Raw genomic sequence first — 64,005 nt, 5'->3', positions numbered from 1 at the left:
CAACTGCGGTTATTTGTAAGAGGCAAAAAAAAAAAGAGCCACACCTCGATGTCACTTTTTGTTTTCTGGAGCATCGCATGAACTTGGCAAAAGAATCCTGAAAAGAAAATAATTTTTCTATCTCCCTGCAAGATCTGTTGACCCAGGGTCTCCCACATCACGTATATCATCCTGATTTCTTCCTTTTCTTCTTTCTCGTCACCCCCTCTGTCATTTCTCAGGGTGGCAAGTGATTACACAGGGAGGTAGTGTTTGTGCTTGTGAATGTGCCTGTGCAGCTGGACAGGGAGACTCAAAGGCATCCTTGTTTTGACGCACCGAGAGGAAGAGGCGATCAAACAGGGGACATTAATGTCCCCGAGTCTGCAGAGGTGGCTTCTTTGCAGCAGGAAGCTGACTGGCTGGCAGGGAGAGTGGGTGATATGGCATTCAAAAGCAGGGGAGAGATGCACCGAGGCACAGGGCTCCTGCGGCCCCTGCATGCTAAGTCCCGGGAAAAAAAAAAAAAAATGCATCTGGATTTGCATTAGAAAGACGATCAGTGAGGGACTGGAACATGTGAATGATGAATTAAGAAACGAGCAATGTGGTAATCTAACTGTAATCTTAAGCAACAGCTCTTTGAAACAGGAAAAGTTGCAATCAATGTGTCCAGCTGGTAAATCTAAAGAAAAAAAATAGAAAAGATAATGAAATAAAGAGAATTAAAGAGTCTTAAACTCCACGATATGTTATTATTTACTTAATTAGATCATTAATTCAATAACATCATGAACTAAATTCAAATCGTTAATGCTGTTAACAGATTGCATTTTGCTATGACGCTTTTATCTCTTGTAAAACCGGAAGTTAATTAAATCACCGGTTTTGAAAAGAAACTGTAACAAAGGTTTTCTGTTGAATTACGGAGGAATCGGGCACTTTGATACGTGATTAACATACTTAATGTATCGTTAAGGAATCTGATTGTTTTATTATGTGAAAAGTTCATAAATCGTTTTCACCGTTAACCGCTAGCGAAGGAATTAGCATAAAGCTAGCGTTAGCGTCACAGTATTTTGGAGCCACCATGAATCTTTGTATCAGCCCTTTATATAATTTGATTTAAGTTATTATTTAAGGTTTAAGGAACCAGAATCACTTACTTTACAAGACAATGAATCCAGACTTACCTTTATTCAACCGGGATGAATTGAGAAAACACGTGCAAATATAAAAACACACACGTGCAAATTAATTAAACAACTTCCTCAGTTTGACGACACAGGAGCTGAAACAGGTCACAACACGTGCACAAACAGAAACAAGCTGCAAATAGTGTAAACAACAACGTAAATGTTTCCAGGGACCCAAAGAAGTGATGAACGTGTCTGTAGTTCTGTCTGTAACACTTTGTGAAGTTAACGACGTCTGCTTCTCGTCAGTGGTGATTAAAACGTCACAAAACAATGAACTACACTCAGGTTCATCACTTTTCTTTGGGGGGAAGTTGTTTTCTGCATTTCCACGTGTTTTTCCTGATTTGCATGTTTTTTTTCTTCACTTCCATCGCGTTGACATCTCCCGGCCTCCGTACACTTCTAATTCTTTTGCCACTTTTTGGAAATCAGAGGGTCACTGCCGCAACTTTCTCTGCAATGTCGCCATCTTCAGGCGCGGCGTCGCCACTGCAGCCGACAGGCAGCAGCGGGTCACTCGTGAGCCAGGACTCGAACTCCCAGAATCCCTGTCAGTGCTGCTTGTCAGCGGCTGTGATCACCTCCTCTTCCTCCTCCTCCTCCTTCCTCCTTCCTCACTCGCCGGCTGCTCGGAGTTGCTGTATCCGGGTGAGCAGCGTCACCTGCAGAGGGAGATGGATGCAGGATGGTGACGGACGCCAGATGGAGCCTGTGGAGGTAAGTAATGGTGGTGGAGGGTCGTCACCGTGTGTGTGTGTGGGTGTGTAGGTGTGTGTAGGTGTGTAGGTGTGTGTGTCCAGCTTCCCAGTCTGGTGCATCCCCGCCGAGTGATGTGGCCGGGAGGGGTGTGCCCTGCCCGGACACTCCTGCAGAGCCACCGGTGTCCTCCATGGATGCACCAGGAGTCAGGAGGAGAGAAGCTGCAGCTCTGTCATCAGCCACAATCTGATGCACTGGTTGTTATCCTGTGTGTGTGTGTGTGTGTGTGTCTCTGGACTGAAGGAGGAGAGGGGGTTCTGTTCAGGCTGGGATGGACTCCTCCTAATATCCAGGATGTTTTAGCAAATTCTGGAAAATTAGTATTATTCTCAAGGTGTGAGGATTAATTGAGTTTCTCATGCTCAAGGTGTCATCTTCAAATTGCTTCAGAGGTATTGAATTCAAAAGTATATTAACCGGAGAAAATTCAGCGTTACATGCAATCGTACTTTTGAGGAGCTGAAATCGATTAACAGTCATCGAGCAAAATATAAAAAAAACGATCAGTGAGAAAAACAGTTTTTTTCTGTTGATTCGTCATCTTTATATTTTAAAAATAATCATAATTGTCTTATAAGATAAGAGGAGACAAGATCAAATTTTATTCATCCCGGAGGAAATGATTGTGCCGGATCTTACTCCAAAGTTACAATAACAAAGAGATAAATACTAAAATGAGAATAGAAACAGAATCAGTGTAAATGACAAAGGAGTCAAACTAAGTATTGCACATTATATAGTTTAATACTTTACATGATAATAATGGAAGTAAAGATATTGTGTTATTGCACATACAGGACATGATAATGAAAGAGCGTTTATTGCACATCATGTTGAGCAGTAATATTGTTCATCATCATTTGTTGAAGTGGCTCAATGACCTTTTTTGGATCCATGTCCAGTCGTTAACACACATGACACAGACAACAGACGCAGCACAGACACATCCCGAGGCCGTTGGTCAGTGATATTTCTACAGTTAAGGGACAAGGTTGTTAAAAGTAACAGGGCGGTTAATTTATAACTGTCTCCAGTGCCACTAGGACCCTTGCTAACACTGAGGCATAAAACCAGAAATTTAATGGCAAAGTGTGAAGGTGCACAGAGTTAATTAAAAACCTGACATCATGTCTCCCCCAACCTCCCCCCCCCGCATTATTGATTGGAATGTGAGAAAAGATCTGGAGCGTCCACGGCACTGGATGTGCAAAGCTTCTCTCTGATCAAACAGATGTTCAGCTACTTCAGGATAAAGTTGTTAAGTTAAGATTATCTGATGAATTAGGGGAGAACACGAACTGGAACTTTCACAGCTGCTTGTTTTAGCTTAATTCAATCTTCTGCGTTCCTCAAACTTACAGAGTTAAATGGTTTGTCATGAAGAAATTCCTCTTCGGGCCCTGAATGGGTAACTCCACCTGCCCTGCCCTCACCTGCAGTGTAGGAGGAGTGGGGGTACCCGAGCCCATGGGCACCAAGCCCATTGGGTTTGTAACCGTCGACTTCGGGTGGAGTTCAGTCACGTTGGCTGGACTCTCTACTTGATTTCTTTACACTGCACATGCCGGTAATCGGTGAACACACGGGGCTCGGGTTCTTTTCCGGCTCCGGTACTTTTCTCTCGGACTCGGTTTGGTTTGGACAGAACATCGGGGCCCGAGCTGAAAGTCAAGTCGAAGCTCATTCCAGCCACTGAGCTACTGGAGGAATTTAACAATCAACAATTCTAATATTAACAAAACAGAAGGAGCCAAACATCATCTGGTTCCAAACGTTTTGCTGCTTTTCTCTGAAACATATTGTAAAATAAATCCTGTTATTAAACTGTTGATCCCACATCGTACTGTAAGAAGTCTGAGGACACAACGTAGGGATCTGACTTATTCTATCTTCACAGAGATTTCTATTTTACTGCTTTTGTCTTTCTGGTTTTAAAGTTGGAGAAGAAGATGCTGTCAGGTTATATAATAAATTTGTCAATAACAACCTAAATAACCGGCTGTGTTGTAAACTTAGTGCTTCCTCGGGAGTTGTTTTGTGGTGCGCAGCGTTTTGTGTGGATCATCCGTGTTGTGGTACATCCCGAGCAGCTGAGTGTCAGGTGACGTCTCAGTTTCCCACTGAGCTCGTTTGAGGTCAGAGCAGCGTTGATACACTTACACCCCTGATTCCAGAGGCTTTAAGGAAGAGTGCAGCTGACTTATTCACTTTGAGGTGTGATGGTGTGTGTGTGTGTGTGTGTGTTCTTACTGTACGCTCCTCAAAGACTACTCCTCACCCCCTCTTTCCTTTTATAGCCTCAGACATGAGGGAGGAAGGGAGGGAGGTGTGTGTGTGTGTTGGAAGGGGGGGACAGCTTGTGTGAAGGAGTGGCCCACTTCTACAAACATGGCGGCACAGTGGGATGGGGAGCGGTGTAAATGTGTAACAAGGTGCCTGCCCCTCCCTCCCTCCCTCCCTCCTTCACCCACCATCCCTCCCTCCCTCCCTCATCTGCGGTCGGGGGATGCGAGAGAGGAGCCCGGGTGAGCCTCACCTCCCGTCACTCTCTCTCACAGCAGCGTGAGAGCCACAGGACTCACGCTGTCCTCCAGCACACCCACACACACCAGCACTGAGAGCGAGAGACACTGAGAGAGAGAGGGAGAGAGAGGGGGTACAGAAACAAGAAAGGACGGGGGAGAGAGGGAGGGGACGTAGCAAAGGAGATTCATCCAAAAAAAAAACTAAAACGATCCAAATCCTGAAGAGAGAAAAACATAAAGGATTTTCTCTTTTTTCCTGAGGAGCTGCGAATAACCCTCAGCGAAGGATGGCAGAAGGGGGAGAGGGAGAGGAGGAGATCCAGTTCCTGCGAACGGTGAGTCCTGCTCACTTTCCTTTTCGGGAGGGCCAACCTGCACCGGCTGCTGGAGAGGACACTGAGAAAAGGAAATGAGATTATTGTTTTATTTCCTCATTAATTCTCTTGACCTACAACTTCGCTGCTGGTCCAGTTTCCCCCTGCTCTCCCTCCGTCTTCACTTCTGTCACATTCGCTCGTCTGGCATCGGATATTTCAGTCTAATCTGAAGTTGCAGTTTTCAGAGCCAAGATCCGCTTCTGTATATATAGTTGACTATTTTTGCAGGGTCCTGAATGCACCATGACCCGCTTATTAGTTGCTCGCCTCAAACTTGTTAATTGATTTCTTTAATCCTCGGGTCGTTAACCCACATCACACGGTCACATTTCCCTCTCTGCAGAATGCTCATCATCGTCTCGTCTAATCTCTTTCATATTACTTCCAGAATGTTCTGGGTGTAAGAATAGGTGGGTAACAGTGTATGTGTGCATATATGTGTGCGTGAGCGCAGATAGATAGACAGGGGCTGGTGCATCTGTTAGCATCGTTATCTATTTATATCTGAGGAAAGTAGAGCCTGTCAGTGTGGGGTGAGCAGGCAGAGCAACAAGCTACCCAGATCCTGCAGGGGACAGCTGGCCGAGGGCTGCACGTCTTCCTTGGAGAAGCCAGCACACAGTCCAAGTGCAGAGATGTCCACCTCACAGACTCCGAGTCAGCAGGAGACCCCGGCGTCGTCCTCAAGAAGCTGAGACCCTGAAATGAGAGAGAGAGAGAGAGAGAGAGAGAGAGAGCGAGAGAGAGAGGATTTCAGTACATGAGAAAATTACTAAATCTAATTTTATTATCCTTATTTAATCCACAATGTTTCAAAGGTCTCCACCAAGGTCCAACAGTCCCCGGATGAATCCACATATATAAATTCACTGGATCTGCACCAAATGTCAAACATCATATCAGCCCCCTTAGCATAGCTGAGTATTTCCATCGAGATGAATAAATTATTCTCTGAGAAATCAGTGAAAATGTAAAAATAACAACAACACTCTATCTTGCCATGTTAAAGAAAGTGAAAATATATTCCTGGATCCACCTCCTGATCCAAATCCGCACCAACATGTACCAGGTTCTTCTCTGACCCACAACACATCCTTCCACCAGGTTGAATCCTTCCAGTAGTTGTTGTGTAATCCTGCTGACTAGAAGACAAACTTTGTTAAACAAAAACATGAAAGAAATTCATTGGAAATCTGTTGGTTTTCGGTTTTAATTGACGATTATTTGAAAAGAAGTTGAAACATCCTCAAACAAGAATATCATCCCTGCTCATTTATCTCTGAGAGAAGCATCAAGCGATGGTTCACTTGTTGCTGCCATGTTTAATTGTCTGTGTATAGTTAAAGTTACAGTAGAAAGGATCCCAGACGGCTTAAAGCAGATTACATTGATGGACAGGATTCCTCTCAGGCTTGTGGTGTTCGCTCATAACGAGACAACAACAGACCAACACAGCTGCTGCTTCTATTACACAACCACAGACAACGTTTTCTTCTTCGTCTCCATGAGAAACTCGGAGGATAAACACTTTGAATGCCTTCACGGGGCTCGTCCTCCGGTTCAAGAGGCTGCGTGAGGCACCGACACTTCTAAAGGAGAAACGTTGCAGCTCTATGTGAATTATTAATATCGTGTACTTCAATGGGTTTATCTCTGACACCAACACTGTTGGGGTCAGCGGTTCAGTCCCCCACACAGGGCTAAAAGTGTAAGTGCTCGCGGTGCTGTAAGGCTCTTTGGATTAAAGCTTCCACCAAATTGTTTTTTCTCCTTTTAATTAGAGGCACGTGATGGAAGGCGTCATGTGACTCAGCTGTTTCTCTCAGCTGGGGGTTTCTCTGGCTCATATCAGAGGATGGAGGTGTGATACAGGAGTGAGTGCACAGCGGAGCTCTTACCTCACCTGGACCCACTGGGGGCAGCCGGCCCCAGTCGTGTATATCTACTGGTTGAAGCTTTTCACTGTTACATAACCTGTCCTGCAGGTTCAGAGCCTCACTTCACTGAGAAGCTTTCATCACATTATCTCACAACAAGTTAATACAGACTTTACAACACATTGAGCTTTTGAGTTTAGAAGAAATGCATTTTTCATCACATCACAGTTTAGGATGGCAAACATTGATGTTAGTTATCACTGGATTTGAACCAGCTGCAAAGTGCATGGAGGGAATCTTGTTGAAGATTTGTTTATAAGGAGTTTACTAGTGATTTCTAGAATAGCATCTTGTTGTGTTGCTTTTGTGTTGAGTTTAACTTAGGATCAACTTATATTCTTTGCTGTAGTAGAGCTCGACAATTCAAAATGACAGCTTAGTGCATTTTTCCTCAGGGGTGTTTGATACTAAAAGAGAAAAGTGAAGTGTTTTAAAACACGTCTACACATCAGTGATCATCTCCACATCACAAAAGGCTACACACAGATTACTCAGCAGCAGCAATGCCCTGCCAGGTTTCATTGTGTTACTCTTACACTGTGAGTCATACAACACAGTGATCACTGCGTGGCTGGAACAGTCGTACAGTACGGTCTGCACTCACTCGTGGGGTTTCAGCGATGCCTTGTGCTGTAACGTAACTAAGTGTTAGCCCTCCGTTGAACTACAGGTGACTAGTATTCAACCTCCTGCCTAATAAAAATACCCTGCAAGCACTTCAGCTCCCACGTTTGCTGTCAAGAGATTCGCTGAGCTTGCAATAGCCGGCGGTCTTTCCTTCTCTCTTCAGAAACAACACAAAGGTCTCTAGACACACAAGGTAACACACATTAGGTAACAGAGTCCACGCAATGATTTGGTTTTTTCGGTGAAGGTAACGGCCGTGTCACTGTTCCACGATGCCGCGCTCGCAGTGTGAATCACGTGGGCGTGTGGAGTTTGAAGGGGTATTTGAGTTCCAGTCTATAACAGCAGTTTCTTTTTTTAGTGTGCCACGATAAGTGTGCACACTCTGGAGGGAGAAACCAGAGGAGTCAGTGTCCTACTTGCCAGCATCCTTTGGGAGACTCGGTGTGTGTGCGTGTGTGTGTGTGCGTGTGCGTGTGTGTGTGTGTGTGTGTGTGTGTGTGTGTGTGTGTGTGTGTGGGGACGTGTGTGTGTGTGTGTGTGTGAGTGAATAGAAGTCGTTTTTTATTTTTGTCCCAGTCAAATGTGACATTTGTGGACTAGACTGTATCTTTTGCGTTTTGTCAGAAATCTCTTTGCAGGACGCTCTGATTTATACGTGAAAAGGTCGACTAGATGTCCCAGTTAAAATCAGGCTGAAGGCAACTTTCCAACGATTATATTTCACTGTCAAATGGGTTCTATTTGAAATGCAATGAAAACAATAAGAATCTTTATTTTTTTTATCACATTTTATTTTATTAACATTTATTTAGTGCTTCATAAAAGGATAAGACAACAATAAAAAGCTAGATATAGATACAGATGATACATGCAGAGAGGGAGAGACGAGAGTGACATGAAACAAAGGAGTTATTGGGGATGTTGTGGTTGTATGGTATTCCTCATTGGACACCCCCCCCCCATTGACTTTTGGACGGTGCTTTTTAAAGCATGGCTGTAATAGCCAGGTCTATTTCGGTTATCAAAATCTCATGTCCCTTTTATCTGATTAACAGAAGGCTTGTTTTAGAAATAGGACAGTTTTTATTTAATGTCAGATTGCTGGTTGATTGAACACCGTCTTCAGATTCTCTGGTCTGTCGTTGCTTCTTGGTTTTGTCTGTGAACTCTGTCTGTGTTGCTGATTTTCCATCTCAGCAATTGGGACGACCCTGCTGTTTATTTGTGCAGAGACGCACACACTCACAGTCTCTCCCTGTTTATCATCCCAGTTGTTTAGTGTCGGCCTTTTACACACACACACACACACACACACACACACACACACACACACACACACACACACACACACACACACACACACTTATACAGGTTGTGTATCGGTGAGCCACGGTAGCAGCAGATCTTGGGTGGGCACGGCTGATGGACGATTATTAGGGAGGTGCATGTGGAGCAGGGCTTTAGAAGTGCTGAGCCCAGGAGATGAACACATCCACAGCCGGACAACAACAACAACACACGCACACACACAAACACACACATCAAGACAGCACCTGTTAGTCTGTCTGCTTCAGTCACAGCAGTTTACACAATAAACAGGTGGTCTTGTCTGCTCTGTCGGACACGAGACAGAAACAGACGGAGAAGGAAAGTGACACAACTGTTATGTAAACGTCTGCGTGTGCTGTGTGTGTGTGTGTGTGTGTGTGTGTGTGTGTGTGTGTGTGTGTGTGTGTGTGTGTGTGTGTGTGTGTGTGTGTGTGTGTGTGTGTGTGTGTGTGTGTGTGTGTGTGTGTGTGTGTGCATGGTGGAATGCCTTCTTGCGTGCAGAGGCACAGTGATTAGCTCTGTCACCTTTCAAGTATCCAGGGATCTTTTGTGCATGTCGGCTCCACAGTCCAGAGTCGACCCAGTGAGGTGGACGTTAAAAGGGAAAGTTTAAAATAAGTCAAACTCATAAAGTGTCTTTTCACCGTCTCACAAACGACCAGGTCATGTGATACACAAATTAAAAACACACTGCACTGATCTGTAAGTGCAGTGTTTATCCTTGTATAAATCCCAGAGGAACAACTTATAAACATTCTGGCTACTTCAGATTTTTGCTCATAATTTTCAAATACATGTAAAACAGGTTTTAGAGATTTCAAATTATTTTGACATTGGTTTCTACTCATGTAGTGAAATGGTTTATTGATCAGATCCACATTAATTTGTGTCACTGTCATGTTATAATTACCATTTCTGTTTGAATTAAAGTAAAGAAACCTCATTCAGTTTCTATATATTTGGTTTTATTTGTGTTTAAATTGTATTTATCGTTATTTATAATAAAGTTTATGGTTAAAACTGTAAAATATCAAACCTCAATTGTATTTCTTTGTCATGAGGGTTTCATAATGACATCTGAAGAATCATTGTCAATTTAATTTAATTATATATTTTGACATATATATATTAGTATCAGAAGTATTGAAAGTATTGATATCTGCATCGACCCCCAAAAAATGCTGGTCATTGCGATATAATGTGAAATATAACAGTAAAGCAAGTTTCTAGTAACACCCATTAATTAAGTCTACTACTAATCAATTTTCCTACTTTGTGGAAATGAATGGAAATCAATTTTTCACTAATAGTGATTTAAAGCCCTTCACAAGCTGAAGTTTTCTGCAGCCAAACGTCCAGAAGCTCGATGTTTATCTCATTATTTCTCACTGATTGTTTCAAGAAGCCAAAATCCTGCAGAACGTGTGTGTGTGTGTGTGTGTGTGTGTGTGTGTGTGTGTGTGTGTGTGTGTGTGTGTGTGTGTGTGTGTGTGTGTGTGTGTGTGTGCTGCGCAGCCGGATTTTAGTCAGAAAGGAAAATGTTGTGCACGGTGAGTTAAATAATGAGGAATATTTTGGTGTGATTCTCTTGACTTGTGCTGCAGAAGCTATCTGGTAAAAATCTGACAGCACCTTGAGAACATTAACTGAACAAGTTTGAGGGAAAGTTTAAATAAAACTATAGAAATTAACTTATCATGCTTTGAGAACATCCACAGAGACTCTAGGTTTTTTTTAGTTTAGTGTCTTGACACTTTCTTGGTTGGAAAGTTTAGACGACGACAGTGTGCGCCCGGTTGTTTCATATTTCACTTTCAGTTGGACAACAGGATGAGTCTTGTCTCTCACGATGAATCTCTCTGTGCTTAACTCACTCTTTTATTACATTTTTGTATAATAAACCGTTTTACGCAGGTCCGCTGCTCAGGAAGGTACTTTGCTGACTCTTTAGGCAAATAGACAGGAATGGATTTTGGCTTGAGTCCAGCTGATATAATTTATTAATAACAGCGTTTTCGGGGGAATCGCTGCCGTCTGCCAGACTTCGACTCTTTCACAGGGCCGAGGCCGTTCAATGTTTGATGTCTGGTAGTTTGAGGCAGTTCAACTGAGCCGTAATGGAGCGAAGGCTGCGTTCAGGGTGTCTAAACACCACGTGTCAATGTAATTCAACTGCTGCTTAAGTCTAGAGTGCCTGGAAGCTTAATGGTGAATGAAACTCAGGAAATATGGAAACATTCATTCATCTAGTGAATTTTCTCTCTCATCAACCTGTGTTTTAGAAACCTCTGGACTTTAAAAGACTTCCGATTGATTGAGGATTAAAATATTGTGATTGGTTGAGTTCACTTTTCGTCCTTTGGCTCTTCGGAAGCTGAAGCTGGTTTCCCTGTGCCCACTGGGTTTCTCCCCTGTGAACGAGAGTCTCTGCTGGCTCCCTCTCCAACTATCTGCTGGTCAGCAGAAGGAGGGAATGTGATAGTGACAGGTGCAGCCACCCAAAATAGGAGAGGAGCGGAGGGGGAAGGCCCGGAGCAGGGTGCTGGAGGGAGAGGGAGAGGAAAGAGGAAGGCAATGAAATGATAAGAGGAAAAATGGACCAGAATCAAAAGGAAGTGGTTTGGAATGAAAGTAAGGATGATAAAGTGACAGCAGTGGGTGGAAAGGAAGCAGCTCTGAATGCTGTCGACTCTTTTCTCTTCTGTGTGCAGCTGAAACACGATCAGCAGCAAGTGGCTGCTGCACAAAAAGCTTTTCAGCCCCAAGAGACTAATAACTTTTATAGATATATATAGTTTCATTGCAACATCCACACATCTGATCGACCTGTGATGGGCCGGCCTTAGACGAGGGTGTCTTGTGATTAAAAGGCCGAAACACCTGATGACGCTAAGATACACAGCTGAAGATAATATGTCCCTAACATCCACTGGTGGCCACTAACATCCACTGGTTTGAGGCATTAATTAGTGCAGGTAGAACATATAAGGGATATTCAGTGTTTGGTTTAAAAGGCTTAGAGGTAATGACGTGTGATTAGCCAGTAGCCGGTCAGATTCACCTTTAGCCTCAGCGTTCTCTCAAGTTCAGCCTCAAGGCCAAAACACTTGATGCCACTAAGGTGCACAGCTGAGGTTCTGTCCCTCACATCCTGCTGGTGGTCGCTAACACCTGCTAACATCCACTGGTAGATGGTAACTTAAAGTGTGCAGAAGACCTTCAACCGTACAAGGGACAATCACCCTCTTTGCTAAAGTAGTTTAAAAGAGCGTATCACTTTAATGTGTTATTTTAAAGGTACGAGGAGATTAAATGGCCTGTAGGTTTATCTCACTATGAATGAAACAGTGATCATGTGTATCTTTAACTGAAGTGCACACTAGACATTTACAAGTTCCTCAGTGGACTTTAAGACTTTGAGAGAAATAAACAACAACATTTCCTTGTTGTAAGTTTCAGATTGATTGAATTTACACTTTATTAATGCAATTAAAAGTCATTACAATACTTTTATTATAAATGTATAAATGATACCAAGCTGAAACACAAATTCAACCAAATTTATTAACCATCAAATGTAAAGATAAATGCACATCTTACATGCGTAGTTTATTCTGTAATATAGAACAGTTTTACCTATATCTGTGAAAGGCTCATATATATATCGATATTAAAAACATTGGTCCCTTTTAACCGTCACTGTTTTCACTTTAGTGTCCAGCAGAGTCAAACTTGTTTTTCTCAGTCTCCTGAAATAACATCAGCGATCACCTGCAGAACTCCTCTGTGTTAAATCTGTATCTGTTGACACATGTGGCGAGGAGATGGTTTGTCTATTTTAGAGGTGATAAGTGAGTTCTGCTGTGTAGGCCTGTGTGTAACCTATAAACTCTGAGCCGGACCTTTTTATATTTACACTCACAGTGATTGGTGTCATATCCTCAGGTAACACAGACCCACGGACCCCTGAATCTACACTGTTGAGTGACAGATGGATATTCTGTAAAGGGTCTAATCTTAAAAATCTTCATTAAACTTGAAGAGAATGTTCAGGGAGAGAAGAAGAAGAGATTCTCAGGTGTTATTCTTCGAGGCGTTTTGGCAAAGACGTGATTGAGAGTGAACGATGTGATAAGATTCGGTGCCACAGCCCCGTCCTCCAGACTGCGGCGTGTGGCCGTGAATGCTGATCGTGCACCTGTACCGTCTCTGCTGGTTTTCACAGGGAAACCCCATCACCGCCCCCCCCTCCACCCTATTGAACTGCTCCTCTCCTCCACCCACTCACTGTGCAATGTGCTGTCCCTCACTATTTTTTATGTCTGCAGAAATATAATCAATGCCCGCGGGTGGCCTGCATCAGCAGCACTTTGAAATCTGGAACTGTCCAGAAATAATGGATGTTATTCATTTGATATGGGATTTGATTACTGGGCAGGTTTTCATCGGCACTTTGTCACTTCGCAATCTGAGAGTTCGGCGTTAAAGGCTGAAATAATAAACCGGCGAGGAGATCGACATATTAGAAAAGTAATGAAGTAAAAATAATGAGAAGAATGTCGCTCAGCAGAGCTCATACCTGCCCAGTCCCCTTTCATTCACTCAGAGAAATCACCTGAATGTGTCAGATTGTTTAAAATATACAGATACATCAGTGAAAACATCAACAATCACCCTGTAAAAAATTCCTGGATCTTTTCCCCTGATCCGGATCCAAGTTTCAAGGAAATCTAACAAACAAATCCAGATGAAAAGTTTAACTCCTTGTCGGAGACAGATAATGAAGAAATGACGTTTCATGTTTGTTTGTGTTTTTATTACGGTGTTGAAGGGAAAAGCTTTATAGGGTTTGATATGTTTTTTAAAAAAAATCTAGTTTTCTAGCAACATGCAGTTGAAGGTCAAGTTATAAAAATAACTTTGCATCAGAGACCAACAGATGATAAAGCCCCAAAAAAGGCCCATGAACCGGCTTAGCAGATAAACTGATCTCATCCCTCTCACTTGGAGACTATAGACAGTTAATGTCCGACGCTCGGGGGTGTCGCTCGTCTCACTGAATTTGAGGAAATAAACACAAACATGAGCGTCACTGTAACATGCCTGTAGAGTCGCACCCTGGTGTTATCCTCCTCAGCATGGCAGGATGAAGGGGAGCAGCAATCTGTGTCTCTCACCGTCCTCCACCTGTTATCTTGTTTGCTCCCTGCGTCGGGTGGGCACCGTGCCCGCTTGTCGGGGGAACCCTGGCTTCCCTCTGTCTGCAAGTGCACCACGAGACGGCCCTGGAGAATATACAAAGGTGTCTGCTTTCAGGCGCTATCTGGGCCTCTTGCTGTAAATCTCCGCTGCGTTACACACGCCTCCATCTGCACACACACAACAGTGTGTTTGTTTGTGTGTCTGTCTGTCGGTTTATGTCCAATTGTCTCCCCCTCTGACCCCGAGCATCCACATTGCCCAGATGCTTCAGCCGCCAGGTCCAAACAGGGTTTGTCTGTAACGCTACACCCGCCAAGTTGATGGGGCATCAAATGAGTTTCATCCACACATCTTAGCCGAGGAGTAACCTTATGGTGAGGTTGGTGATACCCGGCACCTCGTGGCTCTCGCTCAGAGCCGCCTACCTGTCTTTGCTCCATCAAACACGCTCATGTGAGGATTAACGAATAATCAGGCCTGCGTTGTGCTTGGCTCACAATGAAGCGTCGGTTGCACGGGCTTCAAATCCTGAAAGCTGTCTCTATTAATACAAGGATGAGCTAAGCCCCGGGGTTTGTGGGGGTCTATAAAGTCAGCTTCTCACATGGTGAAATTGGAAGTGATTCACACAGTGTGACTGTGGGAAGAACACGGCTCTGTAGCTGCTAATTTACTTCTCAGAGAACTATTAAAAGTCTGAGTGCCCCAACATTCAGGAAGGAGTTGTCTGCTCCGACCATGTGTCGGTTGTGTTGGCCGAGGCTCGTGTGTTTGTCTGCTCCACCGGCCACTTTGGCAGGTTCCCAGCTGCAGAGTGAAAATACCAGATAACTTCACCAGAATCACTTATAAATAGACAATATTTTTTGTGTGTCGTCCGCTTGAATCGACCTATATTTTACCACATTCATGGTTTACCACAAATTATTAGAAAATAGTTTCACAGCTCACCAACATCTAGATGACTGAATATGAACTCCCTATTATAACAACAACAACAATAATAATAATAAGATAATAATTAGAGATGCCCTGAAAATTCCAGGTCGGGCATCGGGAAAGCACACAAATCCACAAACCTATGAACCGATCCGATACCTCATCTTTACTTTCACCCAGATGAAAACGGCAGATTTCTTTATTCAAAACAGAAGTTGCACTTTACTGCCACATACTGTTCTTAGAGCCGTGAAGAAGAAATGATTCCCGGTAGTGCGGCGTTTAGCCAGAACAACAGTTTGGCAATGTAACGCACGTTTACAGCCATTTAAGCAACTGCAAGATTTATTTATTTGTTGATATAGATAATAAAAGAAGTTCTATGCGGTTCTTTCTCTGTATTTAAGTAAATTGTGTTCATTGGACACTTTTTAAAAAGTTGATAAGATAATAACCGAGATTTGAGACGTCTCTTTAGTGCCTGAATCGTCTCAGTCGTCCTCTGTGTCTTTGCCTGTAGAGGTGAATGAAGCCGAGTGAGTCCTCTCTGTGTGTAACTGTGGCTGTTACACCGTTATACGAAAAGGCTCTGACTGCCGTATTGCGCTCGGGCATTTATCGTCTATGGCTGTCATCCGATCGCACATCTTGTCTCGTAGCAATGAGTCACTGGGTTACTTCACTCGTCTGCTTTTAGACACCAGCTCGGTCTTCTCTCCTTAATGGGGACTGCAGCACTGTCCCCACAACAGAGCCCATCTCAACGTTTTCTACGAATGTGTCACTTCTCTGCAGTGATGAAGGGATTTAGAAACGTTTTTAATCTCAAGCTCACCTTGATCGACAAAGATCTGAGTCATATTAGTGCATTTAGTTGTTGGTTTGGAGCTCAGCTGTGACGTGGTGTGAGTGGAAGGTGTTGTTTGTCTCCAGGGAGCGTTTGTTTTAACATTTAAATTGAGATTTTCTATTAAGCGAAGCCTCTGAGATTCACGTCTTTTTCCTGAAAGTCATATTTCCCTGGTCCACCTGCGGGTCTCGGCTGCAGAGTGAGTGGGGCGGCTGGTGTGTGCAGAGGAGGAGAGAGGGCACGTTGCTCCACTTTCTGGAGGGTAAAGCAGGGAGCGTGAGGACAGGACAGAGGAGACGTTTCTAGGCTGAGGAGAGACAGATGATAGCTCTGCCGAAGGAAGAGAAGGGAGGACGCACTTCAACCAAGGAAACATTAGAGGCCTCTGGGTTTAAGAGGGGAGGACATGTTACGAGGTCACCGCTCTGCACCACTTTCCATTTCCCTGCCCTGTGCCATAAACGTAGACATGGAAACCCCTGCGCTGCCCTCGGGCTGAGTTTCGAGTTTCTGCCTATTATCTTAAACACCAAAGTCCTGACACGCCGGTCCCACAGAATCACCGGGGGGGGGATAGCGAGCGGGTCAAGACGGACCGATTCACAGAGAAGGGGAGAAAACTGTGCAGAGGAATATCCGGCAGGTTAAGTGACGGGTTCAGTTGGATAATGACGGAGAAGAAGGAACAGCTGAGAATGTAGAGTGTCAGGTGTGGGTTTCACAGGGGGTCTCTGGAGGGTCCGGGCATTGATGAGGAGCAGCAAATTACTGTCTGTTAGCATTCTGCTGGGGAAAGGGACTTGTGATGTGTCTGTTGTGACTGTTTGCGGCCTTTTTAACTCTCCATTTAAAAGACTATTTGTGGTTTTGCCGTATTATCAGGTGTCTATGTCTATTATTCAGATTATTACATTGCTTAAATTTTAAGTATTCTCACGTTTACATATCAAGGTTCAAGGTTATTTGTGTCCCTTGTTTTGGAGACAGGGAGTCGCTGCCTCAACACAAAACACACACAATAAACACGTTAAGTAACATGTGCAAATACAAATTGCTTGCTTGGTTTAATTTAGGGATAAAAAAGCAAGGATTGTATGATGTCCTTGGATTTTTAGAAAGGCGCCATTGAAATAAAATTATCATTATGATTATTTCAGAACACTGTCCAGGCAGCCATCGGTTTTTAATTCATTTAGTCGTAAACAACAGTTAGAAGGCTGTCGTCATTATTCCTCAATAATCCTGAGCGTTTGCTAATTGATGTTCAAACAGTATAGAAACTATTGAAAGCCATATTTCAATAGTTTAGAAAATGTAGAAAATGCTGTGACCTGTCAGCAGCCATGCAAATAGATATATAACATAAACTCTAGCTATTGTCCAGGTTTTCTTCTTTTGCTCTCACAAACTACGTCAGTTTAGCCAATGAAAGCTCAGTTTTGTACATAACAAAGCCTCAAATATCAAATCAAGTAAGTTTTATTTTTAAACCTTATGAAAAAGCAGGAATAACAGGGTCAAGCTGCAGAAAGAAACATGATCTCAGGGACGGAATTGTGAGGTTTGAAGCCTAAGTTGCTCGCGTGAGCCTGAAACAAAGTGAAAGTGAAAGTCCAGTGAACAAATAGCTGTTAACTCTGTGGTTTTGTGTTGTGTGCAGGATGACCAGGTTGTTCTGCAGTGCACCGCCTCCCTCCTGAAGGAGCAGCAGATCAAACTATGTCTGTCCTGCGAGGGCTTCGGGAACCGTCTCTGCTTCCTGGAAACCACGTCCAATGCTCAGGTAGGATGCCGGTCCCCCCGTCCTCCCGTCTGTTTTGCTTCGTACGTCATCTTATTTTGAGTGACCTTACTTTACCCCTGCGTGCTGTGTGCATGTTTGCAGAAGGTGCCCCCGGACCTGGCCATATGCACCTTCATCCTGGAGCAGTCCCTGTCGGTGCGGGCTCTGCAGGAGATGCTGGCCAACACGGTGGACATGACTGAGGTAGGAGTCAGACTCAGGCAAAGGAAACCTTAAGTTAGAGGTCACTTTAGTCCCTTTAGAGGACGATGTCTTATGAATAGTAAATGATAGAAACATTACATTTTGGTAAAGAGATGATTTTCTGACTGATTAACAAATGTATGTGTTGTTTTTTACAATGTTTCCTGCTCTGATCCGCTGCCCCGCTCACTGCCACTGGATCAATTTCAGTTGGGATTGCAGATGTAAATTTTCAGATTATAGAATCAGATTTTGCTGAGCTGACAGTTTAGATTTTGTTTAGTATTTCTTGGTGTTTGTTATCGAAAGGAATTCTGTATGTTTCAATCTATTCTTCAATTTATTCTTTACATCCTCTCCTCAGCTTTTCACTCTTTTGGAAACAAACCCCTCTGGTTAACTTACTCTTTAATGAGATTTAACTTTTCAAGATATTTTGTTTTCGAGGCTTTTTCCCCCTCAAGCTTATTAGGTGATTTTTATTTTTTAAATTTTTATTTGCGTTCTCCCACTATTCAGCTCATAGGTAACACATTTCTATTCCTTCATTATAATATCCATTTAAAATTGCTATTTTTATTCAGAAATATTCTTCATCTTGAAAAATGCATTAAATTTAAATGTATTTATCATATTTGAACAGATGCTTATATCAATTAAATATTTACACATTACATATATATTACTAAAGTAAATAGAGAATTGGGACTTGTGAATATCTTCTTCGAACTGTTTAATTAATAAATATACATTATTTTGGCCATGGGCTTAATATCGCATATTTATAATTCATAAGAACATCAGGCTGCAATCACTGCCGGATTTGTGACATCATCAGTATATAATATCGATCTGGTCCCAACAGTGAGAACATCACAGATTGACTCATTGCTTTTATTTCATTATGATTTCTTTATTTTACTTTCTATTTGACGACCCCCCCCTCCCCTTTCCTTCTTGCTTGCTTCCAAGCAGACAGTCGATTTGGACCAATGGGTATGTCTGTTCCCACGTCTTTATTCCCTGTAACTCGTGTCCCGACCAACCTGGCAACTGTCCTCGTTCCTGTCCTGCTGCCCTCTGGATGTCCTATTCAGTGAAATAGTGCTGTGTCGTTCTCATGTTCAGATTCATATCTGTGTAGTCCTCACCCCCGAGGTGGCGTTTACTCTCTACGCCTGCTGGTATTCACACCAGGAACGGAAGTAGACAAATCCAGTATCATAATATTTGTCCTTTAATCTTAGATGTTTCATATTTACCTAAAACCTTATTGTAAACTTAATGAAATACAAAATTGGCTGAATCTGCAGATTTTAAAGATGAATCCATTGTTTCAGGATTTTATAAACTTATGTACTTTTTTCTGTTATGATTGAATTAGTGTAGAAAATCCGACCAAACTCAGGTGTCAATGCGTTTACATTCCATGCAGAGACATCACCGGCACATTCGCCCTCACGTCCTCATCACACATATTTGACGCTGCCTTGCTTTATGTTGTTCCTTTTGTTTCAGCTCATTCGTGAAGTCGTTATGTTCGTCTTAAGTTTCTTAAAACCAATGTTCCACGAGGGGTTTTCCAATTTTTTGTGTTTCTTGAAACACTTGGTGAAGTGGTTTCTGTCCAGTTGAGTTTGTTCAACAGTCTACAAGTGACATTTAAGCACCTTGTTGTTAAAAACCAAGATAATGTCATAGATTATATTTTTACTACAAGTCTCTGTAGTTGCAGCTTTTTATCAGGCACATTATTGTAGCAGTGGTAGTTTGGGGAGTTCCAGGAGTTTGAAGATATGGAGGAGCCAGATCTTTTTTAATGGGGAGCAGGAGGATGAGAATAGCATGGCATGCAGCCCAGCGCAGCCCCCCACCTCTGTTAGGTGGATAGGGAAACTGGACACCCCCAGAGCTCTGGACAGGCCTGTGTGCCCACTTAAAACACACACACACGCTAACACAAACAGACACACTTATTTTTGTGGAGACCTGTCTTTAGGAAAGATTCGGTACCCAAACATGAACCCATGAAGTCTTAACCCTCAAACAACCATTTAAACTTGTTTTCGAACCCTGTCACGCACACACACACACACGCACACACACACACACACACACACACACACACACACACACACACACACACACACACACACACACACACACACACACACACACTCCATCACCACCTGTCCAAACTGAGCCTGGTGCTAATGTGGACCAGGGTTAATGGTATAGTGCTCCCACTTGACATACCTGCCCCTGACTCATCCCAGTGGATTATGGGCACTTAACTCGACATAGCAGCTGAGCGTTATCTCCCAGCTGGCCGAACTAAACAGTGGTTTTAGCTGATCCGTCCACGACTGCCACAATAATTGTGTTTTTCTTGTTGCTTCCTTGCTGGATGTTGAGAAAAGGTAGGATTGGTTTCATTCGTTTGACTTTCTGTGACTTTGTGAATACGCGGTTAATGGATTCCAATCTCAGTATCTCATTCCAGCTTTGTTAATGTTGTTTTTTATTCTTCTGTTTTTTTGTTTCTAATTATGTTTTGGGGGAAAAACGTCATTGTTCAGTGTTGTTTTTCATCTTATCATCGTTAACATGATCGATATTTCAGCAGAAGTTGGTGTGAGCTCTATATATGAAGTCTTTTCTATCTTGTCCCTCTCAAGTCGTCCCAAGGTGGAGGTCATCGTACTTTACTGTATGGTCATGCCATCCTTCTGAGACACCACCACTCAAGCATGGTAAGACCGTCCATCACCAGTTTGTCTACTGTCGTTAAAAAGATACAACTCCACGTTGTGGTCCTGTCCTGATTGTGAACCCTTCTCTCCAGTACCTGAGCTGTTTGACGACATCTCGCTCCCTCACAGACAAGCTGGCCTTCGACGTGGGCTTACAAGAAGATTCCACTGGTACAGACAAACTGAGAGATTCCTTTTCTAAATGTTATAGACACACAGATTTCAGTTGCAAGTGGTGGTTCCTGTTGTTCTTGCAGGGGAGGCCTGTTGGTGGACCATTCACCCAGCGTCCAAGCAAAGGTCAGAAGGTGAGAAGGTCAGGGTGGGTGATGACCTCATCCTCGTCAGCGTGTCCTCTGAGAGATACCTGGTAAGACTCCTTTAAATCTCAAGGATTTAGACGCGATATAAACTCTGTCCGGTTAAAAGTGGTCCCATCGTTTTCTCCTCCCTGTTCTCAGCACCTGTCGTACGCCAGCGGAGATCTGATGGTGGACGCCTCGTTCATGCAGACCCTGTGGAACATGAATCCAGTCAGTTCAGGGTGTGAACTCGCTGAAGGTACAAACCTGTTCCACGTGTTTTTCCTCTGCAGCTATCATCTAATTCTGGAAACACACATACAAACACATACACATATTTAGTGGGTGATTAAACACTACACTACACAAATCACTGTGGTGTGTTTATTCGCAGGGTTTCTGACGGGAGGCCACGTTTTGAGGCTCTTCCATGGACACATGGACGAGTGTCTCGCCATCTCTACCCCAGAGGAAGGAGAGGAGAAGCGCAGGTAGAACTTAAACGATAATCAAGATGTGCATGAAGAAGAAATAAAATATCGTGTTAATCTGTTATTACATCACGTGTGTGTCTGCTCGCCTCCACTTCAGGATAGCTCACTATGAAGGTGGTGCTGTGTGCAGTCAGGCTCGATCCCTGTGGAGGTTGGAGCCTCTGAGAATCAGGTGATTGAATTTACCTTCTTTATCATCGTTATACTTATGTCGTAGTTCTTTTAATTGTGTGTTTCTATCTTCTTTCTGCCTGCAGCTGGAGCGGTGGCCACATGAAATGGGGGCAGTCTTTCCGTATTCGCCACATCACCACAGGCCGGTACCTGTGTCTGGATGAAGAGAAGGGCCTGTTGGTGGTCGACCCAGAGAAGGCCAACACCAAACTCGCCGCTTTCTGCTTCCGGGCCACGAAGGTCAGAATGAACAGATTCACTTTCTCTGGCCTCGCTTCATGTGATCCTGCCTGTCGTCGTCTCTCGTTAAACCCTTTACGATTTCCTCCCACCCTCTTCTTTCCTCCTGGTTCCCCGTGAGCAGGAGAAGGTGGAGGTGGCTCAGAAGCGTGATGTTGAGGGGATGGGCATTCCAGAGATCAAGTATGGAGAGTCCATGTGCTTCGTCCAGCATGTGTCCACAGCCCTGTGGCTCACATACGCAGCTCTAGATGCCAAAGCTGCTCGTCTGGGAATGATGAAGAGAAAGGTATGAAAAACAGGAAAGATGCTGTCGTAATGAAGCAGTAAGTTTAGTCACTTCCAGACTCTTAAAGATTCGTGAACTTATGGAGGATAGATAAACACAGGACAGAGAGAACTGGGGGATGTCATCTGTGATATAATGATGTTGTCTGTGTCTCCAGGTCATTCTGCACCAGGAGGGTCACATGGACGACGCCCTGACTGTGTCCCGCTCACAGACTGAGGAGTCTCAGGCTGCTCGAATGATTTACAGCACGGCAGGTCTCTTCAGGCAGTTCATCAAGTAAGTATACTTTAAAATTTGTAGAAGTGAGAAGGAAATCTGTCTCGTGGACAGAGCCAAAAATTGCCTGTCATATTCAATATGCTCATATTTTGATCTTGGTTTTCCAGGGGATTGGACTCTCTGAGCGGGAAGAGCAAATCTCCCGGGGCTGTGTCGCTCCCTCTGGAGGGCGTCATCCTCTCGCTTCAGGATCTCATCTTCTACTTTCGCCCGCCCGAGGAGGAGCTCGAGCACGAGGAGAAACAGACCAAGCTCCGCTCCCTCCGCAACCGTCAGAACCTCTTCCAAGAGGAGGTGATCTGCCCCACACATCATCAGACTTTCCATAACTAGTGACGTGTTCCTTGAACTAAAAGATATTTACCATGCAAAGGGGAATTTGAACTTTTGACACTGGACACACACTAAACCGAACCTTCTCTCTTAAAGCCAAGTTTTCTAACCTCAACCATCACAAGTACATGTCTAACCTCAACTCTTAATATGAACGAAATAATAACCTTTACCCCGTGTCCCTGTTTTTCCTTCTCAGGGAATGATCACCATCGTGCTGGAGTGCATCGACCGCCTGAATGTGTACAACACCGCTGCTCACTTCTCTGAATTTGCCGGGGAGGAAGCTGCAGAGTCCTGGAAGGACATTGTCAACCTCCTCTATGAGCTTCTGGGTAGAATACTCACTATAAACTCTCACAATACAATACATACAGTTGAAATACCATCTTAACTGAATAAATAAACGTTGTTTCACTCTTATTTTGTCTCCACTAAACAGCTTCTTTAATCAGGGGAAACCGCTCTAACTGCGCATTGTTCTGTGACAACCTGGACTGGCTGGTCAGCAAGCTGGACCGTCTGGAGGCCTCCTCTGGTACCACATGTTTCTGACTCCGTCACTGATGCTTCCTCCAGCCACAGATTACGATTACAGATTAGATTTAGAATTGATCAATTATAGATTTTAGATCAATCTTAAACTCAGTGAGGCACAGATCTGCCAATAAATAAGCTAAAGAACAGATTTCTTTAATTTTCCACTACTCATGCATAACTTTTCATGTGAATGTCAACACTTTGTCACGTTCCTCGTCTCTATGCACTCAGGTATTCTGGAGGTGCTGTACTGTGTGCTGATTGAAAGCCCTGAGGTTCTGAACATCATCCAGGAGAACCACATCAAATCTATCATCTCCCTCCTGGACAAGCACGGAAGGAACCACAAGGTTTGTCTCCCCTCGTTGGCAGGAAAAGGGTGGGAAGGAACATCAACTGGCAGCAAATCAATTCCCTCCATTTGGCTCGTTTGCTAATTTCCATTAGCGGTTGTAGCCCTTGAATTAAAGTGTGAGTTGTCGGCTCTGCTCTGCCACATTTGAACATAAAGATGACAGTAGTGTCTGTCTGCGTCTTGTCTCTAGGTCCTGGATGTCTTGCGCTCTCTCTGTGTGTGTAACGGTGTCGCTGTGAGGTCCAACCAGAACCTCATCACTGAAAACCTGCTCCCGGGTCGAGAGCTGCTGCTGCAGACCGCCATCGTGAACTATGTCACCAGGTAATCAAACTGCAAACCAGTGGCTGGCATTTGTCTTTTTGCCAAGTCATCAATCCCTCTGTCTCTCGTGTGCTCAGGACATTTTGACCTCTTGTCTTTTCTGTCCTTAGCGTGAGGCCCAACATCTTCCTGGGAACCTGCGAGGGATCCACGCAGTTTAAGAAGTGGTACTTTGAGATGATGGTGGACTACGTGGAACCCTTTGTCACGGCTCAGGCCACACACCTGCGTGTGGGCTGGGCTATGACGGAGGGCTACAGCCCGTACCCCGGAGGAGGAGAGGGCTGGGGGGGTAACGGCGTGGGAGACGACCTCTGCTCTTACGGCTACGATGGACTGCATCTGTGGTCGGGTGAGATGATTCCCCCTGACGGACTTCCTGTATTATTACCCATGATGCTCGACGCCTTGTTATATGTCTCCCTCTGCTCTGCTGTGCAGGGACTGTTGCTCGCCAGGTGGCGTCGCCCACTGCACACACCCTCGCTGCGGACGATGTGGTCAGCTGCTGTCTGGACCTGAGCGTCCCCAGTATCTCTTTCCGTATCAATGGCTTCCCAGTTCAGGGCATGTTTGAAAACTTCAACGTGGACAGTCTCTTCTTCCCTGTCATCAGCTTCTCCGCTGGAGTCAAGTAAGTGCAGAATGAAAATAAAGGTGGTTCCTGTTCTTTGATTTTCCAATTAGTTTTATTGATTTGCGTGTTGATTTCTTTCAGTGGAACAATTCATTAATATAACAAATATTAATGCAATATAATAATTTAGGGGCAGAGGCTGTTTAACCAGTTTCCTATGAGGCTGTTCGCTTTTTAAAATCATGCAATTGAATTATAATTTGCACAAAACAAATGCAGCAATATACCTACGGAATGCCAAAATAATAATATTAATTTAAACTTGTAGATGAATAATTAGGCTTCAAAAACAAACTGAAATTTACGTGACTGTTAAGTTTTTAAGTTTATGTTTTTATCTGCGTTTGTTTGTCAGCAGGTTTTTTGCAAAAACTACTCAATCAATTTCCATTAGTTTTTTTGGAGGGGTGCGGCACGACCCAAACTAGAACCCATTACTTTTTTATTCAGATCCAGGTCAGGAGGCAGATCTAGGAAATCTTGTTTTCACTTTCTTTAACATCGGAGATAAAGCAATATTTTTAAACTTGACTTCTCAGGGAATAATTCACGGATCTTAATGAATAAGGTATTTAGGGGACTCTTATCTATGAGTGGGTGCAATTTGGTTCCGATCCAATAAAAATCCGGATCTAGTTCATTTAAATGTGGTTTTATCAGGTGACTGTTGATGCAGGTTTGTACTAAGTCTCATTCTACTTCTACAAATGCATTTAAAAGCTTTAATTTATCTCCCTAATAATCCCTCTAACAGCGGTTGAGACTTCCCAGCTGTCGTGTGTAATGATCCCCGACAGTGCTGCGTTGAGGCTTATGGCAAATTTACAAATGAGAGCAGGGAGAGGAAACTCAGACTCAGGGATTGGCACGGAAATTAAATATTTTTTTTTCTTATAAAGGCTGAGACACTGTGGCCATAAAGTGCTTTAGTGGATTATAACGACCTCGCTCTCAAATAGATAAAGAAGACGACTGACTCTGGTTCTGTCCCCGCAGGGCTCGGTTCCTCCTCGGCGGTCGTCATGGAGACTTCAAGTTCATGCCCCCCCCTGGCTACGCCCCGTGCTATGAGGCTCTGCTGCCCAGAGAGCGGATGCGCATCGAACCCATGAAGGAGTACAAGCACGACTTCAGCGGCGTGCGCAACCTGCTGGGTCCCTCCCTGTCGCTCACCCACACCTCCTTCACCCCCTGCCCCGTGGACACCGTTCAGGTAGGAAGCCACAACACCTCAACTCAGACTTTGGATGTGTTTGTAAAGTTTGCTCTGTGTGAGTTTGCTGTCTTTCCCCGGCTGTGTGCAGATTGTGTTGCCGCCTCACTTGGAGCGAATCAGAGAGAAGCTGGCAGAGAATATTCACGAGCTCTGGGCTGTGACTCGTATCGAGCAGGGCTGGACGTATGGGAGTGTGAGTACAGAGTCAGCAACACAAAACAGACAAACTCACATTCACATGATTTGGAGTAAAGTAAAATCTAAATCTATTAATAAGGTAATAAAATAAGGGTGTATTTTATTGTTAAAGTGCAAAGTATATAACTTATCATTCTTATATATCCTCACTAATTAATGTCTGCAGCTACTACTATTTACAACACTATTTACCTGATGAGGACACTTTGCCCATTTTAAACATCTTTGGTAAAAATGCAGGAGTGTAGCAGAGACTTAAGAAAAACAAAACTCAGCCTCTTTTTAGGATGAAATAAATCTTGATGTCTATATAGAGAGTTTTTTATTTGGTGTTAAAATTGTATTAGTATGGGTGTCACATAGAACACACATTTATTTACAACAACACAACAAATCAAGAGCCCTGAGAGAAAAAATCTATTTTTAAGAATTGAGTTCCTCATTTAAAAGAAAATATGAGAAAATATGGTCTTATCAATATGTCCCCAGGTTCTATGGACTCTGGAGATTGTCCATCTAGTTTATCTGGTCTGATAGCATGTGTAGAAGAGAATCAATTAATTGTTATACAAGTTGATTAATCCACTGTCAACTTCCTCCACAGTTCAGGGATGACAATAAGAAACTCCATCCGTGTCTGGTGGACTTCCAGAGTCTTCCTGAGCCAGAGAGGAACTACAACCTGCAGATGTCGGGAGAGACTCTGAAGTGAGTCGGTACAGAGGTTGTTTAGAGAAGATCTGAGGCTCAGAGGAGGAACTTTGGTGGTGATTCCTGTTTCCTTCTCATCCCACAGGACTCTCCTGGCGCTGGGTTGTCACGTCGGAATGGGTGACGAGAAAGCAGAGGAGAATCTTAAGAAGATCAAACTTCCCAAGACGTAGGACGACAGATATCTTTTCACTGTATGAACTGTTGTCTTTATCTTTTATGTCCATCTAAATATGGTCTTTTGTCTCTTCTCCAGCTATGTGATGACCAATGGATACAAGCCTGCCCCCCTTGACCTCAACCATGTCAAACTGACCCCAAATCAGAACCAGCTTGTGGAAAAACTGGCAGAAAATGGTCATAATGTTTGGGCAAGGGATCGGGTACGACAGGGATGGACCTACAGTATTGTGCAGGTAACAATTATATCTGGTGTTGAATTCATCTTAAGACCATTTATAAAAACAGATCCAAACAATGCTGCCATTCCAATGCTTAAAGTGTTATTCTTTCCAAATAGTTCCACCCTTTGAGTATTTATTGTCTTAATTTTAAATAAAGTTATATTCTGTCTCACTCCTCAGGACATCTTGAACAAGCGAAACCCTCGTCTGGTGCCTTACAACCTCCTGGACGAGAGAACTAAGAAAACCAACCGAGACAGTGTTAACAACGCTGTCCGCACCCTCATTGGCTACGGCTACAACATTGAACCTCCAGATCAGGAGAGCAGTACGTCAGCTTGCTTCGTGCTAACATGTGTTAAATATTGAATATCATGTCATTTCAAATTTCTTATTCTTTTGGGCACTTCTCCCCTCTTTCCCTGCAGCTGGCCACGGCCTGGAGAACACCCGTGGGGACAAGGTACGCATCTTCAGGGCAGAGAGGTCGTACGCTGTCACCCAGGGGAAGTGGTACTTTGAGTTCGAGGCAGTGACCACGGGGGAGATGAGAGTGGGGTGGGCACGTCCGAATGTCCGCTCCGACACTGAACTGGGAGCAGATGAACTGGCCTACGTCTTTAATGGCAATAAGGTGAGTCCCCATCTTTGAGGTTCATCATTAATCAATTGCGTATTAATGTCAATTAAGTTGTAGTCAGGTAAGATATATAGCCCAACATTCATGTCTTAGATTATCTCTCTTATTTTATGGACCATTTCCTGTATTTATTGATGTAATCTCTTCCAGGCTCAAAGATGGCATGTTGGGAACGACCCATTTGGACGCCAGTGGCTGTCGGGCGACGTAGTGGGTTGTATGATTGACCTCGTCGAGATGAACATCATGTTCACGCTCAACGGAGAAATGCTGATCAGTGACTCGGGCTCTGACATGGCTTTCAAAGATATTGAAATTGGAGAAGGTAAGAATTTACGGCCAGTTTTCCTTATTTGTTCAGCATTAGCAGCAGTAATGTAAAGGAAGTGTTGCACGGCGTAACACTGTTTAAAGAAGCAGGAGAACTTAACAGGAATTTGGAAAAATGATTACCAACTACGTTTTGGATTTTTCCCCGTCAGGTTTTATCCCGGTGTGCGCTCTGGGCTTGTCTCAGGTCGGGAGGATTAATCTCGGTCAAAACGTCAGCAGCCTGCGCTACTTCGCCATCTGCGGCCTGCAGGAAGGATTCGAACCTTTTGCCATCAACATGAAGCGAGACATCACCATGTGGTTCAGCAAAAGTTTGCCCCAGTTTGTGCCTTTGCCCACCGATCACAACCACATTGAGGTAACTGATCCGTGTCCCTTTGAATGTTCGATGAAGCTTTACAACTGGATCATTTATGTCTTTAAACGTGTTGTGTCTCTCAGGTCTCACGTGTGGATGGAACTGTGGACAGCGCCCCCTGTCTGAAGCTGACCCACAAGACCTTTGGCTCACAGAACGCCAACACGGACATGATGTTCCTCAGACTCAGCATGCCCGTCCAGTTCCACGAGACCTTCAAGGTCCCAGCAGGAACCACCCCTCTCACCCGTCTGCTCACCATCCCAGAGGAGGAGGTGGTGGTGATTGAGCCCGACTCAGAGTTTGAAGTTTTGAAGAAGTCCGCCAGCCGCAAGGAGCAGGAGGAGGACAAGAAGGAGCCGTCTGTAGCCAAGGAACTCTCTTTGGAAAATGAGAAGGACTCAATGTCAGAAAAAGGAAAGAAAATGGGGTAAGTGTGACATGTTTTGTCTCCAGTGGAGAGGAACAAGCCAAGAGGGTAGAATGTGCACATGGTTATGTAAGTAATTCCTCTTCTTCCTGTGCAAATTAGATTTTTCTCCAAGGCTAAGAAGGCGGCCATGACACCTCTCGCCCCTCCTCCACCTCCAGCGGTGCCACGTTTGGTGGAAGACGTGGTCCCAGATGACAGAGACGACCCTGAGATCATCCTCAGCACCACCACTGTGAGCTTCATCCTCTGCTAACACTTTGCATCATACTTTTGAAGTCATTATATTATCTGTAGATGATCCAATATTGCTTCTTTTAGATTTTTCACACTGATATTTTCTTATCATAGAAGTATTTTCATCCTTTCTGTTTTCAGTATTACTATTCTGTGAGGATTTTCGCCGGGCAGGAGCCCACTGGTGTGTGGGTGGGCTGGGTCACTCCCGACTACCACCAGTATGATCCAACCTTTGACCTCTCCAAAGTGCGCAGTGTCACGGTTACCGTGGGAGACGACAGAGGCAACATACACGACAGGTTTGTCTTTTTAATTTACTGCTGCTGATACCGTTGTTCCTGAGAGCTGCCTATACAGATTACAGGGACGATATAAGTAGCTTGATCATGTTTATATTTCCCATGGTGTCCCTCAGGGTTTAATACTTGGTCCCCCCTGTTTTCCCCATTTGTAGATTTCCATTAAGCTGCATTATCCATTGTCTTGTGTTATTTCCCAGTGTCTCCGTGATGTAAAACACTTTGGATCAACTGCACAATGTTAAATCTGCCATATTAACAAAGATGATGAGTGTTAACAGTGTGTTTGCTGTTTCTTTGCAGTATGAAACACAGTAACTGTTACATGGTTTGGGGAGGAGACCTTGTCAGTAACCAGCAGACCCGCTTCAGTCAGGAGGACATGGTGGTCGGCTGTCTGGTTGACCTGGCAACGGGTCTCATGACCTTTACAGCCAATGGAAAGGAGATAAACACCTTCTACCAGGTGAGTCTAGTCTACACAGTGTAGGGTGTGTGTGTATATTTGTGTCTTTAAATGAGTCTGAATGAGGTACAGTCTGTTACCGTGGAGCTCTAACACCAGGACTATTTTATTTCAGGTGGAGCCCAACACCAAGCTGTTCCCTGCCGTCTTAGTTCAGCCGTCCAATCAGAACATGGTGCAGCTGGAGCTCGGCAAACTCAAGGTCAGAAACTTCCTTTGCTTCTTCACCAATTACTGCCATTGTCTATGTCCTCTTTCCAAATCTGTGTGAACGGGTCAACTACTCATCGGCTTTCTCCCTTTTTCCAAAACCAGTTGCCCACTTTCCTTTTTTTTCTGATTGATTGTCTAAACCTCTCCTCCTCTTTTCCTCTCTCTCTCTCCCACATCAGAACATCATGCCCATCTCGGCAGCAATGTTCCGTAGCGAGCGTAACAATCCCGTCCCCCAGTGTCCGCCCAGGCTGGACGTGCAGATGCTGACCCCGGTTATCTGGAGCCGTATGCCCAATCACTTCCTGAACCCGGAGGTGGGCAAAGTGAGCGAGAGGCTGGGCTGGATGGTGGAGTGCACTGAACCTCTCATCATGATGGCCCTGCACATCCCAGAGGAGAACCGGTGAGACACAGTCGTCTCTGCAGGCAGATTGTAATTGGTTACCAACCTTTTTCCTGTGGTTCTAATCAGTATTGATGTGTTTTTTTTCAGGTGTATTGACATCCTGGAGCTGTCGGAGCGTCAGGATCTCATGAAGTTCCACTACCACACCCTCATGCTCTACTGCGCCGTGTGTGCTCTTGGCAACAACCGAGTGGCTCATGCCCTGTGCAGCCATGTGGATGAATCCCAGCTTTTCTACGCCCTCGAGAACACCTACCTGCCCGGACCTCTCCGCAGCGGCTACTACGACCTGCTCATCAGCATCCACCTGGAGTCGGCCAAACGGGCTCGACTGGGCACCAACAGGGAATTCATCGTCCCCATGTCGAAAGAGACTCTCAGCATCCATCTCTATCCTGACACGAAGAAGGCCTACTCCCTCCCCGGTGTCGGCCTCACCACCTGCTTACGGCCCAAGCTGCATTTCTCGTCCATCAACTTTGTCGGCACGGACCCTGATCTGTACACGCTCAGTCCTGTCTTACCTCTACAAGTAAGAATCAGGACAAAAAACACTGCTTTTGTGCAAAATGCTTTAACATTGTTGATACCTTTCACTTATTTTGATCTTTCGTCCACAGGACCTGAAGACCAGGGCGATTAGCATGTTAACAGAAGCTGTGCTTGATGGTAGCCAGGCCATGCGCGATCCAGTAGGAGGCAGTGTGGAGTTTCACTTCGTCCCCATCCTGAAACTGATTAGTACGCTGCTCATTATGGGCATCTTCAACGACGAGGACACCAAGCACATCCTCAAGATGATCGACCCCAATGTTTTCAGGGGAAAGGAAGAGGGGGAGGAGGAGGGAGAGAAAGCTGAGGAGGGTGGAGCTGCTGGAGGAGAAGGTGAGAAGGCAAAGGAGGAGGATGTGGATGAAGAGGCTGAACTCGAGGACGAAGGGGTCGGCGAGGAGGACGAGGAGCTGAAAGACGAAGAGAAAGCTGAACATGAGGGCGCAGAGGAAGGAGAAGAGGGCGAGAAGGAGGGCAAGGCCTTAGTACAAAAAGTTGATGGAGAGAAGGCAGAGGAGGAGAAGGAGGCGGAGGCAGTGGAGGCAGAAGCAAAAGAAGAGGAGGAGGGTCTGGATGAAGGATTACTACAGATGAAGCTGCCAGAGTCCGTCAAACTGCAGGTCACTCTCCATTTATACAGTTTAATTTGATATTTACTTTACAGAATTCACATCCTTAAATATCAAACTATATATTTTAAACTCGTGTTTCTGTCTTCTCTCAGATGTGCACTCTGCTGCAGTACTTCTGCGACTGCGAGCTGCGACACAGAGTTGAAGCCATTGTGGCTTATTCAGACCAGTTCGTCCAAGATGTCCAGGGAAACCAGCGTATTCGTTATAACCTGCTGATGAGAGCCTTCACCATGTCGGCTGCTGAGACCGCACGCAGGACCCGCGAATTCCGCTCTCCCCCACAAGACCAGGTCAGAATTATACTCATTATTTTTTACTAGTAACCCTCTTCAGAATTAGCAATTATGTCAACCCTCATGTCTTTTGAAAGTGAGAACTGAATTGATAAGGACAGAGGAACAGTTTTTGGGATATCTCACATTTATCATGGAGAAAACGCTTTGTGTAAAACCTGCTGTGTTCCTCCTCTTCAAGGTTCTTTTGCTGACCAACTTTAAACACGGTCCAGAGATTGAGGATTGTCCAGTACCGGAGGAGGTGCGAGACACTTTGGGAGAGTTCCACAACGACCTCCTGCTTCACTGCGGTGAGACATTCTTTATGGATCTGGTGGATTTTTATAATATACAGATGTGAATATTCAAGTTTTATTGTACATTTGTGATTTTAAGGCAGTGTTCCCATTGCACACATATAGGAATACATATTGAGGAGGAGGCAGAAGAGGAGGAGGTGGACACATCACTGAGCGGCCGACTCCTCAGTCTGGTGGACAAGATCAGGAGCCTGCGCAAGAAGAAGGAGGAGGAACAGCCAGAGGCTGATGAGGATTCAAAACCTGGTGAGATTAACAACCAATTTATCTGTGAACTTGATTTGTCAAGCATGCACATTCCATGTTACAGATATAAGTATTCTTTATCCAGCATAAAATAATAAGTGAACTGATTTTGAAGAATAAGTCAAATGTAAAGCTGCAATATTCATAAAAAAAAGATATTCTCTGACTGTACAGAGCTTATAAAACAGATGCTTCTGTCTAAAACATATGCAAAACCGATCCTTTATAAATTTAAAGATTAATATAATTGATGAAACTCTTTTTTTGTGCTTTACCAAGGCACCCTTCAGGAACTGATCTCCCACACCATGATCCACTGGGCCCAGGAGTCGTTCATCCAGAACCCGGAGCTGGTGCGTCTGATGTTCAGTCTGCTCCACCGGCAGTACGACGGCCTGGGCGAGCTGATCCGAGCGCTGCCCAAAGCCTACGCCATCAACGCCGTGTCCGTCCAGGACACCATGGATCTGCTGGAGTGTTTGGGGCAGATTCGCTCGCTGCTCATCGTCCAGATGGGACCAGAGGAAGAGCGGCTCATGATCCAGAGCATCGGGTCAGTGTGTGGGTGGAGCTGTGCATGCTGTAGATAAAAATACATGAGGGATGTGATGTTGATATTCTATTATCCTGTCAATTATAGATTTTTTATTATTATGCTCAATTTAATTCATCTGTAATTGTTGTCTAATGTTATCTGAAACACATTTCCAGGAACATCATGAACAACAAGGTGTTCTACCAGCACCCTAATCTGATGAGAGCTCTCGGGATGCACGAGACCGTCATGGAGGTGATGGTCAACGTGTTGGGAGGAGGAGGAGACTCGAAGGTGACTCACAGGATTCTGTTTGTTTAGTTTATTCAGTCCAATCACTCCAATTGACTTCATTGTTAAGTCTTCCCCAGTGCACAGTACTAATGTACGTGTGTTTACTTTTTCCTCTCCAGGAGATTCGATTTCCTCAAATGGTGACGAACTGCTGTCGGTTCCTGTGTTACTTCTGTCGTATCAGCCGACAGAACCAGCGCTCCATGTTCGACCATCTCAGCTACCTTCTACAGAACAGCGGCATTGGCCTGGGTCAGTATCAGCCAAATATCTTCATTCTGTATATTTATTTTTGCCCTTACAGCATGAAAACCCCCCTTTGTTTATTTTCCGTGTGCAGGTATGCGCGGGTCCACACCTCTGGATGTGGCGGCTGCTTCCTGCATCGACAACAACGAGCTGGCCTTGGCTTTGCAAGAGCAGGACCTGGAAATGGTTTGTGAACATTTCAAATGTCAAGACAGAAAAAAGCCACGAGCGAGTCGAGTTAACTCTTTATCTTCTAACCTCTGCTGGTGATGTAGGTGGTGACATACTTGGCGGGCTGCGGACTGCAGATGTGTCCAATGCTCCTGTCTAAGGGATACCCGGACATTGGCTGGAACCCCGGTGGAGGAGAGCGATACCTGGATTTCCTCCGCTTTGCTGTCTTTGTCAATGGTCAGCCCCGGCTTCAAATGAGCTTCATTAGTAACGACCTGTGAGCAACGTTTTCTAACATTTGCACTCCTCGCAGGAGAGAGCGTGGAGGAGAACGCCAACGTTGTGGTGCGTCTGCTTATCCGTCGCCCCGAGTGCTTCGGCCCGGCCCTGAGAGGAGAGGGGGGCAACGGTCTGCTGGCCGCCATGGAGGAGGCCATCAAGATCTCAGAGGATCCAGCAAGGGACGGACCGACTGTCAAGAAAGACAGACGCTTCATGTAAGTGACGGTGGAGAAGGTTTGACACATCACACCCACTGTGAACTGTCCATGTCCAAGTTTCTGGGAGCTCACAGGTAGAGTAAAAGATGTTTTCTTGATTGGCAGGTTCGGTGGTGAGGAGCAGCATGAGGAGAACCGCTTGCATTTGGGAAACGCCATCATGTCCTTCTACTCGGCCCTTATTGATCTGCTTGGCCGCTGCGCCCCCGAGATGCATGTGAGTGGAATATGGCTTTTTCACACCATTAATTTCTCTGGAGCCTCCAGCAGCAGAGGTCACGGAGGTTGCTGATGAGCAGGGGTGAGTTTACAGTATGTCGTAAATGTTTATATCTGCAGCTGATCCAAGCAGGAAAGGGTGAAGCTCTAAGAATCAGGGCCATCCTGAGATCTCTGGTGCCCATAGAGGATCTGGTGGGAGTCATCAGCTTGGCTGTGCAGATTCCTGCCTATGGCAAAGGTTAGATACAACGTTGAGATCATGTATGAACATCTGAAAATGTTTCGGCATTCTCCTGCATATTTAAATTTGTCTGTCCAAACCACAGATGGACAGATTATTGAGCCCAAGATGTCCGCCAGCTTTGTGCCTGACCACAAGGCGTCCATGGTGCTGTTCCTCGACAGAGTGTACGGCATCGATAACCAGGACTTCTTGCTTCACGTTCTGGAGGTTGGCTTCCTGCCGGACATGAGAGCGGCAGCTTCTCTGGACACGGTGAGCAGGGAACGACACAGACGTCAAGTAAAACAGACTTCTGTCATCTCCTGCAATTAGTGTAAAGAGTTTATCTGTCTTCTTCTCTGGATGTAGTTGGCGTTCAGTACAACCGAAATGGCCTTGGCGCTGAACCGCTACCTCTGTTCAGCCGTTCTGCCTCTGCTCACCAAGTGCGCCCCGTTGTTCGCCGGGACGGACCACCGGGCCATCATGATCGACTCCATGCTCCACACCATCTACCGTCTGTCTCGTGGCCGAGCCCTGACCAAGGCTCAGAGGGACGTCATCGAGGAGTGCCTCATGTCGCTCTGCAAGTCAGTGACCAAACCAATCTCCTCCTACATCTTATCTCTTTGTCACGAGAAAGATCAAACGAGAATCGCGTGAGAGACACAGAAAACAAAACAGTTTTATAATTTCTCACTCACAGGTACCTCCGGCCCTCCATGCTGCAGCATCTGCTCAGACGGCTGGTGTTTGACGTGCCCATCCTCAATGAATATGCCAAGATGCCTCTCAAGGTTTGCTTCTATTCGTTTGATATTTCGTACATTTTACAACAATAGAAAATGAAACAGAATAGAAAAGTATGTCAACAGTAAAAATAGATGCTATCAGTTTAAATATTATGGCATATTATGGGTAGTAGAGGTGAGATTATGCCCCAAAAATTATATTCTGATTTAATTACTCACTTCTGTCCTTTTGTCATTTCAGCTGCTGACCAATCACTATGAGCGCTGTTGGAAGTATTACTGCTTGCCTAACGGATGGGCTAATTTCGGGGTGACCTCGGAGGAAGAGCTGCATCTCTCTCGTAAACTCTTCTGGGGAATCTTTGAATCTCTGGCACACAAGGTGAGTGATGCTCCGAAGGTCTCATCATCTCGGTTAAAGCTCAGGCCGTTTGTTAAAGCGACTCCTCCGATGTTTTCTGACTCTAGAAATATGACGCCGAGCTGTTCAAGATCGCCATGCCCTGCCTCTGTGCGATAGCTGGAGCCATCCCCCCCGACTACGTGGACGCCACCTACTCCTCTCACGTGGAGAAAAAGGCCTCTGTGGACGCTGAGGGCAACTTTGATCCCAAACCAGTGGAGACCACCAAGTGAGATCATGGTCCAGTATCAGTCCAGTACAACAGGAACATACAGAAACACAACGAGAAACCTCATTATAATAGTCTTTAATGCACAATATACCATAATTAATGCTTTTTGAAGATTGTTTTTAGGTTTTGTAAATTATGAGCAACTTGTTAGTGATCATGAAATATTTGAACAATTTATTTAACAGTTAATAGTGAAATATTGTCAGTTTAGATACAGATAGGCTTTAGTGTCCTAAGCACTTGTAGGGAATAATTATTTTTTATCTTTTAACGTTACCACAAGCTGATAAAGATATTTAAAGTATAAGTTATAATATGTCACAATTCTAAAGTGTCTAAACATAACTGGACCTTATATATTTTGTTGATTTGTGTATTTACATTATCTAAAAATGTTTCCAACAATGTTCAAACCAATAGAAATCCCCAGATTTATTCTGTTTTATTTTACTTTGGTCGCCTTTTCATTGCAACCTGGTCTTGTGTGATTGCTTTGAGGGAGAGACCCCCCGGCAGCCGAGGTTGCCCTTTGTATGTTTACCAGTTTGCAGTGTTAACTGGGAGAAAATGTCTCCACAGCACCATCATCCCCGAGAGGCTGGATACCTTCGTCAACAAGTATGCGGAGCACACTCACGACAAATGGGCCTTTGAAAAGGTCAGTTGTAAACGACGTCCATGTTTTTTTTTCTGATTTGATATCGTCAGCGTTGTTTGATGATTGTCTCAATTGTTAAATCAATTTTTCAGATCCAGAACAACTGGACCTACGGAGAGTTGTTAGATGACAACGCCAAGACTCACCCGATGCTCCGGCCGTACAAAACCTTCTCTGAAAAGGTCATTATCACTCATCCCCTTAAACAGAGCTATAATTGCACACTGTAAACTGTAACTAAGCTCTTTTTATTTTTATTTTTCATTTTTATTCAGCCTGAATGTATTGTTAACCTTTAAATCCCTTTCTCTCCGTTTCTCAGGACAAGGAGATCTATCGTTGGCCCATCAAAGAATCCGTCAAAGCCATGCTGGCCTGGGAGTGGACCCTGGAGAAAGCTTGGGATGGCGAGGCAGAGGCGGAGAAGAAGCCCACCACACGCAAGATCTCCCAGACTGCTCAGGTACAAGAGAGAGGAGGGAATTCTCGTTTTTGAGAAATCCTGCTGCCTCGGTCCCGAGTTCTGAGAACCTCCTGGAGTCATTCAGAGATCCTCAAGCCTCACACGGAGAGTAACTGTTCCCCTGTGTTTTCTGTCTTCAGGCCACTTATGATCCCAGTCATGGCTACAACCCTCAACCAGTAGACATCACAGCGATGGCCCTGTCCAGGGAGTTGCAGGTATGTGTCCTTCTCTCACTAATCTGTGCTCATTATTCAGGAACGTGACCGATGGATTCTCTCACCCTCTCTGTGCAGTCTATGTCTGAACAGCTGGCTGAGAACTATCACAACACCTGGGGCAGGAAGAAGAAGTTAGAGCTGCAGGCCAAAGGTGAGAGGTTCTCTCTACTCCACACCGGTGCATGTTGACAGCCTGCAGGCTTTTGAAAAACGATTTGTGCTCCTGTCAGGCGGCGCCAGCCATCCACTGCTCGTTCCGTACGACACTCTGACGGCTAAGGAGAAGGCCCGGGACAGAGAGAAGGCCCAGGACATGCTCAAGTTCCTCCAGCTCAATGGATACGCTGTGACGAGGTAGGTGGGACATTTCAACATCCCAGATTCAGTTTAGACGGATTTGTGCTGCCTCTGAACTTCAAACTTTGTGTCCAACCATTTCAATAACTTTCTGAAAACGACAAGTTGATATTCACACCGACTTCACAGCTTGATTGGCCACTTTTACAAATGTGAGAGAGGAGAGCAGGTCGGCCTCTCACGTCACCATCCACTGAACTAAAAACATTTAATTTTTTAGAGACCATATATCGCCCACAGTTCTGATTATCTGTTTATTTATTCATTTTTCTCCATCATCTCTCCATCCCAGGGGCATGAAGGACATGGAGCAAGACATTTCCTCCATCGAGAAGCGTTTCGCTTACGGTTTCCTCCAGAAGCTTCTGAAGTGGATGGACATCGCGCAGGAGTTCATTGCTCATCTCGGTACTGTGGTTTGAGAAAGACAAAGGCTTCTCGTGGCCAAACGTACTCCAGGGTGGCAGAATGCACCATTTGAATAAGAGGTGACGTTTCTTTTCGTTCACAGAGGCTGTGGTCAGCAGTGGTAGAGTGGAGAAGTCACCCCATGAACAGGAGATCAAATTCTTTGCTAAGGTGAGATACCCGATGTGTCGTTGGGTTTTATTCTTGCTTTCAGAGGACATGGGTTGTGACATGAACCTGCTTGGGTCCATTTTTGCAAACCCACACTCGCACACACACCCACAAAGCTCTGTACTGCACACATCAAAATGGGTGATGGCCTCTTTGTCCTCCTGGTGGTCGTTGAGTTGTGATCTTGGAAAATGGAAGTCGAAGGTGTTGACATAGGCTTCCGCAATAAAACAAATTATTGCCGCTGATCAGGCTTCATATGAGCTAATTTAGATGTTAAAGTTATTATTTTAAATTCTAACTTCTCCCAAACAAGTCTGTCCTTTAGTTCTCACCTGCTGCCTGCCACCATCTTTACCCACACTTATACATTTATATAAATATATTTTCTACCCATTACACAGCTTTGTGGAGGATGCCTGACCTGGTGCGGGACTCGTATCAAAGTAATGCTTTTTTGTTTGTTTTTATTGGATTAACATTACAGATTCTATTACCGCTGATAAATCAGTACTACAAGAACCACTGCCTGTACTTCCTCTCCACGCCTGCGAAGGTCCTGGGCAGTGGAGGCCACTCCTCCAATAAGGAGAAGGAGATGATTGCGAGGTAAGTGCAATGAACGTTGATTTCAGAAGAATCGTGTGACTTCACCGTGTCCCTCTCCCTCAGTGCAGTACTCTCATGTGTCAGTGTCCGTCCTCTCCCTCCTCCACGTCTCTCCATCTCTCTCCTGTTGTGGAAATATCCTTCATTTCCCCGTGACCTCCCTTTTGCTTTCTGTGTCACTTCAAACATCTTTCCTTCCCTGTTATCTCCCCCCCCCTCTCTCTCTCCCTCCCTTTTTCCTCTTTTCTCCTCTGACCTCAGTATCTTCTGTAAGTTGGCTGCTTTGGTGAGACACAGAGTTTCTCTTTTTGGTAAGGAACCTGCATGGTGGCGTTACGCCCTGTCACCATCTCTGTCCCTCTCCATCTGTCTTACTCTTCAGTTTCCTTCTTTCTTCCTCCAGATCTTCATCCTCCTTTCCACCCTCTCATTCACGTACTAATCAGCGTCGTATCACAGATTTATTTCATCTCTCTCTCTCTCCTCGTCACTGAATCTCCACGTCTAACGCTTCTCTCTCTCTCCAGCTCAGCTTCTGCTTGGCCTTGTTGTATTTCTGCGATCGGGTGTTTTTAAAAAGCGTCTTTGGTCTTGAATTCAGATTGTTACTCACAAACTGGGAGTGATTTGAGCATGAATGTCTGCAGTGGTGTCGGGTATCTACAGATTTGTATTGTGTTGTTTACGTGATGCGTCCTCAGCCTGGCTTATACGAAGCACTACATGCTCTTCATTCTCCGTCCCCCTCTCACCACCCTGTGTTTTTGAATAGTCAGACACTCTTATGTATCCTGTGGTCACAAGACACTGGCAAGCACGTAACACTGAGTCTGTGCCCTTTAGCTTGACCAGTATGAAGGTCAAAGTGCACCACTGTAACTGTAACATTGTGCTTTGGTCAATTTCAAGCTGGAAAAATGTGTTATTGGGCTTTTTACAGAAAATATAGCCCCTGGTTCAACTATACTATAAGTACCTGTTTGAGATGCCTCAGTTATGTAACATACATCTTGTGTGATTTGTGAAAGTAGATGGTTTTCATGTGATTTTGTTTTTTTGTCATGTCTTCTAACACATTCGACGGTAACTGTTTGTTTTCTGCTTTTTAAAGTTGCTTCTCAGTAATTTTTTTTTAAAGAACACGTCTTTGTTGTGCTGTTTTCAGGAACGGATGCGGGCGCCGTGGTGAACTGTCTGCACATCCTCTCACGATCGCTGGACGCCAGGTACCTCACCGTCCTTCCACATCCCCCCGTCACTTCCCCAAAGCAGACACAACTTATAGAAATAAAATTCTGACGTTAGCCGTCTTTTATTTAACTTTTTCTCTTGTGTCTGACCTTTTTAAGGACTGTGATGAAATCGGGCCCTGAGATCGTGAAGGCCGGTCTGCGTCAGTTCTTTGAGAGCGCTGCAGACGACATAGAGAAGATGGTGGAGAACCTAAAACTGGGCAAAGTGTCCAGTAGAAACCAGGTCAGAGACGCAGCCGTACAGCTTTGATTTTAATCCGTCGTTTTAATTTTTCACTTATACCTGTGTTTTCCTGTTTGTTCCTGTAGGTTAAAGGTGTGTCCCAGAACATCAACTACACCACCAACGCTCTGCTGCCGGTCCTCACGTCGCTGTTCGACCACATCGCCCAGCACCAGTTCGGAGATGACGTCATGAGTGAGTGAAGTGCTTCTCTCTCCTTCATCTTTTGACCGACTCAAAGCTAATGCAACAACCTCTCTTCTCCTCATCCTCAGTGGACGACTTGCAGATATCCTGCTATCGTTTAATGTGCAGTATCTACTCTCTGGGCACAGTGAAGACTCCACATGCAGAGAAGTGAGTAAAGACCAATCTGTCCTCAGAGGAATCCAGAGGCAAAGCTTTTAACAGGAAAACAGTCAATGAGTTCTTTCAAAGAACGATTGTGCATTGATTTGAATTTGATTTTACATGGATTTGATGGTGTTTTTCTCCTGTAAAGGCAGCGACCAGCTCTTGGCGAGTGTTTGGCCCATTTAGCAGCTGCAATGCCCGTCGCCTTCCTTGAGCCTGAACTCAATGAGTTCAACACGTTCTCTGTTTACACCACTAAGACGCCCCGAGAGCGAAACAGTGGGTTTTACTATCTTCTACCATTTTATTTTACATGTGTGACATTATAAGAATCGTTTTCTTATATTTAAAACTCACTTTTCTCCCTCCTCAAGTTCTGGGTCTTCCCAGCCAAGTGGAGGAGCTGTGCACCGACATCCCCGGGCTGGAGATCCTGATGAAGGAAATCAACGACCTCTCTGAGTCCGGCGCTCGCTACACAGAAATGCCCCATGTGATCGAGATCACGCTGCCAATGCTGTGTAACTATCTCCCCCGCTGGTGGGAGAGGGGCCTGGAGAACTTCCCCGAGCAGGACGGCCAGCTCTGCACCTCTGTCACCTCCGAGCAGCTCAACCAGCTGCTGGGAAGCATTATGAAGATTGTGGTTAACAACCTGGGTATCGATGAGGCCTCCTGGATGAAGAGATTGGCAGGTGAGCGATAGGACAGAAGAAGGCTCACAGGTTATGTCCGACATTCTCACATTCTGTGTATCTAATATTTGGAGACTCTGAACCTTCTTACAACCTCTGAACCGACTGTCGCCTCCTGTCTATCGTCCAGTGTTCGCCCAGCCCATCGTCAGCAGGGCCAAACCAGAGATGCTGAAGTCTCACTTCATTCCCACCATGGAGAAGCTGAAGAAGCGTTCAGGGAAAGTAGTGGCTGAGGAGGATCAGCTGCGGATGGAGGGCAAGATCGAGGTGGACAGTGAGAATGGGACCATCCGGGATGAGTTTGCTGTGCTGTGTCGGGACCTGTACGCTCTGTACCCGCTGCTCATCCGCTACGTGGACAACAACAGGTAGTGATTCTAAAAGGTTTCAAACTTTAAAAAAGCAGTGACTGTTCTGAGTGATTTACAATCAGTGAGTTCGATGGACACCAACTTATTCAAGCACGACCATCTATGACAGTGAAATGAGGAGTTAACATAAAGTCTTTGTTTTATAAAGATAAAGTTTAAAGATAATTCCGTTCCCATCTGTCATAAGCCTTCTCAGCCTCTCAGGATATACATACTACATTTTAATTTTGTGTTTGCAAACAGAAAGTAAAATGCTTGTGTCTGCAGAGCGAGGTGGCTGACGTGTCCAGATCCAGATGCAGAGGAACTGTTCAGGATGGTGGGAGAGGTCTTCATCTTCTGGTCCAAATCTCACGTGAGTTTCCTGCTGTCCATGCTCGTCTCTGGTTTTCTGTTTTTGTTATTTTCACGTCGCCGTTCTCCTACATTTTCCCTCGTGTTTCTTTATTCCAGAACTTCAAGAGGGAGGAGCAGAACTTCGTGGTGATGAACGAGATCAACAACATGTCCTTCCTGACCGCTGACAGTAAGAGCAAGATGAGCAAGGTGAGAGTGGACCAGCGCACAAACGTCCAAGTTAAAACATGGCTTCATACTTATTAAGAGGTTTTTATTCACTTACTAGAGCTGTAACTCATTAAGAAACTAAACTCCAATAATAATATTTCACTAACACCATCCATTTCCAGCAGGGAAAGATTCAACCCCTCTTGATTTATTATTTCCTCTCTTTCCCTTAAGTTGCTATGGATAAGAATGTCAGGTATAATGCAAATAGTAATACTATTGTTATAGATATTAAGAATTTTACAGTAATAGGCCATTACATAAATAATAAATCCTTTTCCAGGACAATGTAAGTGGCAGATTACGTAGCGTTCAGGCAGTGGTAGGAGTGTCGCTAACTGTGTTCTCTCCTTATATCCTGTGTCGGTGTTGGACGCTGGGCCACTAGCCCGGAGATGGAGAGGTTAGACTGTGTTTGTGCACGAGCGCTGTGCTGACCGCATGGCACCCTGAGTTAGGGAGGCGTTTCATCAAGCTCTCCCACCGACTGCCGCTGCTCTTACACACAGGCCCCAGTCACACACACACACACATGCACATGCACACACATGCACACACACACACACACACACAACTACAGGGTAATGAAGGTCGAAGGAAACATTGTGTCACGTAGGTTTGGTTGAAAAAGCTTTTGTTAGGAACGTGTCGTGTGAGTGGGACATATCTGCGATGAGTAATACTGAGTGTGTGTGTTTGTGTGTGTGTGTGTATTAGAGATGTGTCTTTATATGCTTTTATGTGTGTTTGTACGTGTGTGAGTAGGGGTCCGGAGCGGCTTGATGAAAGGTCCTTGCTGTAGGTTGTAGTGGCCTGAAAGGACTCATGGCGCTCGGTTGAGCATCTCGCCGAGCGCCATCACTCTGTTTCTGTTTGATTGATGAACACTTTGCCTTTAGATGGTCCCGGTCGGATACAGCCGCGGAGCTACTGTTTCCATCTGTGGTTTGGAAATGTTGTCGTATGACGCTTGGATTTTTTCTGTCGTGGTAAAGATTCCTGCGCTGGGGGGGGGACTCTTCTCTTTACAACCCTAAAAAAAGTCACATCATCCCCTTTTACCGCTGCCTTTAGCTCTGCTTGTCCCGTCTGTAGCACACGTAGCTGAGGCGAGCTCCACATCACCAGGAGGCTGTCATCATATTTACTAACTGGACTCCATGTCTAATTCATTGACACCATTAAATTGTTAAAATCATTCAGTATCTAATCAGTGTTTGATGTTTTCTTTTTTTATTTACCTGGTCGCTGTAAGAGGAATAAGAAAAACCTCCTCTCCGTGGCGATCAGCCGAGCATTACTGAAGAGAGTTTCTGTTGACTGATCATCACGACGCCTCTCTCTGCCCACACACACACACACACACACACACACACACACACACACACACACACACACACACACACACACACACACACACACACACACACACACACACACACACACACACACACACACACACACACACACACACACACACACACACTGGGGGCAGAGTGGGCGCGGTGAGGCCAGACAACAGTCGGTAATGAGCCCTGGCCGCCTCAGGACAGGAGAGTGTGAGAAGAGCTCCAGGGCGACGGAGCTGACCCCATAGACTTGTGCTGCTGTGTATGCTGGACAGGATGTGCCCCTGTGCTACTGGCCACCGCTCTACTAACAGTGAGGCTGCGATGTGTGCGAAGACTGTAGCAATAAAAACTTGGAAAACCACAGGTTGAGGTTTCCAAGGAACTGTAGTTGTTGGTCTGTCGTCATCTGAGGTGCAGTTATTTTTGCTTAGCTGTTGATTCAGTGTCTCAGCATGTTATTGCATTAAAATGTCCTTTTTAAGTAGTTTTTTCTTCACCCCCTCTTTGTTGAAGATCCTCAAAAGCCTCTAGGGGTCCTAAGATATTTTCTGAAAAGATGTGTGAGGCTGTGAATGGAGCTTCTCTTTCTTCCTCTAGTCCGGCGGCTCGGAGCAGGAGCGCACAAAGAAGAAGCGTCGGGGGGATCGCTACTCGGTGCAGACCTCCCTTATTGTCGCAGCTCTGAAGAAGTTGCTTCCCATCGGACTGAACATGTGCTCTCCTGCCGACCAGGAGCTCATCAACCTCGCGAAGATCAGATACTCTCTGGTACTGTGATGCGTTTTGAGGCCAACCCATTGACCACACTGGGTCCAGATAGATTGTTATAGTATATTGATATATAATAGAATTTGTTAAGTGTGAAAGTCAATTCAGCTTGTTTGTCATTAATGAAAAAGACCATTATGTGAATCTTGTGGTTTTGTACTTGTAGAAAGACACAGATGAAGAGGTGAGAGAGTTCCTGCACAACAACCTGCATCTTCAGGGCAAGGTGAGTAGATCTTTTGATTGTTTTACAGGTTAAAAACACAAATTCCCCTGATAATATCTTTACATGGGTTATGCATACATGTATGTGTCCCTCTGTCCATCAGGTGGAGGACCCTGCCATGCGCTGGCAGATGTCTCTCTACAAGGAAATGTCTGGAAAGGCTGAAGATGCAGAGGACCCTGAGAAGGTGGTCAAACGGGTTCAGGAGGTGTCTGCTGTCCTGTACCACATTGAGGTGGTGAGTGTAGACACAAACACAAGTCAACACAAGTGACATACAAATACAAGGTGTTGCAGCGTAATTAGGAGAGAAGCTGTGGACATATTCTGAGCAGGGATTTGTTGTGCTGATATCTTCTCCTTTCTTCAGACGGAGCATCCCTTCAAGTCAAAGAAGATGGTTTGGCACAAGCTGCTGTCCAAACAGCGCCGCAGGGCGGTGGTGGCCTGTTTCAGGATGACGCCGCTCTACAACATCCCCAAGTAATCGTTTTCTTCTTTCTCTTCAAAAACAATATGTAATAGAGTCTGAAGAGTTTACATGAGCCATCACTTATTATGTCGATCGGCTTCTCGTCTCACAGGCACAGAGCAACCAACATGTTTTTGGATGCATACAAGCGCAACTGGTTAGAGACCGAGGGTTACTCGTTTGAGGACAAGATGATTGACGACTTATCAGTGAGTCCTCCTTGCTTTATTTCAATGTACAATTGATTTTGACGGCCCCTCGGCTTTTTATCCCAATTCATGTCATCTCTAACAATTAGAAAGCCTTGGAGGAAGAGGAGGAAGAGGAGGAGGAGACAGAGACAAAGCCCGACCCCCTTCATCAGCTGATTCTTCATTTCAGCCGCACGGCTCTGACGGAAAAGACGTAAGAGCCACTCGCAGCTCCGTCCGCGGCGCAGCCCTGTGACCTGTTCTCCGGCGAGACTCGTTGATTCCTGTGTTTTATGTCGTCTCGTTACAGAAAACTTGACGTCGACCATCTCTATATGTCATATGCTGATATTATGGCAAAGGTAAGACGATCATCTCATCCCTTCTCTGTCCCTTCGTGCAAACATTACGCTTTGTTTATTACGCAAAACTTTGTGAGACTATGAAATGTCCTCGCCCTCAGTCCCTGACTTTGTGTCGTCTCCCTGCAGAGCTGCCACATTGGTGAGGAGGACGAAGGGGGAGAACAGGAAGGGGAGGAGGCAGCCTTTGAGGTGCAACAGACAGAGATGGTATGGGGGGACCAGGGGAAGGGGCACAGGGGAGTCAGCGGAGAAGCAGCTCCCGACACGAGTGACCACACCACTCTATCACACTCGGCACACCCCCCCACCACCATCAGATCTTTGCCACGACATTTCTCTTTCTCTCTCTCTTCCTGGCTTTTCCTCGTTCACTCACACCACTTGTCTCCTTCCTGCTCTGGTGGACTGACCTGTGCATGCCTTTGCTGGACTCCGCCCCACCAGTCCACTCAGCGTTTCGGACTCGAATTTGTTCTAGTCTCTAAAATTGCATGACTTGAGTGCAGAGAGATGGTGCAGCTAAAGACAACAAAATGAAAAACACCAGGTCAAAACAAACCACTGATGTTTGGGTCGCTGTTTGATTTCGGAATCACAATTTCCAATCCTGATTTCCCAGCATCATTTAATCTTTATCTGTTACAGCAGCAGTTCAATAAATAGACGTATATTGAGGTTTTGGCTGTTTACCCAAGAAAGTTTTTGTTTCGCTTTCTTTAACATGTGGAGATATGAGCAGAGGGAGGCTTCCCCCCCGAGCATCTTTACAGTTCTTAAGAGTTTTCAAAAGTAAAATATATTATCGCAGCAGTTATTTGTCCAAAAACATGTTCAAACATCCAAACATTACTTTTTTAGCTGTGTTTCTTAACTATCATGAAGCATTTATGCAGCCAGACATTAAATATGGAGTGAGAGCTCAGTAGTAAATCAACTCCTTAGTCTGATTAGTTATTTGAATGAAGATCTAAATGGTTTGTTTTGCTCAAAGTCCAGGTTTGGACACTGTGATGTTGCAGCTATAGATCCACGGCTTTTTCCTGGAGGGCAGCATCACCCGTCTGCACGGCAGGAATCTCTCCAGGGAGTTTGGTGTTTTTATTTTTTATAACCAATTGAAGATTATTACTATTTCTTTTTTTTTTTTTTGCACAGAAATGTGATGCTGCCACCCAAGACCGAACTGAGAAAGCTATACTTTGGGAAACTTTGATAATCGGGGTTTCTTTAACAGTAGAACCAGCTCTCTTGTGCTGACCTAATGCATCTGTGATCGGACCTGCACCCCCCCTTCCTTGACTTACACCCCCCTCCTGTACTCACCTTGCTAATCGGGCCGCGTTTCACTGTATTCGCCTGATAACAACTGACAAGTAACTGACTTTTGTTTGTCTTTACTTTGAATCGGAGAACAAGTCTCCCTCTCTGTGCTCACGAACAGTAAAAGCCTGCACAGTCAGCCGTACATGCACCGTCCCCCACCACAAACACACACTCATGCAAGCATACGATCACACACACACACACATTCATCCAGACAAACTCACACGCAACTCTCATTTTTTCCCACTCATCCCGAAGACTGCGACCAGAGAAGAAGCTGCTCCGTAACTTTTTTAAAACACAATCAGGCTGATTGGGGAGGGGAGGGGCGGAGGGAGGGGTAGACCAGTTGTGGGTGGCTGTGGGGGGGGGGGCTCTGTGCATGGTGTGCAGTGGGTGGGTGACTTCTAACCTCTTTTGTCAACAGGATGACCGCTCGTATCACTTTTACTACGACAACTGAAACAAAGGAAATAAGTTGCACAGCAGTTAATTAGCATATTGTATTTAGTACAACGTAGTTTTACACCACACAGTTTAACTGTTTTAATAATTTAAAATCTTCATATCATATTGTATATTAACAAAAAGTAAACAATATCTTAATAAACACGATAAATAATATTACATTTTGTTAAAGTTGTTCAAACTGGAAAAAGTTTTCTAGAAAGTGTAATTCTTTTCAAGTCACATAGCAAATGTAGAACTTTAATTGTCAATATCCCCACATTGATATTTGGCTTAAAGTAAATACAAAATTATAATCTTACAGCGACTTCACAGGAGTAAATCAACTCTTAAACTCTTAAATTAAAGAATATGCAAAGTGAATTAAAGTAAATGCATTTCCCTCAGACAGGAGCCACACGACACTGTTGCAGGCAGCGTGACTGCAGCTCGTCACTATGTGGTTCTGTTGTAAGCAGTCGCATGCTGTAAGTGTTGCTCAGAAAACTACGGTTCTTCGTCAGAAGAGTGTGTGACGTGTGTGACGTGTGTGACGTGTGTGTCGTGTGTGACGTGTGTGTCGTGTGTGACGTGTGTGTCGTCCTCTGGGAAATAAATGTTTGCTGCTATCGAATGTTTGCTGCCTCGAGAAGACGTCGACCGCTGGAATAACGATCACCACTAATCCACGTCGTGTTCCAATGGAAGAGACTGTGTGCGTCCGTACACATGTGTGTGTCTGAGTATGTGTGTGTGTGTGTGTGTGTGTGAGAGTGTGGGGGGCAGTGCAGACTGTTTGCAGGGTTACAGCCGTGTCCCTCTTGCTCTCCTCCACAGGAAAAGGAGACGGAGAAACAGAGGCTTCTGTACCAGCAGTCCCGTCTACACAACCGTGGGGCTGCGGAGATGGTGCTGCAGATGATCAGTGCCTGCAAAGGTAGCTGCTAACCCCACCACCACACACACACACACACACACACACACACACACACACACACACACACACTGGCAGACAGATCAGACTCATACCGGCTAAAAACAACATTGTTCGGTCTTTATGAAGAGAAATGATGCATGTGTGTATTTGCATGTGGAGCAGGAGGTAGGATCTGATCACCACAGATACCAAGGGTGACACAGATTTGACATGCATTGCTAAAATATCATTTGTGATGGTGGAGATGATCCATGTCTGTTAAATTAAAAGTCTGCACTTGTTTCAGGCGAACCTGGAGCCATGGTTTCCTCTACTCTCAAACTGGGAATCTCCATCCTCAATGGAGGCAACAGTGACGTACAGCAGGTAAACGCAGTCTATCAGATGTGTGCTCACTTTCTAGGCAGTTATATTTCTACGTCTCACAGTCCAACCCCAGTGCGACTGATGATCCTAAATCTTTTTCCGTCTGTGTGCAGAGGATGCTGGATTATCTGAAGGATAAAAAGGACGTGGGATTCTTCCTGAGCGTTCAGGCTCTGATGCAGACCTGCAGGTTCGTGATGAACTCACAGTTTTTCACCTTTCCTGAGTTTGAATTACTTACAAGTCTTGTTTAAACTGGAAGTAGAGATCGTTAAAGTGACTGTGAGTGTTTGGTGTTGACAGCGTTTTGGATCTGAATGCGTTTGAGAGACAAAACAAGGCTGAAGGACTTGGGATGGTTTCAGAGGAAGGCACCAGTGAGTATGACGGACAGCTTCCTACTGTCACACACACATTTACACACACACACACTTCACTTGATTTTGTAGTTGTATTGTGTAGTGTGTTATTGTGTTATTGTGTGTGTCTGTGTGTGCCTGTGTGTGTCTCTGTGTGTCTGTATGTGCCTGTGTGTGCCTGGTTGCAGGTATGTTGTGTGTGTCGAGTGTTTAGAGCCGCGGCAGCATTTTGACTGATGTTTGAAACTGTTGATCGTCCACTGACAGCCATGAGATGTTTGGACTCACTCTCTTTGTCTCTCTCTCTCTCTCTCTCTCCCCCACACCTCGTTCACTTTGCCCATTTCATTTACCCCCCCCCACGTCGTCCCCACTCATCTATTTGCTGCTCTCGCGGTTCTCAGATAAGAAGCTAGAACGTGGTAAATGAAACTCTGCTGTTAAACCTTCTCTCCCTCCTCCTCCTCCTCCTCCTCCTCCTCCTCCTCCTCCTCCTCCTCCCTCTGTCTCTCTTCGCTCTCAGTCATCACCTCACTAGTCTTCTCCTTGCTGTGGACTTAATATGCATTTCATTTCACACTCAAGGAACCAGTGAAATCTGACTTTACAGTCACTTCCTCTTGTGTTACATCGTATAAAAGAAGCCAGGCGTCGATGCACATGCTGCTGAAGTTACACTCACACATTGCGTCTCTGCCCCTCTTTCCCTCGGGAAGTGATTGTAAAGTTAGACTTTTGTCCTTGAGTGTTTTCATCACAGATCTACTGTAACTCTGACAACGCAGTCAATGCCAAGGCGGTAACTCTTCCTCTCTCACAAGTAGAGCTGCGCCGACCCTGTGTCCTTCAAATGTCTGAAATGAATTGCAGTAGGAAAAATCTCTGAGCCCGGGTTCGATTCCAGCCTGTGGCCCCTTTGCTGCGTGTCGTCCCCCCATTCTCTGTCCGTCCCCTGTCCCCTTTCCCAACTAGACTCTCCCTCCGGTCCAATAAAGCCCTATTAAAGCCCCCAGTTGCTTCACCCACTACAATATCTGTTTAAAGCCACTGCATACAAATCTCAATGCGTCTTGAGACCTAGTAGTTTAATGCACGATGCTCCTACAACTACAAACTACAACTCTGTCCTATTTTCCATCTTTTTACATCATCGTCAAGCAGTTAAATCAAACTGCTTCATGTTGATGTTGCAGAAAACTGTGGAAACACCAACAGGATGTTATAATGCGATGGAGATGTGTCCACATAATGTGACTAAGGACCGAATACTCCACATGTATTAATTTGATTATTCCTTAAGTATGAAAGTATATTCAGAGTATTGTCTTTGGGTTAAAATCTAAATATCGGTGTCCATGTGAACAGTCGTTGTTCAAACCAGGTTTCAACCATCACAAGTGGACAGTGTAAGTTTGTCTGTTGACCCCTCACATTAAGATGCGTCCTGACTCTGGGTGGGTTCAGATCTGAACTCAGCCCCGACCTCTTGATCAGATCCCTCAGGACAGATGTAAATACGAGGTGTGGACGGGGGTCACATTTTCCGTAATGTGAGATGTAGTCGTGCAAAGTGATGCACTCACTCATGCCCTGTAGTCTTGTCTTTTGCTCCCATAATAACCAGTTGACTCTGTTGTATGTGGCCCTTTGCTTCCTACAGATATGTTGGATATCATTTAACCTTCGTCTCTATGGTTACACATTCCAGCCCCGACTCTTTTTGTCGTTACTTCTGAGCATGTTTGTGCATTTTTGAGAAACACGAGTTGTTTTTTTGGAACTTGTCCCGACCCGAAGGCGCTTTTGAAGGCATGTTCATAGAAATCTGTAAAATGTGTATTTTGTGATGAATGGGATTATAAATATTTAAGTGAAAACACACGTAAAAAGCCGAGCTGTCATTCTTTAGCTCCACTCTGACAACTACAGGCTCTAACTCACACAATCTGCATTTTCCAACATCCGACATACGTCAGTGTGTGTTTTTATTTATCTCCCATTCTCTCAGCTCACTGGAGTTTGCAGAGTTCAGTAGATCTGTCCTGCATGTCTGTGTGTCTTCACCTTGTCTCTGTGCTCAGCGTCACACTCGTGTCCTCTGTGTTATTCTGTGTACGTACATATCTGTTAGTCCACTCGTGAACTGTCTCTTCATTTATCCGTGTATTTTTAAATGTGATGTGACCTGTTTTCAAAAAGTATTTGGAGAAACAAACAGTGGTAAGGTTTTGTGGGGGGGAGCCAGAGGAAAGAAGCCTGGAGTCCCGTCCGGCTCCTGTTGACACACGGACAGAGACTCTTTGTTTTTTAACTAACATGTTCAAATGAAAGAAGACAAAGTCTGAGGTGATGTAACACGTTCACTGTTTTTGTTTCACGCTTCTTCACAGACACACGCATAGCGCAGAACATACTACATACATGTGCCCCAAACAATGTACCACTCACTGGTCGATACGATTTTTGTTCAGAATATTTGCTTAATATTTACTACTACACGTTTCACTTCACTGGAGCAGTTTGCAGTGTTCAATTAAAATTCATTTATCACCATTTCACCAGTGTTGATTTTAATTAACACAGATTCATTAGTCTAATATTAAAATAACATTTAATCCTTCTTAACAAGTCTGATTCAGACTTAGATTTATTTTTTAAAAACACGATAAAACGTTGAGATGAAAATACTTTTAACTTATTTTTTTCAATGAAATATTCCATGTTGTCATGGTTATGCATTTCAATGGGAAAAATACGTTTAACTTGTTGTCTCTGAAAAGCACAATTATTTAGTTTAATGGCCACAAATCTGATTGGACCTAAAACAGCTTTAATGACTTGTTAAGATGGATTTTCTAACCAGTGTGTTATTTTATTGCTTTGACCTTCCTGTTCCTTTCCGTGAATAAATAAAAATCAATAAAAAGTTTTTAATGCAAGGAGCTAGGACACATATCTTTTTTTATATACTACACCTATAAACAGGGGGTTATCTCTCTATCTGTCTGTGATAAGAAGACAGTGTTAAGACTGATGAGCAAAGTGATTCAGGAGAACATTTAAAAAAGTGAAACAGCAGCAGAGTAGCTTTGTTCACTGGTGTTTTCCTTTAACACACCTAATCCTCTGTGCTGGTTTCCATTGTAACTGTGTTTTCTAACGGAAAATAAAAACTTTTCATTTTTTGCACAGACTCATTTGCATTTCTTCTCCTTCCTCTGTCCAGATGAGAAAGTGATGGCAGACGATGAGTTTACATGTGACCTCTTCCGCTTCCTGCAGCTTCTCTGCGAGGGTCACAATAACGGTGAGTCACTGGGGGGGGGGGGACTGTCTCTTCTCTGCACATCAGGATGGTTTAACGTCCAGCAGAGACAAAGGCAATGAACCACTGATTTATTATCCTCTACCTGAGTTGATAAGTAGACGTTTGACTGTGTTGGGACATTCTCCCTTTATTTTGTTTAGTAGATTTGAAGTATTTATACTATTTGAATTGTTGAAAACTATATTTTTCAATCTTGTTTTCTGTGATCAGATTTTCAGAATTACCTGAGAACTCAGACAGGCAGCACCACCACCATCAACATCATCATCTGCACTGTGGACTACCTGCTGCGACTGCAGGTCCCTGTCTCACACTGAATCAACACTAACTCCAGGTTCCTCAACGTTATACATTAACTTCCTCTTTCTGTCTGCAGGAGTCCATCAGCGACTTCTACTGGTACTACTCAGGGAAAGACATCATGGATGAGCCTGGCAAGAGGAACTTCTCCAAAGCCATGACTGTGGCCAAGCAGGTCTTCAACAGCTTGACTGAGTACATCCAGGTAAGAAGGTCACACCTCAGCTCGTGTGCAGGGAAACAAAGACACTATTATCTCCCACAGCTCTAACTTTCCACCTCTCGTCACCATCAGGGTCCCTGTACTGGAAACCAGCAGTCACTGGCCCACAGCAGGTTGTGGGACGCTGTCGTCGGCTTCCTGCACGTCTTCGCTCACATGATGATGAAACTTGCTCAGGTGAGAAACATCCTGACAAACGCACACTTAGTATTTATGTCCCTGTGCATTTACGTTATTTCATTTCTGGGATCGTCTTTGTAGAATCTATAATTCTCTGTGAATTATAAAACACATTTTTAAAAAAAAAATTTTTTATTCACGTTTCCACGTTGAGTTTTGACTAATCTTGTGAACTGTCTCTCTCATGGTTCCTGCAGAGTAAAGTATGTATTTATTTGATTATTCTTTGTCTTCTTTTCAATTAAACTGTTGTTTTTGTTTACTTCTTTTTTTAGTTTAACCAGCTTTCTTCCTCTTTCCTCTGTCAGATTGTTTCTGCCTCTTTACTGAGATATTTTACATGATGTGTATATGTACATGTATAAGTTTACGTATTTACACAACATTGTACTTGTTGGCTTAAATCCATATAATATTAGAAATTACACAATATTGGCTCAAACTATTTAAATGCAATTATGATAGTAATAATTCATTGACACAGTTCTGTTAAAGGTCCTAAAAGGTTCTTGACTTTCTGCACGAGCGTCTAACTCCAGTAAAGACGGCGGAAACAGTCTGATTAAAAAACTTAGTCCGTCTGAAAACGATCAGTCTTCATTTTTCTTCCTTTGATTCTATTTTTATATTATTTGACACCTTCAGATTCTGTATAAAATCACTAATCCTACTCACCTAATTAATTTGAATATCGTCTCCCTTCGTACTGACCAGCGCTGAGGTTTGATTGTGCGTTTGCTTTGTGTGTCTGTGACCTGTTTGACCTAACAGTGTTTCCTCCTGCTCTAACTGTGTGTGATGTTTGCTACTGATGCTGCTGTTAAAAAAAAAGAAGACATTTTTGTATTTTTATATCTTGTAATATGTTTTTGATGGGATCTCTTTTTAAAAAAAGAAAGAAGAACTTTTACTTTTTAAGATGAGTTGTGGTCATATTAGTTTACAAATGATTTGTTATTCATTATTTTTATCATTTATTACTATTTACTTTAAAATATGCTCTGATTTATCACAAATCAGCCACAACATTAAAACCACTCCGACCTGTTTTAATGGATAAAATATCTTTTATCTATTTGTAATCAGGTGTTGGTCTGATAATTATAATTTTGAAGATGTGGGGAGACGACAGCAGTTGCAGTTCTTTATAATGAAAGAAATATTTTCCATTAAATACAAAAATGAAGTAAAAATGTTGTTGATGACATTTTTATTCTGGTGTGTAACCCCCGTTAGATGCACCCCGACCCTGGACAACGAAACGGCGTAAGATTCTGTGTCTCTCTGCGATTATCATCCCATTTGATATCCCACCATGCTTTTCTCCCGAGGGGCTCACGCTTCACCGTGTTGTTTAATCCACAACCGGCTTCATCTCCCGCTCTCCTTCCCTTTGTGTATCTCATCTGCAGCAACTCACGGCTTCTCCTTTGCATTCGCCAGGTTCACCAGCTTTTCACGTTTTTTGTTTTTTCTAACAAGCCATGTATTCAGTTAGAGTAGTTAAAGTGTACAGCAGGTAGAAACACTGCATGTTCAGACGGATTCAACATATTAATCAAGTATAAATATGCTTCAGGAATTTGTGAGAGTATTTGGGCCATTACCAGGAAAGAAAATCTGAGATTACAAGAATACAGTAGATATTTTAGGCTTTGTGTGGTTTTACCAGTCGCCTGCATTAAAATGAGGAAGTTGGATTCTCCTGTTAAGTTATATTTAAGCACAAGTTTAATAAATAACTAAATGCTTCTGCACTTCTGAGAAACTTGTCTCTTTTGTGGAGGAGAAATGTTTGGAAGTTCGACTGTGAAGCTTTTGTTTTGTCACATCTACGTCATGTTTATTGGGGTTTTTTAAATATTTTCTCAAGAAACAATCACATTGATTCAGGATTTTTGGATCCCGAAGGCGAGCATGTGTTCTCCTTGCTGCTTATTTCCTAAAATACTGTTTTCTTTATTGTCGTAATAGGATTTGAGCCTTTTTCTCATTAAAGTTAATGAGACATTCTCAAAATCCTAAAAAAAATTCTTCAATATGGCTCTAACACGCTAGAAACTTTGACATTTTTTGGTTTTATTTCAAAACTAATATATAATAATGTATTTTAACTTCTAGACCGTGTTCTATGAAGAGTCCATTCAAAAGCTTATTGATTGATTGATTGATTTAAACATCTCGCTTTGCCTTTGTTCATTCAGCAGCTTGTTGTTTATGTTTCGCTGTTTCTTTTGAAAGTTTCCTCTGTGACTTCCCTCCGGCTCGTGACGCTTGCCTGTGCTGACGTCCCGTTTCCTCTAGATCTCCACCAGCCTGACAACCATTTTATTCTCTTGTTATCTGCTGGTGCAGGTCTTCAGGAGCGCTAAGATCAGCGTCTCCCAATACCTCTATGTCTTCATCGCTCCTGTGCTGCAGACACTTTTCCTGATAAAGGGGAAAAGGCAGAGCTGTCTAGCACCCCCCCCATTTTATACCTGTCCTCCAGTGTGTCCTGCTCTCCATCACATAGAGTGTTACTGTTTACCATGTTAAAAATGCATATTCTCTATTTAACAATGCAAACCCAGGATCATTTCTGGAGTAGAGCCCATTCTGAGGTAGCGTCTCTTCAACGTTTTATGTCTCAAGAGCTGAAACACACATGCTCTCACATTAAACTGTCTGTCCACGTCCTAAGAATATTGTTTTCTCTACTGTCTTGTTTGTGTTTGGGGCGATTTCGCAGGATTCCAGTCAGATTGGGCTGTTGAAGGAACTGTTGGATTTGCAGAAAGACATGGTCGTGATGCTTCTGTCTCTGCTTGAAGGTATGAAGTCCGATGACGCGCTTGCTCTTTCAGTCACAAACCTTTTGAACTCCCCTCACCTCCGTCGCCTTGTGCTTCTCCAGGCAACGTGGTGAATGGCACGATTGCTCGGCAGATGGTCGACATGCTGGTGGAGTCCTCCAGCAACGTGGAGATGATCCTCAAGTTCTTCGACATGTTCCTGAAGCTCAAGGACATAGTGGCGTCCGATGCCTTCCGAGACTACGTCACTGACCCGCGTGGGCTCATCTCCAAGAAGGACTTCTCCAAGGCCATGGACAGCCAGAAGCAATACTCTCCCTCAGAAATCCAGTTCCTCCTCTCCTGCTCAGAGGCCGACGAGAACGAGATGATCAACTTCGAGGAGTTTGCTGATCGTTTCCAGGAGCCAGCAAAAGACATCGGTTTCAATATCGCTGTTCTGCTCACAAACCTGTCGGAGCACGTACCTCACGACACTCGCCTGCAGAACTTCCTGGAGCAGGCGGACAGCGTGCTCAACTACTTCCGCCCGTACCTCGGCCGCATTGAGATCATGGGAGCCAGCAGGAAGATTGAGCGCATTTATTTTGAAATCAGCGAGGCGAACCGCAACCAGTGGGAGATGCCGCAGGTCAGAGAGTCCAAGCGACAGTTCATCTTTGACGTGGTCAATGAGGGTGGCGAGAGCGAGAAAATGGAGATGTTTGTGAACTTCTGTGAGGACACCATCTTTGAGATGAACATCGCTGCGTCCATCTCCGAGCCAGAGGGAGACGGTGCAGAGGAGGAAGATGACGAGGAGGAAGAGGAGGGTGCAAGCGAGGAAGTAGAGTCTGCAGAAGGTGAGGAGGGCAATGGAGAAGACGAAGCTCCGGAGTCGACCTCAGCCTTCGCCGACTTCCTGAAGAGCGTGGTTGACTTCTTCGGCATGTTCACCTTCCGTAACCTGCGGCGTCGCTACCGCAAACTCCGAAAGATGACCGTGAAGGAGATTGTGATCGGCCTGGTGACATTCATTTACACTGTTGTGATGGGAATCCTGATGTTCGTCTACAGCATATGTAAGGGCTTCTTTACGTTCATATGGAAAGTCCTGTTCGGCGGAGGCTTAGTGGAGGGCGCCAAGAAGCTGACGGTGACAGAGATCCTGGCCAGTATGCCGGATCCAACGCAGGATGAGGTTCACGGGGACCTGCCACCTGAACCCGGAGCTCGAGATGTTCAAGATGCGGATGAAGCGGCGGAACTCTTAGATGCAGTCGGCGGAGAGGAGGAAGAGGATGATGGCGAGGACAGGGAAGGGGGACGCCTGCCTGGCTTCAATACTCCCGGGGGACTCGGAGACTTTGGCGAGACGACGACTGAAGAGCCTCCAACTCCAGAGGGCACGCCGCTGCTGAAGAGGAAGCTGGTGAGATGTTCCGTCTCGTGGTTGTCGACTGTCAATGCGTTGATGTGTTTGCTCTGCATTAGTTAACTGTTGAGTGTGATTGAAACAGTTGGAGGCTACGGTGGGACCAGGAGAGGAAGAGGTTGTCCAACCTGCACCAGAGACTCCAGAGACTGAGAAAGCAGAGTGAGTTGTCTGCAGCTTCTGTTAAAGGTCGTCAGGACAATACAGGAACAACTTGGACGAATCATAGCTGTGTTGTATAAAATACACATTTCAGAGATTGGACATTTCTTAAAAAGGTGATGATTTAATAAAAGATTATAAATGTTTCGACCATACTAGTAGTCAAGAATATACCATGGGTGGCTGTATCTCAGGAGGTACAGCCGGTCATCCACTAACCAGAAGGTCAGGGGTTCGATCATCAGCTCCTCCACATGTTTGTACAAGACACTGAATCCCGAGGTGGGAGTGATGTATGATGGGAAAGCCCAGCTGGAGGATCTGAGGCAGCGACCAGGCTTCAGTTCTGGATATGTCGTGGAGTCGTCAACTTTTCAAATATGAAACAAAGTGCTGATCCTGGGTCCGCAGCATGTTTTCATGTCTCTGTCTCTTCCAGCACTGAGAATGGAGAGAAGAAAGCGAAGGTGGAACCCGAACCCGAGGTGAAGGCGCCAGAGCCAGAGGAGGAGATGGAGGAAATGGTGGTGAAGACCAAGGCGAAGAAGGAGAAGAAACATGCCGAGCAAGGCTTTGAGCTGTGGAATGAGCTGGAGGTTCAGAGGATTAAATTCATGGTGAGTACTTCTTTATTTCATTTCTTGACATATTTTCATATTGATGTTGCTGAACACAGGTTTTAACTCACTCCTCTGGGTCTTTCCTTCCAGAACTACCTTTCTCGTAACTTCTACAACCTGCGGTTCTTGGCCCTGTTCATCTCCTTTGCTCTCAATTTCATCCTGCTCTTCTACAAGGTCTGTGCAGTTAAAGCCTTTCACACATACACCTCCAGTATCGATGACATTCCACCTGCAGCAGGTGGCACTTCACCTTTTATACATTTAATTGTTAATAACCCAACAAGTCAAAGTCCCTCAGCAACATGAAGTCACTCTTTTGAAGTTTCTTTTCATGCCACATGAATATAATCTACTTGAGGACTATCCTTGTTCCTCCCAGGTGTCCGACAGTCCTCCAGGCTCCAGCGACTATGAGGGCTCTGGTCAGTTTGAGGGCTCCGGCCTGTTTGAGGGCTCTGGCATGTTTGAAGGCTCCGGTGCGGAGGAAGACGGATCTGGAGTGGAGGACGGAGGAGAGGATGACGAGGAAGAAGGTCCCATGTACTACTTCCTGGAGGAGAGATCGGGTTACATGCAACCGTCCATGGCTTTCTTCGGTATCGTCCACACCATCATCTCCATCCTCTGCATCATCGGCTACAACTGCCTCAAGGTGAGCGGCCACAGCTCCACCAGAACCCACCTGTGTTTTTATTGGTGTCTGCTCGGAGGTCTCATGTTTATTTGTCCCCTTTCCGCTCGATGCTCTCAGGTCCCTCTGGTTATCTTCAAGAGGGAGAAGGAGCTGGCCAGAAAGCTGGAGTTCGACGGACTCTACGTCACCGAGCAGCCAGAGGAGGACGACATCAAGGGCCAGTGGGACAGAATGGTGCTCAACACGCCGTAAGCCCCCCCCCCCGCTCCATTATCAGAGAGATGGATGGATTTATCAGAGCACTGACAATTATCAGCCAATGTTTAAGCATCAAAACTCTCTCTCTTTAGATACTGAGAATGATAATGATCACAAAGGTTTTATATTTAAGGTTTAAGGTTTTATTATGTTCACAAAATGAACAGACAAACTAAGAGAAAAACATAATCTCTTGGTGAAGGTAAGAAACAAATGACCCTGAAAGAAACAGAAAGTTTGGTGACTCTTGAAAGTTCTTCACTCTTTGTGTTCTACATGAATAATCCTCCATCACAGCTGAATGATTAACTAACACCAGCGGGCAAGTCTTGACCTCTGGTTTCAATCCTGTTGCATGTGTGATCATGGAAACAAGGACAAAATGACCAATAATCAAATAATATCCATATTAATGTCATGTTTAATATAGATATATGTATGCATGTCATGTAATACACAGCGTTAGACTTCTTTACCATGTTTCTCTGTCCATGCAGCTCCTTCCCCAACAACTACTGGGACAAGTTTGTGAAGAGAAAGGTGAGTTTTTCAGCTTTGGCCTCATGAGGTCGACCATGTTTTCTGCATCTGGTAGTAAATGGACGTCTGTGTGCGACGTCTCCAGGTGCTGGACAAATACGGAGACATCTACGGCAGAGAGAGGATTGCTGAGCTGCTCGGGATGGACCTGGCTTCTCTGGACGTCAGCGCCATGACGCATGAGAAGAAGCCTGAGCCAGACACCTCCATGTTCAGCTGGTATGTACTGTTTCATCTCAAGTCATTTAATGAACAGGTTTATTGTCCCAAATGCAGCAGAACAAACGTGTCCCTCTCTCTGCAGGATCACGTCCATCGACATCAAGTACCAGATCTGGAAGTTTGGTGTCGTGTTCACTGACAACGTGAGTTCAAGAAGCAGTTTTTCAGTATAATTCAGAGTCTGTTTGGAGTTTGGCGTCGCTGACGGCCCTGATTCGTGTTGCAGACCTTCCTCTACCTGGTGTGGTACATGTTGATGTCTCTGCTCGGACACTACAACAACTTCTTCTACGCCGCTCATCTTCTGGACATCGCCATGGGTGTGAAAACCCTGCGCACGATCCTGTCCTCCGTCACTCACAACGGCAAACAGGTCTGCACGGCTCCACCTTTTCCCATCTGTCACGCATTTTGTAATTGATCTGTCACCGGTGACGTATGTGTGTGTGTGCTCCTCGCAGCTGATGATGACGGTGGGTCTGCTGGCGGTGGTGGTGTACCTCTACACCGTGGTGGCCTTCAACTTCTTCCGCAAGTTCTACAACATGAGTGAGGACGAGGACGAACCGGACATGAAGTGTGACGACATGATGACAGTGAGTGGACGAGGGGCAGTAACCCTGGCGTGATTATTCTGATGTGTCAAACAACATGAAGCTGACCCCTGTGCTCCCTCTCTCCTGCAGTGCTACCTCTTCCACATGTATGTCGGCGTGCGTGCTGGTGGTGGTATTGGAGATGAAATCGAGGACCCGGCTGGAGATGAATATGAGCTCTACCGAGTCGTGTTTGACATCACCTTCTTCTTCTTTGTCATCGTCATCCTGTTGGCCATCATCCAGGGTTCGAACTGATTATTTAATTGTGGATAATTTGATGCTCGGGCTCGGCAGGTTGCTGCAGTGAGGAATATTGAATAAGGGAACAGTCCCACAGTCTTTTGTGGCAGGTCGGCTGGAACAAAGGCTCTCAGGTCGTCCAGAAGCAAAAAACTGTGACAGCTAAACATAAATGAAACTCAGGCCCCGACGTAAAACAGAAAAGCAGAAAAAGTTGAAACGAAAACAAATTATAACACAAACCCCGGAAATACAAAAAAGACATATGAAGCCAAACAAAACTAAATTACAAGTTCAGATCAAAAGAGTTTCTTCTTTCAAAAAGTCTTTGCAAAGTCCTGCAGATCCTAACGTGCAAAGGAAGTGTACTTGTAGACTGTAGTTTTTTGTTAATGTCTGTAAACGTGGCTGTTAGTCTGTTTGCTTCAACAACACAAACAAACACACACTAAAACAATGAACTGCTGACAAAATCAAAACAATAAGCAGCATGTGATTAAAAGCCTTGATTTGTAGACTTTAAAAAGCTTTAGGAAAACCGGACCGGTCAAAATTTGAGAATAAACAAGGAAACTTTAGGGAAAGTACATTTTGCTGTGAAAACCTGTCACAAAACAAGACCTTTACCTCCCTCAACAAACTCTAACGTTGTTGTGAATCACTCTGATCCTCAGTCCAGTAATTAATAACACTGTGTGTGTGTGTGTGTGTGTGTGTGTGTGTGTGTGTGTGTGTGTGTGTGTGTGTGTGTGTGTGTGTGTGTGTGTGTGTGTGTGTTTTTCAGGTTTGATCATTGATGCCTTTGGAGAGCTGAGGGACCAGCAGGAGCAGGTCAGAGAGGACATGGAGGTAAGATCATGAGTTTCTGAGGGAGGGAACCGGGAACTTTACAGAAAACCTGCAGCTCCAAGCAAAGAAGGAAGCAAAGTGTTTTCATGTGAAGTGTCTGTGTGTTTCTCCCCCCCACAGACCAAGTGCTTCATCTGCGGAATCGGCAGCGACTACTTTGACACGACGCCGCACGGCTTCGAGACGCACACCTTAGAGGAACACAACTTGGCCAACTACATGTGAGTTTCAGATTCCTGTGTTTATTGTGGTTTGATCCTAAATCAGATCAATAGGCATCAGCTCTTTCACCCTAATATCAAAAGTTAATATGAACATGTGACAGATATTTGTTCTGTTATTGTTTAGCTTTAAGTTGATGTTCTGTTTTGTGTCTGTTCTTTTCCTCTTTCAGGTTCTTCCTCATGTATCTCATCAATAAAGATGAAACAGAACACACTGGACAGGTCAGTGAATATAGAGATGATTGTAAAGAGAGATAATGAAGTTGTTATGTGTCTGTGTCTCTCGTCTTAAGCTTCTCTGTCGTCTGTGTTTCAGGAGTCCTACGTGTGGAAGATGTACTCGGAGCGATGCTGGGACTTCTTCCCCGCCGGAGACTGCTTCCGGAAGCAGTATGAGGATCAGCTCGGATAACGTCCCGCGTCCTGAATGTGCGTCTGACGGAGAAAACGTGAGGAGGGGTGAAGAGGAGGAGGAGGAGGAAGAGGAGGAGGAGGAGGAGGAAGAGGAGGAGGGAAGTCCAGAGCGAGGAAACGCGTCTATGTCTTTGTTTTGTCCTTTTTCTGCACATTTTTCTCTCCTCCGTTGAAGCTATGCACACTTCGACTGCACTAATGTTACCAACTGCAGCAGAATGTTGAAGGATTTAGATTTGAGAAGAATCACAAAATATCAGACAGGCATAAAAAGACACAACAAGCCAGGGGCCTTTTTATTCCGCTATGAAAACACTACATGGCCTTTTTCTGTGTAGAATATATACACAACGGGCTCTTTCAGTAGCTACTGCTGTAAACATTACAGTGCCTATAGCAACGTCACTGCTTTACCCACCTGATAGCTTAGATTTTTAGCTTTAACCCTTTTATTTGAGACTAGAGTGGATGTGTAGTATTTATATTGTTTGTAAGGTTTTTTCCTACGTGGCTGCTGCTGTTTGATATTTTCATTTCCGATTTCTGGTGTTTTCGCTGAGAGCGTTTTTGCAAAGAAACGATTCGGCTGCTCACACTCGTATCTTTGACGGATCCCGAGCGGACGTTTTAGACGTAGAATCTCGATGGCGTGTGGGGGAAAAAAAACTTTTGTTGAACTGACCTGTCAAACTCACGAAACGGAGTATACGTGACATATACTGGTGGGGATCGGCTGTATTGACGAAAACCAGTTTGCACTCTGAAGTCTTACGATGGGTCCCTGGATGTACGTGGCCCCCTATCTCCACTGGTGTCTCTGTGCCATATAAGATAGCGACTCACACATCCTGCGTACGAGGATGCCAAGGTTATTTATTTATTGTTTATATGCAGATGAGACCTTCTGAAGACGACCGTTTTAGCCCGTCTGTATTTCTGGCCAACAGCCTGCTTTACGACACTTTATGCACAAATAGGTTTTGTTGTCAGTGCATTAAAATAAGTAATGAATGTATTTAATGTATACATTTTGGCCGACGTGTCATCTGTATAACTGAGTAATGACGAGGCCGCCTAGAGGTCTTTTGACGAAGAGACGTATTTTACATAAATCATAGATACATATTTATTTTTCTTTAGGGCTTTGATGAATCCATGCTACTGTGTCGGACATGAACGTGTCGCGCGTTCCTGTTTGTGAAACACTGGTGAAGAGAACCGGTCTCTCACAGGAGTTGATGCCCAGTTTGCAGTCAGAAGAGAAGAGTAGAAGCTTTTTGTTGTTTTTCGCTAGTTAGGTTTTTAATGATAGATATTTTTAGGGAATCCAGCAAATCAGTTGTTTTTTCTCGATCAAATAAAAAGCCACGTGCGGTGCGTTGATCTCAGACGGTTCTGTATCGCTACGCCTCGTTCAGAACTCGAACTCACAACCTCTCCATCCTGTACTTGACGTCACGACTCTTCTTCGTCAGAGGCCGAGCGGCACCTCGCCCGCTGACGGCTCTGAAGTGCTGCATGTGCCGCTCCCAGAGGCAGCGGATGGCACGGAGCTGAGTGCAGATCACTGCGCTCCACCTGACTGAGAGTCCTCTGACTGAACCCTGTGTTTCAATACTGAATAAACAGATTATTTTAAGGAGAACTGGAACCAGCGTCCTTATTTATGTGCAATATTTGCATGTGTGTGTTAATACTTGTTCTTGTTTCCTCTTTAAAAAAAGAAAAATAAAATTTTTCGCAGCTTAACTGAACAAAACTCGACACAAAGTAAACAACTTTAAACAAACTTTTTGATATTTTCTTTGATTTTATGTCAATACTGTGATAATGTGACTTAAATTGTGATTTCACCATCTCATGCAGAAGATGATCT

General features: G+C 44.6%; 1 protein-coding gene across 2 annotated transcripts; it reads left to right on the top strand.

Moving 5' to 3' along the window:
- Positions 1–4,473: 4,473 nt before the first annotated feature.
- On the top strand, positions 4,474–63,774 carry ryr1b (ryanodine receptor 1b (skeletal)). Of its 2 annotated transcripts, none has more exons than XM_035155151.2 (105): positions 4,474–4,797; positions 17,387–17,509; positions 17,612–17,713; positions 20,392–20,466; positions 20,559–20,637; positions 20,724–20,836; positions 20,928–21,027; positions 21,163–21,259; positions 21,360–21,434; positions 21,520–21,676; positions 21,801–21,965; positions 22,123–22,244; positions 22,355–22,541; positions 22,780–22,915; positions 23,023–23,118; positions 23,352–23,470; positions 23,666–23,799; positions 23,910–24,151; positions 24,241–24,433; positions 25,433–25,649; positions 25,741–25,845; positions 26,455–26,558; positions 26,647–26,730; positions 26,818–26,977; positions 27,146–27,293; positions 27,394–27,599; positions 27,756–27,930; positions 28,088–28,296; positions 28,380–28,726; positions 28,829–28,961; positions 29,105–29,265; positions 29,569–29,731; positions 29,847–29,933; positions 30,124–30,350; positions 30,441–30,885; positions 30,974–31,525; positions 31,630–31,830; positions 32,015–32,126; positions 32,238–32,381; positions 32,661–32,934; positions 33,093–33,210; positions 33,330–33,462; positions 33,551–33,645; positions 33,735–33,870; positions 33,947–34,130; positions 34,239–34,350; positions 34,473–34,593; positions 34,682–34,851; positions 34,948–35,168; positions 35,285–35,375; positions 35,572–35,712; positions 35,799–35,962; positions 36,545–36,623; positions 36,716–36,805; positions 36,946–37,086; positions 37,227–37,304; positions 37,383–37,458; positions 37,538–37,661; positions 37,957–38,072; positions 38,176–38,243; positions 38,731–38,852; positions 39,114–39,163; positions 40,018–40,078; positions 40,202–40,328; positions 40,415–40,523; positions 40,604–40,685; positions 40,831–40,961; positions 41,057–41,377; positions 41,508–41,748; positions 42,019–42,106; positions 42,205–42,297; positions 42,707–42,721; positions 44,268–44,438; positions 44,605–44,664; positions 44,768–44,902; positions 45,035–45,147; positions 45,249–45,345; positions 45,435–45,541; positions 45,638–45,689; positions 45,819–45,881; positions 48,300–48,399; positions 48,686–48,765; positions 48,879–48,955; positions 49,069–49,142; positions 52,351–52,431; positions 52,663–52,751; positions 52,829–52,957; positions 53,048–53,152; positions 55,887–55,968; positions 56,052–57,361; positions 57,450–57,526; positions 57,966–58,143; positions 58,237–58,323; positions 58,529–58,801; positions 58,901–59,031; positions 59,539–59,581; positions 59,667–59,800; positions 59,886–59,946; positions 60,030–60,176; positions 60,265–60,399; positions 60,490–60,646; positions 61,427–61,491; positions 61,612–61,712; positions 61,886–61,937; positions 62,032–63,774. In XM_035155151.2, exons 1-105 carry the CDS (start codon positions 4,750–4,752, stop codon positions 62,125–62,127), a joined length of 15,177 nt encoding a protein of 5,058 aa, XP_035011042.1. In that variant the 5' UTR covers positions 4,474–4,749; the 3' UTR covers positions 62,128–63,774. The 2 variants fall into 2 exon arrangements, with proteins under 2 accessions (XP_035011042.1, XP_035011041.1); XM_035155150.2 differs by having other exon boundaries at positions 45,819–45,899.
- Positions 63,775–64,005: the final 231 nt, after the last annotated feature.

This window comes from Hippoglossus stenolepis, chromosome 4 (assembly GCF_022539355.2).
Source record: "Hippoglossus stenolepis isolate QCI-W04-F060 chromosome 4, HSTE1.2, whole genome shotgun sequence".
Taxonomy (NCBI): Eukaryota; Metazoa; Chordata; class Actinopteri; order Pleuronectiformes; family Pleuronectidae; genus Hippoglossus; species Hippoglossus stenolepis.
Note: the sequence above shows the minus strand (reverse complement) of the source record. Positions and strands in the feature narration are given on the sequence as shown.

Bases quoted from the DNA above. Each gene is read 5' to 3' on its own strand.
- ryr1b (XM_035155150.2), top strand. From the start codon at position 4,750: ATGGCAGAAGGGGGAGAGGGAGAGGAGGAGATCCAGTTCCTGCGAACG. The intron at 20,638-20,723 runs GTACAGACAAAC...TTGTTCTTGCAG, and splicing joins CTTACAAGAAGATTCCACTG to GGGAGGCCTGTTGGTGGACC. The intron at 34,594-34,681 runs GTTAGATACAAC...TCCAAACCACAG, and splicing joins GATTCCTGCCTATGGCAAAG to ATGGACAGATTATTGAGCCC.